The sequence below is a fragment of the Colossoma macropomum genome, unplaced genomic scaffold (assembly GCF_904425465.1).
Source record: "Colossoma macropomum unplaced genomic scaffold, Colossoma_macropomum, whole genome shotgun sequence".
NCBI lineage: Eukaryota > Metazoa > Chordata > Actinopteri > Characiformes > Serrasalmidae > Colossoma > Colossoma macropomum.
This window is the reverse complement of record NW_023494805.1, coordinates 41,690,951-41,763,039: the sequence shown is the minus strand read 5'-3', so window position 1 is coordinate 41,763,039 and position 72,089 is coordinate 41,690,951. Positions and strand designations below refer to the sequence as shown.

At 39.7% G+C, this 72,089-nt stretch overlaps 3 protein-coding genes across 3 annotated transcripts; 1 reads left to right on the top strand and 2 right to left on the bottom strand.

The window, feature by feature from the left end:
- Positions 1-7,721: 7,721 nt before the first annotated feature.
- LOC118825433 (beta-1,3-galactosyltransferase 2-like) lies at positions 7,722-8,944 on the bottom strand. The gene has a single exon (XM_036596019.1). The coding sequence runs from the start codon at positions 8,942-8,944 to the stop codon at positions 7,925-7,927; it is 1,020 nt and encodes a 339-aa protein (XP_036451912.1). The 3' UTR covers positions 7,722-7,924.
- A 22,654-nt stretch (positions 8,945-31,598) lies between these two features.
- cdc73 (cell division cycle 73, Paf1/RNA polymerase II complex component, homolog (S. cerevisiae)) lies at positions 31,599-71,526 on the top strand. The gene is made up of 17 exons (XM_036596655.1): positions 31,599-31,775; positions 38,563-38,668; positions 39,742-39,811; positions 40,386-40,448; positions 40,724-40,776; positions 41,006-41,094; positions 42,770-42,983; positions 48,248-48,346; positions 52,407-52,485; positions 53,491-53,555; positions 65,272-65,329; positions 67,317-67,352; positions 68,276-68,363; positions 68,450-68,611; positions 69,377-69,477; positions 70,274-70,415; positions 71,320-71,526. The coding sequence occupies exons 1-17, from the start codon at positions 31,645-31,647 to the stop codon at positions 71,354-71,356; spliced, it is 1,593 nt and encodes a 530-aa protein (XP_036452548.1). The 5' UTR covers positions 31,599-31,644; the 3' UTR covers positions 71,357-71,526.
- LOC118825825 (beta-1,3-galactosyltransferase 2-like) lies at positions 57,503-62,279 on the bottom strand. The gene is made up of 2 exons (XM_036596658.1): positions 61,540-62,279; positions 57,503-58,945 (listed from the first exon to the last, which is right to left on the bottom strand). The coding sequence occupies exon 2, from the start codon at positions 58,873-58,875 to the stop codon at positions 57,643-57,645; it is 1,233 nt and encodes a 410-aa protein (XP_036452551.1). The 5' UTR covers positions 58,876-58,945; positions 61,540-62,279; the 3' UTR covers positions 57,503-57,642.
- Positions 71,527-72,089: the final 563 nt, after the last annotated feature.

Below are 72,089 nucleotides of genomic sequence, written 5' to 3'. Positions count from 1 at the left end.
ATTCAGTCAGTTCCAGAGATTTGCCACTAGATGTCACCCAAGTACTAGTATATTGGTCTTACTATAGCAGAGGCATTGTAATTGACAACGTGTAAGACTTCTGTGTTTACTGTGCATGTTGTCATCCACAAATGACATTGATATTTAAAGTAATATCTGTATTTGTGTTTTAGATCACAGATTGATGACAGACTTGATCTCACAGTCTTATATAACATTTTGCCTGCTTTCTACTCCACAACTATGTAACATCAATGTCCATGCCTGCTGTTAAACTGCTGAACTCATTGAGGCCCCAAGTGGTGTTCTGGCCAACACAGTATAAAGCCAACCAGTGTCAGTTGTCCCAGTTCCTAACAGTAGTCTTCACCACACAGCCTTTATTAAGGGACATCTGCTTTTTCTCTGTTCTTAAAGTGTTGTCTCTGTTGTGATTTTTAAAATATTATATACTGAATCCATATTAAGTCCTTTTTCCATTTAATTAGAGTTCGAGGAATGTCTGAATGTTGAAATGAGCCTTGAATTATGTTGCTAATAGTTGCCTTAGCTATGTGTATTTAGCAGTCTAGTATAGTTTTAAAACTACATGTGTTTGTTTATATTATCCTTTGTTGTTTTTGTTATGTCTGTTATTAAGGAGGTAATTCTGTCCCTTAAAAATCTGTTTTTTGTTTGCTAGTAATAGTAATACTCTGTATGGAAAACTATAATCAGAACCACCCATAAACAGTATGATTTGTGTATGAGTTACCATTTCCTGCTAATGATCTCCTTGGGTAACTTCTCCCCTTTCTTAGCTAGATATGAGATCGAACCAAGTTGTGTTTGTGCTACAGGAATGAACTAGGTTTTATTTACTATTGTTAATAATTGAACTGCTCATATTTCACTACAACCGTTTACCTAGTAAGTTACAGTGAAATACCAAATATGTTTTAGATATTAACAGAGTAAGTGTGGGGTACAAACAATAAAATAATGTGAACTTATTTTGGGTGAAATGATAATTACCACAAGTCTAACTAAATTACTCTGGAATGACTAATGAGTTGTAGCTATTAAACCAATAAAGGACACTACATACCTTATTATTATTTAAATACAAACATAGATACATAGACAGTTTTCTTAAATAAACAGTAAATATGCAGTAGAACCACAGTAATAATCACTGTTTTTTACATCTGAGATTAAGTTTTGTTCATAGATAATAAACAGGTACATAATATATAACTCTTTGTACAATTTGTTCAATTATATATTACTACCTGGTTTGTACTGCACACTTGTCCAGTTAAAATCTAGAACCCCTTGACCATTTCAGTGTAATGTAGTTAGACTGCCTTGAAAGTTACTATCATGTTGATCAAAATAATTATCTAGTTCTTTGGAGTTTGTTCGTCACACTTACCTGGTTAATACCTAAACTTTAAGAGCTGTAAAATAAATCACTATTTTAATGTAAGCATACCTTTAACCTAAAGACTGCTCAGATTATTAGATATAAGTCTTGCCTTTGTCATGGTTGGCCTTTCGTGAAGATGTTGAAGTAGAATAGCTCATTTGACGGACAATCTACAGATGGATTACAGCCCAGAGTTACACAGAGTTAGCACAAACAGTCCTTGTTTTGTGCCAGAAAAGTGCAACAACATTTCAAAAATACTATCAGAAAGAACAAAGAACTCATTTGACTTTGCAAACTGGATAGCACATGGTTTAAATGCATGAGACTGTTTAGAGACTTTTGAGAGATTCCTAGGCTGTGAAACAAGCACTGAAAATAAGGTCACAATTAAATTTTCTAATTTTACTTCTTTTGATTTTGTTTCATTCAAACGAACAATCGCTCAAGAAGAATTCTCTCACAAAATGAATTTCAGTCGTATTTTCCCCTCACATTGAAATTTAATTTAATTATTTTGTGCATGTTTACTCTGGAGTAGGGGTGCCTCACCTATTCCGTTAGATTTGGTCTTACTTTTGCATGTACACAAGCATATTAGTGTTTTGCCAGCCACTTTACAAAACAAGATAAGTGTCAACATACCTGCTCATATAGGTACAAAGGCTAATTGTACTTGGGGGTGGGGACCCAGATCCCATTGCTTTCTGGTTGTCCACGGTAAAAGCTATTTAATAATACCCCTACTAGGTGGGCGCGATTTCCCCCCTACAAAAGTGCATCAAAAACAGTATATTATCAGGTGTATTTTTGGTAGGTTGCAGCTGTTGGTCACAGGTCTTTTAGTTCCAAGATGTCTGAGCTGGAAGAGTTGAAGTAGGAGTTTGCAGGGATGCAGCGGAGGCTTGCAGAGCAGTCTAGAGCCTTGCAAGAGGCTCAAACAAAACTATGAGAGGCCCTTTCTCTGACTAAAGATGTTATAGTGCAACAGGTGGCTGCTCAGAGAACCCCAGCTGCCATTTATATCTCCTGAGACTGCAAGCTTCCAGAGTTCGGTGGGTGCTCCACAAAACAAAGTGACTGAAGCATTGAAGAGTGGGTTGCAGCAATGAAATCCACCTTTAAAGTCATGAAAGTAGCAGATGAAGATTTGACTGAACTGGTCAGGCAGCAATTAAGGGACAAAGCCAAGATGACTGTGAGATTCATGCTGAAAGGAGAGGAGGAGTGTTGATGAGATATTTTCTGTCCTTTTGCAAACCTATAGAGATAAGGTGCCTAAAGGTACAAGATTAAAGAACTTGTATGATAGAAAACAGATGTCTGGTAAAACAACGCTCTTATGTGTATGATTTGCAAGAGGAACTGAACGGTTCCTGAATAGGGATTCTGACCCAATTCCTGATGCTGATGCTGAGCTATCACAGTCATCAGCTGACTGGGTGAGGCTCATAGCTGCAAATGGCCTGGACATCCCTGTATTTGGATACCTAGTGGCAGATGTTGAGTGCATAGGAAGAACACTTCACGAGAGGTGTTTGTGCTAAACAGCACCAATCCAGATGTTAAAGACGTGAAAAGACTTCCTAGTATCATTGGAATGAACGTGATCAGGAGACACATTCATGACTGGAGAGGAAGTGAGGCCGATGGATAGATACAGCCAACGCACAGTTTCTTGGACCTGATGGCAAGATTGGCTTCTTTAGAGTGGCAGAAGAAGAGCCTCATTTAGTGAAAAGGTGCTGGAAGGTTGCTGCAGAGTGCCACCCAAAGTGAAGTACCAGGTTCTGGTGGAGTCTGCACCTAAGGCATGTATTCCAAAGGGGCTCATGGTTTGAAAATGTATTAGCCAAGACAGCAGGTGGCAAAGTGCCAGTGAGGGTGCTGAATGTGAGCAAGAGGCCAATTAAGTTAAAGCCTAGGTCCATGGTGACATTATCAGTGTATAAGCTACAGTAAGTGCTACCAAAGCAAATGGTGGAGCTGGAGGAGAGTGATGGGGTCCTGCATGTGAGGGTAGTCAAACAAGATGATTTAGAAAGGAGAGCTAACGCCTTTTTTCCCTTCTCCCAGCCTTTTTTATCTCTTTCTCTCTTGTTTTTTTTCTCTTTCCCTCCATTAGACTCAAGCCAGCCACGGACAATGACGGACACATTCTTTGCGCCTCTAACTCCTGGCATTCTCCACTCTCTCGAGAGCTTATAGTCCAGCAGACAAAGGACGTCAGAACTGACTGACTCTTTGAGTTCCCTTTTGTTTTTGTTTTTTTCTTCTTTTTTTTCATTTTTAAACCTGAATATTGCTCTTCTGTCCTGTAATAAAGCTAGCTGATAGCCAGAGTGTTTTTTCTTAAACTCACCTCTCATGTCCGCTCGTCTGTGGTCCCTCTCTTAACCACGAATGCCCCACAGTGGTGGAGAATGCCAGCATCGTGCATCTAAGGGACCACAAAAAAAAAATTGTTTCCTAGCTACCATACAGGAACAGCATGAAATGGCTGATACAACATCTCCTTGAAACAAGCAGTGACCCAGGAGCTGGTCAGGGGTGTCAGAACCATTGCAGAAGATCTGCTGACCCATCGCGCAGCGTCTGCACCACCTTCTCTTCCAAGCCCCAAAGAAACAGCACACCAACTTCTCACCAAACTCATCCCCAATGATGACATTGAGGTATGCCTTCACACATTTGAAACCATAGCAGAACGAGAAGTTTGGGACGAAGAAAAGTGGGTGAAAATCCTCGCCCCTTTTCAACGTCTCTTATTCTCTGCCATCTGATCAAGCGGGGGGCTACGAGGAGCTAAAGGCAGAGATCATGGCCAGAATGGAACTCACCTCTATGGCAGCTGCTGCTGAATACCTCCGGTGGTCTTATAAAAATGGCCAACCTCCTCCCCAGCAGATGCTCCACTTTCTTCGCATCCCAAAACATTGGCTACAACCTTGGGCCCGGACTGCAGAAGAGGTGGTGGTCCAGGTTGCCATGGAGAGGTTTCTACAGACTCTGCCACCAGACATTGGAAGGGCGGTCGCCATGAGGAGCCCCAAAGACCCACAAGACATGGTAGAGACGACTGAAAGTGGAAAGCGGAGAGGCCATTGGTGATGCTGAGAACAACCCCTCCACTAATTGTCTCATCTCTCTCTTCCAGCAGGTCCAGGCGGAGAGCAGCTTCATGATAGAACAGCGGGAAGATGAGTGCTTAAAATAGGCCTGGGAGAATATGTTGGTCATCGATAGGGTCCCTCACTCACAGCAACCACTCTCCAGCACGTATTTTGCAGTAAAAAACAATGTCCGCCATCTCTCTGAAGGAGTCCAAGAAGCGTTGGTGGTCCCCAGGTCTCGGATAGATGCAGTAATGCACCTAGCCCACCATCACCTGCTGGTAAAGAACAGTTGCCAATGTTGTTGCCGGTGTCAGCTCACCTCCCCTGCCTCCTGCCCCCCTCATTCTGCTGCCCATTATCGGAGTCCCATTTGCGAGGATTGGGATGGACGTTGCTGGGCCGCTGCCAAAATCAGGCCGAAGACATGAGTATATCTTAGTCATAGTCAACTATGCCACACATTACCCAGAGACAGTCCCTCTGAGAAAAGCCACATCTAAGGCTATCAGTAGGGAACTGTTTCTGCTCAGCAGTTGGGCTGGAATACCCAAGGACATGATCATGGACCAGGGCACCCCATTCGTCTCCTGCCTCATGGTTGATCTCTGCCGGCTCCTCCAGGTAAAGCACTTACACACATCAGTCTGTCACACCAGACCGATGGCCTTCTGGAACAATTTAATCAGACTCTTAAATGCATGGTAAAAAAAATGATAAGTCAAGATAGATATGACTGGAAATTGCTGATCCCTTATGTACTCTTTGCCATTTGTGAGGTGCCCCAGGCCTCCACAGGGTTTCCCCCTTCTGAGGCCTCAGGGGCTCCTTGTCGTGGTTAGGGAGGCGTGGGAGCAACAACCTCTTGAACTTACCTCTCGTGTCCGTGTGTTCTGTGATTCCTCTATTAACCACGAGCCCCCCACAACTTGAAAAGCATAGAAATGTTTTCTCAAAAAGTTACCCTGATTAAGACTACACCACAGCAGTGACACATAATATCCCCACAGGTGATGCTCCATCAGTGAAGCTAAGACATTGGAGAGTCCCAACAAAGCTTTTTTTTTTAGAATTTAAAAACCATGTGCAACGCCTTATCAACAAGCGGATCCTTAAAAAACATTGTAGCCCATGGGTGTCGCCTGTGGTGACAGTTGTCAAAAAGATGGAACTGTAAGGTTTTGTTGCAACTTTAGGACACTAAAACAGGTCACATGCACGGATGCGTACCCTCTCCTATGAGCAGAAGAGTTGCTTGACATGTCAGAAAATGCCTAGTTTTCAAAACTGGATTTGACAGCAGGTTATTTCCAAGTGGCAGTGAGTGAGGAAGATAGAGAGAAGACCGCTGTCACCACACCGTTTAGACTCTGCAATGTGCCAGCCATCTTCCAGCAACCTATGGGGTGTTGAATCAGCTGAGACACTATGGGTTGAAGCTGAAGCCCAGCAAATGTTTCCCTCTTAGGACAGAAGTAAAATTTTTAGGGCATGTGATCTCAGCCAAAGGGGTCCAAGTTAACAAAGAGAACCCAAAGAGAGTGAAAGGAGTGAAGCAGTTGCTTGGCTTCATTTTATGGAAGTTTGCACATCTAGCAAAGCCACTGCATGTTCTGGTGAAAGCTATAACGAACCGAGGGAGAGCTTCTGGTCCAATCACTTGGAGCAAAGAATGTTTCACTGCCTTTGAGGAGCTGAAAGGGTGTTTGATGTCTCCACCTGTGCTTGCCTACCCTGACTTCACACTATCTTTTGTACTCACCACTGATGGGAATATTTAGGGGGCTGTGCTCAGCCAAAAGCAGGTGTGATCTGAATGTGGAATGGCCTACGCAAGTCAGGAGCTGTGAGGATCAGAAAAAAATCACAAGAACTACAGTGAATATAAGTCAGAGTCACTTAAATTTGGAGGGAAAAGTCGCCAGGTTTTTGCACTTCGGGTTGCCACTGTGTTAAAGTTTATCAAAGCCCCCCTCACCATGTCTGGTATTAGCTTACTTTTACATCTACACAAGCATATTAGTGTTTTGCCAGCCACTTCACACAGCAAGATGGATAGCATACATACCTGTTCATATGGATACAGTGGCTAATCCTACTGGGGGGTGGGGACACAGATCCTTTTGCTTTCCAGTCATCTAGCATAAAAACTACTTAGTAATACCCATATCCCATATAGGATTTTCTTGCTACAAGAACAGAAGCCAGAAATAACATGGCTCAGAAATACAAGGCAGGAGCAAACAAGACTTTGCAACAAATTTACCATTTTATCAGCTCCACTTACTATATAGGTGCACTTTGTAGTTCTACAATTACAGACTGTAGTTTATCTGTTTCTCTGCATACTTTGTTAGCCCCCTGTTACCTTGTTCTTCAGTCAACGCCCATGGACCCTCACAGAGCAGGTACTATTTGGGTGGTGGATCATTCTCAGCACTGCAGTAACACTGAGGTGGTGGTGGTGTGTTAGTGTGTGTTGTGCTGGTATGAGTGGATCAGACACAGCAGTGCTGCTGTGTCTTTTTTTCAACAAAATATGAAAAAATGAAATAATGTAAATATTTCATGTTGGAAATGTAGTTACCCAGAATTCTTTGCGGTTTTGTGGCAATGCTTCGCCGAACCCCATGAGGAGACACAAAGTGAACGTGTAGGTTGTGACTGAATGGTGCAAGAGATGAGTTTGCAGGTGGAAGATATGAGGACTCTGGTGAGTGATTTATTTACATACGTGAAAAAAGCACAAAAGAAAAACTGTACAAACAAAAGTAAACAGCAGTTAAAAGTATCCACCCGACTCAATAGCAGCACAGGTAAGTATGTTTTGTTCTAAGCTGCATGGCCATGCTACAGAACAGACAACAGGTGACTATTACAGGTAGGTATACATGTAAGTATTACACACACACACACACAGTTTCACAGTCTCTGGTGATGGGCAAAATATAGGTTAGCTTTGTATTTACATTTTTTTTTGTTGTTATAGGTGTGATCTTTGGGAGACCACAAGTCTGAATTCTGGAAAATAAAGTTGGTAATCATCAGCGTTTCATCAGCGTTTCATTTTCGTTGATAACGAATAAAACCATAAGTTGTCAATATTGGCTGATATTATCAACCACCTGATGTATATTAGTCAGGCTATGCTTTTACTACATACCTGCAGTTATTCAGTCCCAGATATCAGGGAAAACTTCTATAACTTTACGTTGATTCTTGTTAGTGAAGTTATTTGTTGGAGAACGGTTACTTTCCTCTCATTCCTGTACTTATGAAACTTCTATTTGGCAAAACGTCTAGACCACCTCTGTTCCCACGTTAAAGCGGGTCGCCCAGTAAAACGTTTCCAGAGTTGTTCCAGTTCTAGTTGTCTTTGGCGAGGTCTGTGAATTTTGACGCTTTACTCTGTATTGTCACAGGCATTGTGCTTGTTGCTCTGTAGGTCGTGCCAGTACTTTATTATCTCAGTGGGAAGGAACCCATGAGAGGTTATCAGATTTCTGTATTTGCAGCTGGAGTATGGTACCCGCTTGGCATTGAACAGGGATTTGCCGGGCGGTGGCACTGATTCTATTCTCAGTTTTGCTAAGCAGAGTGCTACATAAACATCCTCAAGGTGCAGCATTCGTATGCTGAGAGAAGCCCTATATATCAGCTCTGCCAGGTCGCCCGAGAAGACGTACCCAGTTCCCGAGCAAAAAGTAGGGTACAGGTTGCCGGGGTACATCTCCGGCGACATGTACCACTTACTGTCTTTGTTTCTATGTGGGCGCTCGCCACGCAGGAGATATCCAGTGAAATACTTTCGTTTTTGCGGAAGGCTGGGATTGAGAAGTTTTTGAATGAGGTATTCAGTATTGACAAACATGTCACTGTCTGTCTTCATGACATAACTGGCTCCCGAGCAGTATGTTGTTATCCAGCGCATTCCCATTAGTGTCTTGATGGAAAGGTTGTAATATGAGTCTATGTAATTTTGCTGGATAATGTCATGATACTGTTGAGACTCTGCCTCTATGGAGCGCTGCAGTTGGCTGGTAAGTCCTTCTGTCATGCCCAAAAGGAAGAGCCGTACAAACCCCAAGCCTCCAGCCATGCCCTCATTCCCCCACGTCTGCCTAATGGCATCCCTGGCTTGAATATTCTGGGGTTCAGTGGTAATCAGCAGCACTAAGAAAGGATTCCTTTCCTGACACTTGTCTTCTTCATTGATGATGTAGTTGTAGGGTTCTACCTTAGGGATACTCTCTGCTCCTACCTCCTCGCTTAAACTGGCATTAGACTTCAGAGAGTTCGTCGGCCCTTGCTGGGGAGAGACTTCCAGAACGGAGCTGAGGTTTCCCTCAGACCTTGGTGGAGAAGGGGACGTTGCTTCCTCTCTCCACATGTTCTGCTTGGTCATACTGTGGTTCAACTCCATCTGGGGCAGTTTCTGCGCTGTGTGAGTTACACCGTTCTCCTGGTGGCTCTTCTTTCCTGCCAGCAAACTGTGTTCACTGACGATGAGGAACACTCCCACACACAAGAGCAAAACTAGAAATCCAGCTACGCTTGTACAGCAGTGCCTCCACCTCCACTGCATGTTTCTGTCACTCAGGTCCTAATGTTCAGATGCAGCTGGGTTAAGGATGAATCAGCCGTTGCATTGAGATCTGTAGGCAAAGAAAAGCAGTTTGATTTAAAGAGTAACACATGCTGCATGATTTTTTATTGTTGTAACATTCGGACAGGGTAGTGAGATGCAAATGCAGAGAATCTTTAATGAACAAAATCCACAGAGCAAAAATCAGAGTACAGACAGGCAAAGAGTCAAAAAAACAGAAAATACCAAAACACAGGATAACAGCTCAATAAAGTCACTGAGAGTGGCAATACCTTGCAAGGAGGCAGAGTGAGAGTCCTGGTTACAAAGGGTGGCTGATGAGCAGATTGTAGGCAGGTGCGTGTGTGGGAAGAGTCAGCTGTCAATACTCTGGAGAAGCTGATCTCTGAATGAAGGAACGGCTATTAGATGTGACAATTGTTTTGTTTTCCATAGTAGTCGGTGGTATGGGCAAAAGCTCTACAACCAATAACAATGTGTATTTTGCAGACAAAATTTGAGGTAAACCTCATCTTTCAGGCAGGTCTGGTTTTTAGTTTCTAAACTTCTACCTGTGTGATGGAGTAGCATTACTGCTTGAATAACTAGTGCTTGGTTTCATGCGGCTCTTTTGAAAGGTCAAACACGACAGATGAGGAACTGTTCACTTCCATAGGCACAACTCACATTCATCTGTAGTTTGGCTGGTTTGTGCACATTTCATCCTCAGATTCTGAAATCACAAACTCATGCTGCCAGTTACCAACACCTTGACTATTGAATAAACAGTATTGCATTCCATAGACCTAATACTTTATGAATATTGTAAGGAGTCAGAATTTGTGCCACAACTGCAAAATGCTTTAAACTTATTAGTCAATAGAGGAGAAAAAAAACATGCACTTAACTATTAGACATATACATAACAAAACAATGTCTCTTGTGGTGGTGGTGAGTGCAATGGTGTCCGGTTCTCCATAACCAACGCCAGATGTCCTTTGTCAAGCAAGTTTTCTATTTTTGAGTTGCTTGTCTGTTTTTATTTAGACTCACTCAATGTCTCCATTGCAAATTTGTGTCCCACACTTTCATGATGACTCTTAAGAGATGCCCATTCTTTTTGCCTGCTGTCAAACCAGGTTGCTGGTTCCAAATTAAATCTGTTCCCTCATTTTAAAAGAGGCCAACAAGCAAAGCAAATCTTTGGACACACTTCATTCCAGCCATGCATATTGATCCAACCAGCTTATGTTAAAACTTCTGTGCTGATTCCCAAATGGCTGTGCATGGGAGTTTTAAAGAACTGGCTGTCTTTGGTGTCTTGGGCCAACTTTGGAATGGTTACAAATACCATCTACAGCAATGCTAGCACCCTCAGGAGCAATCGCAGGCAGGTCCCTTTCTTCATCTCCACCTTCTGGCCTTTCTTGGTCCTGGTCAGTGACTACTAGCATTGCATCTACACTTTCATGAGACCTGTTAACATCACCTGTAGCCCCAATAGGTTCAACATCACTCTCATTTCCTTTTGATCGAGTCTCCACACATGGATGTTTATAAAGTAAAAACTATCCATTATATTGCTAATTGCTACAAATTATGGGATTCACACATTAAAAATGAAAAATTCTGAATAAACCTCAGAATTTTTGAGGGTGCATATGGGGTGATATGGCTATTCTAGGGGTAACTACAGCACCCCCAAGCCCCTTCCTGCTGCCGCCAATGGCCACATGGCCACATGGCCACATGGTCTACACCCTGCAGCTTTTCTCAATTCTATAATGTCAGTGTGGCAGCGTCATCGGGCCTGACACCAGCTGATGGGCTGCATCTAATGCACTCTTTGTGATGGCATAGGCACGTACGTCATCCACTCTGTAAGTGCCACACCGGAGTTAGGAAATACGTAACATATGTCATAACTTTCCTCTTGGTTAAATGGTGTCTAATGTTTGTTTTCTAATTGAAAGTTGGTTCTGATAAATATTATTTACTTTCTTAGTTAGACTCGCTGGTTGGGAAGACGTGCGTTCATTAAACTTCTTTTTCCTTGAGCCTTGGCTCCTGTTTTTCTTTAAGAAACCAAAAATTGTCAGCAGAAGTCAACAGATTTTTGGCGATGAAGGTGGGATCCAAGATCTGCAAGGTTTTCCAGCTTTTTTAGACGTCTAAAGCTGTAAACATCTACTGCAGTTCGATGGAAAACAAGACTCCTTCACCTCTTACACTAACGGTAAGTGAAAGAAAACTCTAAACACAGCACACACAGCCAGAGTAGGAGTGTTGTCTATCTTATATGTAGTTTCCTCCATATGATGTGTATGGAGAGGTTGCAGGATTTATTCCTGTTTGTCGGCCGTAAATCCGGTAAAAAGGTGTTTCTTACCGGGGGACAGTTTTAGAGATACTGTTCTTTTTTCACTTCCTTTATCTAGGAAAGGCGCAGAAATATATAGAAATATTTTCTGGTCTTTACACAAGCAACGGCGTTTGCTTCGAATTGGGTGTGTCCTAGTTCCTTAGTTCCTGATTAGACTTTTAAGGTGGCGCCCTTACTCAGGGAAGAGTTCAGATCTGCTTTATTGTTTTGTGTTGTTTTTGTTTTGTAATTATGTAAGTTTAAAGTATTAGCACTTAAAATGCAGAAATTATGTTTTTCCAAAAGTGTGGCTGGTTCCACTTCTAATACTGCAGAATCCACATCTCCCCAATATGTAGACAGAAGTGCATTTGAGGTAGATTTAACAAAAATGCTAGACAAATTTTGTCTAAAAAGAAAGGCTAAACTCTGTAAAAAATTTGATCTTCCAGAAAGCTCAGACTGGAGTCAGGAGCAGGAGGTGTTTCACAGTTCTTGCCAAATGTGTAAAAAAGAAAGATTTTGAGGGGTGTGTACAGGTCTTCAGACAATGGCATGCTTTGCTTATGGGAGAACAACGATCCAAAATTGACCAATTAAGGGAAGAATGTGCTAATCATGAACATGCCGCTATCAGTGCACAGAAAACTTGTGAAAATACACAGCGCTCACTTGTTCTCCTTAAACCAAAAGTTGAGGTTCTAGAAAAAGAGAAAGATAACAGAGCAAAACAACAGCTGTATCCATCTTTAGATGAATTTAAAACCAAGACAGGCCAATCCATGTCTTCCAGTGACAGTGAGGACGACACTTTTGACCTCTCTGTACTGGAAGCTGCTCCTGTAGTGATAAAACATGTAAAGTTAAAAGATGGACAGGATAAAGCAACTGTGAAATACAAGCCTCTTCCCTCTGAACAAACTGGTTGCATTGCAAAAGAATTCATCCATCCTAAAGTGATGGGTTTGGGTCCTTTTCTGATGCCAGTGACACGCAAGACAAAGCTGCACACAGCTACTGTGTTAAAGACTGTGTCCCATGGTTCAGGGAGTAAGCAAAGCAGGGGAACATGTGATAATGCATGCCACTACTGTGGTAAAATGGGTCCTTGCACATGCAAGAAGAAGTCCAAGGCAAAGAGTGAAGTGAGTTTAGGGAAAACTCAATCCAACTCTGTGGGTGGGGCGATCATCCCCAAAGTGAAAGGTAAATTTGTAAAGCTAATCCAGAAAGCATCTTCGTTTTCTGCCATTCCCACAGAGAAGGATCAATTAAAATAACAATAGCTTATTTATTGCTTATTTATTGAGCGTGTTTATAGCCAATTATACATGAGCAGGACAAACTTTAGCCATGGTAAAAAAATGTTCTTCACTGTTTTAAGGCTGCTGCATTGGGTTCTGTGTAACCTGTGGGTGCCTTCAATGGTTTTATGGTTTTATGATGATTTTATTGGTTCAGCTCATGTAGATGTAATTACTGCCAAAGAAGTGGCAATTGGCTTTGCTCTCACAGTTTATAAAAGTTTCGTAAGTTTACAATTTGCCTTCAAAAGAGTTTGACGCCTTATTGTTAATGATGACAGTAATGTCTGATTCTCAAGATGGGATAGTTCAATCATGCCAGTTAGTTAAATGTTACAACTTGGTCAGGCGAATCTGCTGTTTCCCTTAGCTGTAAATACCTGTGGTAGAATCATATGAGCAGGTATCCTTAATTGTTGAGATTATGTTGAGACATAGCTAAACACTGTTACAGATATTTGGTCATGTTTGGAACATAGGCTGAAAGGATAGCATTAACAAACTGCTAACTGAGTCTACAGTGGAGGATTAGGACATGCTCATCACAGTCTGCCATGTTTATGTTAATGAGTGAGGTTCTGATAAGCTTAACATTAGCTCATAGTTTAAGTCTGACAATAGTACTAGCCTTACCTTAGCTAGTCTTGTTCAGATCTTTTAAAACAGATACAGATTAGTAAGGAGCACTGTTGGTCTCAGATCAGAACAAGGGAAAATTTAACATCTAACAAGAACAGGGAGAATTTTGATGCTGGTAAAACAGAATTTGAAATATAATTATGCATCAGGCCTGTCAAGAAGTACATATAAAATTCATTTTCATATGTAGATTTTGCAAGGGTCTCAGCACACAGTCTCAAAGACTGTAAACTGCAGGATGAGTGTTTTTTCACCACATGAAGTGACAAAGTTTCAGTGTGGCTTCTAAGATAAGGATTTGGTCCATGATTTGGCTGCATTTAGCATGATCTGATGGTTCTTTACAGCTGTTGCAGGTGATGCATTTTTTTATATAATGTTAGAGTGTGAACTCCCATTATGTTTTGAAGCTTGTTACGAAAAAGTATGCAATTTTATTACAAGGCTTCAGGGAAGTTCCACTTGAGGTTTTGGCAGAACCCCCGAAGAAGGTGAGGTGTGACTGAAACTTTAAGGGGGGTGGATGCAATTTGGTCAGGACTGTCATGATAAGAATCATCTGTTTCATCAGGCTAAAAGGTAAAAGCTGTTCTAAGTTCTCTTGGTTAAGGTTGCAGCAGTGTTATGTCAAGATTGTAAAGCATGGACACATGCTTCATATTGTAAAATTGTACCATCTCAAGTCAAGTCAAATTTATTTATATAGCGCCATTTACAACAGATGTTGGGGATGAGAGGGACATAGTTAGAAAAACAAATTAACCAAAAGCTCGACTAAACAGGTAAGTTTTTAGCCTAGACTTAAAGATGGAGGCTGTGTCTGAGTCCCGAACACAGACTGGTAGGTTATTCCAAAGCTGGGGGGCTTTGTATGAAAAGGCTCCTCCCCCTGACGTAACTTTATTTATTCTGGGTACTAATAATGAGCCTGCACCTTGTGATCTAAGTGGGCGTGTCGGTTGATAATAGGAAATAAGGTCACTGAGGTACTGAGGAGCAAGGCCATTCAAAGCTTTATACGTCAGTAGAAGAATTTTGTATTCAATGCGGAATTTAACTGGCAACCAATGTAAGGTACACAAAATTGGGCTAATGTGGTCGAATTTCCTGGTTTTGCTGAGAACTCTGGCTGCAGCGTTCTGGACTAACTGAAGCTTGTAAAGGTTTTGGCTGGAACAACCAGAAAGCAGAGCGTTACAGTAATCTAACCTGGACGTGATGAAGGCGTGAACTTACGTTTCTGCGTCCTGTAGCGACAGTGCATTTCTTAATTTAGCGATGTTACGCAGGTGGAGGAAAGCTATTCTGGTAATATTGGTAATGTGCTCATCGAAGGCCAGACTGGGATCAATCATGACACCAAGACTTTTTACAGATGTGCCTGGTGCAATTGAGAAACTATCAAGATTAAGAGTAAACGTAGGCAGATTATCCCTAGCAGCTTTTGGACCAAGAAGAAGGACTTCGGTTTTGTCCGAATTTAGTAAAAGGAAGTTGCTTGACATCCAGTCTTTAATGTCTTTTACACAGTCCTCTATCTTATTAAGTTCAGTTTTGTCCTCTGGTTTAGCTGAAATATATAATTGTGTATCATCGGCATAGCAGTGGAAACTTATGCCATGTTTTCTAATGATGGTACCTAGTGGTAGCATATATAAGGTAAATAACATGGGTCCTAAGACAGAGCCCTGTGGAACACCATACTTTACCTCCTTAATTAGGGATACATGGGTGGCCTAACTGGAAGGGCTTTGGGGCAGAACTGTTGGCTTGTAGGCTGCAGGTGTGAGCCCCACAAGTGAAGATTTCCCATACCCCTAAATGATGACTAGCGTCTCCACGCTTCCAGTTAGGACCTTAGGACCCAAAAGGTGAGGTAGGGTCAAACTGGTGGCACAGAATACAATGTTAGAGCAAACATCCACAAGTATGTTCCATGTTGTGTGTACTATGACGACAAGATACTGCTGATGGTATTTTTGTTTTACAGCTACCAGAAGCAGAAAAATCTCCAAGAACCACACAACCTGAACCAACCAAGAATACTTCCGGTTTTACTAACAGATGACCATCTGAGTGTTCTACAAAGACAATATCATCAGTCATCAAGACATCAAAGCCAGACATCTCACCAACTCACAGATGACCAAGATGATCGCAATAAATCCAAACTTTGTTTTTAGAATTTTCATTTTGTTCACTACATACACACCATTCCTGGGTAGTCCTGTCTCTAATGTAGACAGTGACAACACATTTCAATCTTTATTCAATCTAACAAGACAAACGTTGTTTCCAGGACAAAATGTTTGTATCCCACACCCGGTAAGTGTATCCGCAGGACTAGCATGGTCTGGACATGCTATTTCTAACTGCGATATATATGGCGTGTTACATACCAATGTTCAAATTTTCAATGTCAGTTCATGCCACAACGTAACCCGGCCAAAGACCTCTCAGTGTTGTACACCTGGTATGCCATCTTGTGACCAAACATATGCTCCATCATATAATATTACAGACATTATAACTCCATTTAAATAACCCTGGTGTCTTGAAAAACATTCAGTTGCATCACCATTTCTAGGGGAAATTCCTAAAGCATTATGTGGTTTTGTGATACAGCTTAATCAGTTAAGTCATGGTCATACATCCCAAAATCGACCACATTTTACGGCAAAAACAATACAAGACTGCATTTATGAGAATGGTCCATGGATGGCTGTCAGTAAATTAATTCATTAATTTATTTATTACCAGCTATGAGACTACAAAATTTCACACATACTTCCTCAGATCATAGTGCTGATAAAGGAAATCATGTCATTTTAATACATCATCCTGAAAATACATCTGAGGCTGATAGGTCTGAAATATCTCTAGACGTTCCTAGTACTTGTGGGCCAGTGAATTGCGATGACCAAATATGTACATGGTACAAAGACAATGAAGCGTTTGCCAATACTAAATATTTGGTACCAGACAATGTCTGGCTGCATAAAAATGGTACTCTAGATCTTTTGCCTCCTCATAAAGGATATCAGCTTATGCTGCAAAAATTTCAGAGACGCAACACAACATTAACTCCTGAGTTGTCATCATTAATCTCTTCTTTTTTAAACATCGATGCAACATTTACTCTTGAAGTAAATGGAGAGCAATGCCCAACAAAATATCAGGTTCATACACATGCAAAGGGTTTGACACATGCTCTTCAACCTTTCTTTCCATCAGCAACCAGTGATCCAAATCTATGCATCGAACATTTTACTTGCACTCAAACTTTCTGGTCTCGATTTTTAAGTGCACTCATTCCAAATTATGGAGTCATGATTGCTCTAGATCAAATAAGGGAATTATCTCATGCAATTGAGAGGTTAGCGAATGATACTGCTCACTCTTTAGGTATTATTTCTAACACCCTTCAGTCCCATAGAATCATGATTTTACAAAATAAATTTGCACTGGACTATGTTTTGGCTCAACAAGGAGGGGTTTGTGTAATAGTTGGTCCCGAATGCTGCTCTGATGTTATTGATCCCACTACAGATCTTAATGGGTATATTAATGATCTAAATGATCTGCGTAATCGTATTACCCACATGGACCAAAACAGAGGAGATTGGCTGAGTGTTTGGTTGGGTTCGTGGTGGCTGTACTGTCGTGAAATTTTACTGATCTTTGTCACATTTTGTGTTGTTGTACTGATAATTTATTCCATGATACGTTGTTGTATCTGTACAGCTAGGAATATACAACATGTACATATAGCACAAACAGATGTAGAACTTACTATAGTAGGAGATATTTCTGTGGTGACATGATTACATTTAAGTTAAAATGCCTATGCCTGATGTCCAGACAGGTATATGAATAATTAACCTATGTTGACCACACTTCTGTATGGTCAAAAGGGGGGGAGTGTTAAATATTATTTACTTTCTTAGTTAGACTCGCTGGTTGGAAAGACGCACGTTCATTAAACTTCTTTTTCCTCGAGCCTCCATTCCTGTTTTTCTTCAAGAAACCAAAAATTGTCAGCAGAAGTCAACAGTTCTAAAAAAACTTCTCCAGCTAATACATAGCTTCTACTGTGTAGACGTGATTATATAAGTCAGTGGCTTTCGACCTTTGTCTGAGAGCCCCCATGACCTGTTCAGGTAAGGGCTTGTTGATACAGCGATCAGAGGAATCGGATGTGTTGGAGGAGGTATAACACTAAGACTTGCGGCACGAGTGGCTCCAGGACCTAAGGTGGAGAACCACTGATGTAAAGTATGCTAAAGTTCATTGTACTTTACAGTGTGTTAGGGTAGCAATGTTGTTTGTCTGTGAGTTGTAGCATATCATAAGTCCATTGTTTGTGCTTTTGCTCATAACCCTAAGCATTTATCTGTGAAAAAGAAATGTGTAAGGCAGCCTCTGAAACAGGCTCACTTAACCTTTTTAATAATATAAATATACGGGCATGACAATGAATACATAGGATTGTTCTGTATACTATTAATATAAAATGTCTCAATCATTTGCCATTGTGTTACTTTACAGAAAGAAATTGTTGAAGGAGAAAAGTGTATGTACAATTGTAAGAAATGTCATTTTACTCTGCACAGTAGTGATTTCTAAAGTAATTCCTGGGCCCCCCAATGCTCTGAATTTTCTTGTGTTAATTAGTTTGTTAATTAGCTGGATTGTTCATTAGTTAATGAGTTGTAGAATCAGGTGTGCTAGATGAGGGAAAGAATAGAAAGATGCATAGTGTGAGGCACCCAAGGACTGGGACTCAGAGCTCTTGCTGTGCAGCAGTTCTAAAGGAGTCTTTGTTTTCTCTAACACTCTGTGACTGTAAGTTTTGAATAACCGCTGTGTATGAAAGGTGCTACATAAATGAACTTGCCTTGCTTTATATTGCCTACGTATGATCTCATTTTCTGTACCTTGTTTTAAACATCATTTGCATTATTATTTGCATTTTGTTTTCTATGCGTTCTACCTGAGGTGATATTAACAGAGACAGCTGTAGAGATCATGCAATGGATGATTCAGGTTTTTAATGTCAATCTATGATACCACACCCAGGCATATTACATACTAAGGCTTACTGATCTGTAACTACAGTTACTTCGATGCAAACTGGCTGAGCTATTCTTAAGTTACGGAAATGTGTTATAAAGCTTTGGGCCCAGGTCCTGATTTTTAAAAGGTTACAATATCTTCCTGTATTGTACCTCAATGACACTTGGAATGAACATAAAGACTAGATGTAATAGTATTAAGATATTCAGTTTATGTGAAGTGTCATGATAATCACATCATAAACATATGCATAAATACAAGGCTGTTAAACCAAAGATTCATGGCACCACAGAATAGTGTTTTTTTCTCTGCTAGATCAAAGTTGATTGTGTTAGATAATTAGGTGAGTTGAATAAGGACATGAGAACAAGTACAAAACATTAATGCATTAATAATGTTTTTAGCAGGTAATTGAGTTTAAATTTCAAACAATGCATAGCAGAAAATGTTCCAGTTCAGTGCTAGTGGACACCTATGAAATTTTTATTGATACAGTGAGTCATCTCAAATCATCCACTTGTAGTCTTGACATGTTACCAACCGACTTTTTAAAGAACTCAATATCAGCGGATATACTTCAGATAGTAAACACCTCACTTATGTCAGGTTTTTTTTTCTAACGCATCAAAAACTGCAGTTGTGAAGTCTGTCTTAAAAAGAAAAATCTAGAAGCAATTCTTTTAAATAATTACTGACCTATTTCAAATCTACCTTTTAACTTCCATTGAGAAAATCAAAATCAAGCAACTCACTCACTTTTTATCCTTAAATAGGGATAAAAGGAGGATTATCCTGAGTACTGGGATGGCTCTAATTAAGGTTATTAATGGCATTAATTTGAATACAGACTCTGGAAAAATATCTGTTCTACTACTACTTGATGTCAGCACTGCCTTTGATACCATTGACCATAGAATTCTCATGAATTGACTTGAGAACTAGGTGGGACCCTCAGAAACTGACCTAAAATGTTTCCATTCATACCTTCAAGGAGGGTACTACTTTGACAAATAGAAATAGAAAATAATGTTTCTGAGAGAGGAACCCCCCATTCTTAAACCCTTACACTGGCTACCAGTTCGGTTCCAGAATAGAATAAAATGGCTTAATGGTGCAGGAGCAGCATATTTATCTGATCTGCTGCAGCGATATGAGCCGAGCAGAACTCTCACATCATTAGGAACTGGTCAGTTAGTGCTGCCGAAGGTGAAGACTAAACGTGGAGAAGCAGCGTTTAGCTACTGTGCTGCTCTTAAAACGAAACCAGTTGACAGAGAGCATTAGAAGAGCCCCGACGCTGGATGCTTTAAATCAGCCTGAAAATGTTCCCATTTGAGCAGCTTTCAGTTTAGTTTAAAACACTGTTAGCTCTACTGCACTGCTCTCCTGTTAAGGCACTTTATTATTCTAATTCAATGTAATGTTAATTTCTTCTCTTTCAAAGCTGCTGTTTATAATCATGTTTTAATCATGTTTTCCATTTCTGTTCTCCTACGTATTTTTACATTTTTTGAAATTATCTTTATATTTTCTCATTTGTAAAACACTTCGAATGAAAGGTGCTAAATAAATAAACTTCCCTTACTTTGCCAACAAATGACATTTTTCCATATCTTTTGTTTTATTTATCTTTGTTTATGCTGAAGAAATGTTCAGCGACTTCAAGACCCAGTTGCCTCCTTCACTGGACCCTCTGCAGTTCGCATATCATCCCAACTGCTCTAAAGAAGACACCATAGCCATCACTCTTCATCTGGCCCGCACTCATCCTGAGAAAATGGACCTTTATGTTAGGATGCTGTTCATAGACTTCAGTTCAGCATTCAGTACCATCATTCCTTAGCATCTGATTGGCCAGCTGAGCCTGCCGGGCCTGAACACTTCCCTCTGCAATTGGATCCTGGACTTTCTCACTGAGAGACCTCAGTCAGTCCGGATCAGGAGCAGCATCTCTAACAGTGTACTCGGTCCACTGCTGTTCACTTTGCTGACTCACGACTGTGCGGCAATTCACAGTTCTAACCTCATCATGGAGACTCTACAGTGTTGGGTCTCATCAGCAAGAACAATGAGGGTACAGAGAGGAGGTGCGGTGACTGACAGACTGGTGCAAAGTCAACAACCTATATTTGAATGTGGACAAAACAGAGGAGATGGTTGTTGACTTCAGGAGAGCACAGAGTGACCACTGTTCTCTCATCATCAGCAACTCCTCTGAGCACCAAGTTTCTTTGTGTTCACCAAGCGGAGAACCGCACCTGAAGCCTGAACACCAGCTTCATAACCAAGAAAGCCCAGCAGCGTCTCTGTTTCTTGTGGAAGTTAAGGGAAGCTCATCTCCCACCAACCATCTTTACCACCTTCTACAGAGGCACTATAGAGAGCATCCTGAGCAGCTGCATCACTGCCTGGTTTGGGAATTGCACCACAAGACCTCCCCACTCCTTGCAATTCTACACTAGATAATGTAGATACTGTAATTAAATATATTGCATTTCACACTGAAATACATCACTTAATATAATCTATGTGTCTGGTCAACCAAATACTGTATTCTGTTACTTTTGTTATGGTTAATACATTGATGACTGCTATGTTCATTTATGCTAGGCTATCTGCTAATATGTCATAGTGTGTTACATCCTGCTTTGCACAATCAACGTATTCTTCAATACTGTGTACTGCTTGTGTTCTGTTTTGTATTTATTGTACGTTTTTCATATTTATTACACTCATTTGTCTCATTTCACTGTGTACCCGTTTATAGCTGGAATTACAGTGAAGCCTCTTGAACTGGCGTTGCATGATTATTTGCATTTTTGTTGGTGCTCTACTCATATGTCAGTATCAACACAGAGAGATGTAGAGAGCAAACAATGAAAGATTCTGTTTATTTTCATTCTGCATTCCGACATTAAGGCATGTTTAACATTCTCAGAACCATATTGCACAACCAAACAGGAACATTCTATTTCCGTAAAGAAAATTTTCTGGAAAAATCAAAACAATTAATTTCCAAAACTTTTTGGGAACCAAAAACTGCTACCTGGGATAAGACTATTAACCCCTTTTGCCTTCTACAGCTGTAGAGTCGCATATGCCATTTTAAAACTATGAAACGTACCTTTTTTCACTCAGAACGCTGGAAGATGCTCCTTTCCTCTCGCTCTCTCGCGTTCTGCTCTCTCTCCATCTGTCCCGCTTGCCAGTATGTATTCCTGCAGGCTGGACCAACTCCAAATAAGAGTGACTTAATGCCAAACGGGTCACTCCAAATCAGTTGACCAATAGAAAGTGCAGGTGAACACCCTCTTCTAAGACCCACCCCCTGTTAAAAAGTCCCAAAAGTCAGTGGCAAAATGAGCAATAAGTTTATAATGAATAACTAAAAATTAGTAGAAATCTTATTGAAAAAGTAAGTTTGATTGAATTGTAATTATTTGTATTTGCAACAGATTTTTGACATTGTGATACTCAATATTTTGCTTGTGGATTTTGTAATTTTATTTGGAACTTTTGGCACAAAATTAACTCCAAATAGGTAGGTCTTAACTCTAAAAAAGGGTTATTAAACTCCAAATGGGTCGATCTTAACTCCAAATAGGATTGACTTAATTCAAAATGGGTTGATCTTAACTCCAAATAGGAGTGACTTAGCTCCAAATGGGTCGGTCTTGACTCCAAATTAGTTGACCTTAACTCCAAATTGGTCAGTCTTAAATCCCAATAGGAGAGACTTGACTCCAAATGGGTTCATCTTAACTCCAAGTAGAAGGACTAATTCCATATAGGTAGGTCTTAACTCTAAAAAGGGGTGATTAAACTCCAAATGGGTCGATCTTAACTCCAAATAGGATTGACTTAATTCAAAATGGGTCGATCTTAACTCCAAATGGGTCTGTCTTGACTCCAAAAAGGGGTGATTTAAGTCCAAATGGGTCAGTTTTAACTCCAAATAGGAGTGAATTAATTCCAGATGGGTTGGTCTTAACTCAAAATAGGAGGGACTAAACTGCAAATGGGTTGGTCGCTAGCAGCTCAACCTTTCACACACAGTGTTCTAGTTAATCTGATTTGATTTGATTATATACATTTTAAAATATTGAGTCATTTTTAGTTCTACTGGTGAAATGGCCACTAGTGGGCATTGCAGAAAGAGGTTAAATGTGTAAAATGTCCTGTGCATATTTGTTATACTGCTATTACAGTAATGTGGTTGAAAATTACATAAAATCAGACCTACAAAAGTAGAGATATTAGTTTGAGAAAACTCAAACTCGACAGTTGTATTGCTACGCTGTAATGAGATGGTCTGCCTTGTTTTGACCAGACTGGTTCTTTAAGGGTTTGCCTATTTTCTGGAAAAAATAGAACGTTTTCTGTCAAGATGGGTCACTTTTCTTCCTCCTCAGCACCTGTTACTTGTGGGGTACCTCAGGGCTCTCTCTTGGGTCCTTACTTTTTTCTGTATACGTGTTTCCCATTGGGTCCCCTTGGATTAAGAAGTATAAATCCTCTTTCACTGTTATGCAGATGACACACAGCTGTACCAGCCGCTTGAACCAGGTAAAAATGGCTCTCTGTGCCTGATTTTTGATTGTTAGACAGATATAAAGTGCTGGATGCCTAAACCAAGACAAAACACGTTATTTTTATATACATGTATTTTTTTTTTTAGAAATCCTGATTCAGCCAGAGTTATAGCTGATCTGGGCCCATTATTGTCTAATGTACATAGCCATGTCTGCTCTTAAGTTTGAGAAGCAAATAAACTCTGTTGTGAGAGGTAGCTTCTTTAAACTCAGGTGAACAACAATAATTAAAAGCATTCTGTCTCTTAAGGACCTGGAAACAGTTGTTCATGCTTTTATTTCTTCTTGTATTGACTATTGCAATTTGCTGTATTTGAGAATCTGTCAGGAAAGTTTGTTATGCCTACAGCTAGTTCAAGATGCAGTCGCAAGGCTCCTGACTGGTACGAAGAAAAGGGAGAGCATTACCTCTGTACTTGTGTCACTGCACTGGTTACCAGTAAAAGACAGAGATGAATTTAGGTTTTACCATTTGTTTTTTAAGTTTTGCATGGCTTGTCCCTGAGCTGTATCTCTGACCTCTTCTGTTTCCATTCCACCTCATGAGCCCTACAAGCTTCCAACCAGTTGCTCTTGACCATTCCAGGCTCTCAGATGAGGTTTAAAGGTGACTGGGCCATTTTGTCACTGCACCAAGACTCTGGAACAGTGTTCCACAACAATAGAAGTTTTAAGTCAACTTTAAAACTAATTTATTTTCTCAGGCATTCAATTCCTTTTAAAAAGTAACTACACCCCACTATTTTCGTCTAACTCCACCCCTGGCTCAACTTTGAAAAATGCTCAAAAATGGGAGGGGCATGCTGGGAGGGGCACTCTATGGGTTTGGAGGTGGGGCTGCGTGGGAAACCAAGTGGGCTGGGCTGCTGTGTTTTTAGAGCTAGCGTACGTTAGCTACCAGAAAATATGGAGAGAGACAGAATCAAACAGCACTTTTGCAATTGAGAGTTTTACGAGGCTGAAGATTTTTCTCTACTCCCATCCCCATCTTTGTCGAGGGAAGGAGTTTCTGATCAGGCAGTGCTTCTTGAGCCTTAACAGTATGAGCCGCTGACTCAAACCGCCAAAGACTCAACGTAGTGCCAGAAAATGATTAGCGACGAGCAGGAGAGGCACCCGGAAGGCAGAACATTCAATAAAAAATCATGACAGCTCACTTCTAATTATCTGTTCAGCAGGTCCATATTCGATATATAACCTGAGTCCTGATTTTTCAACAGCAAGCAACCCCGGAACTACAGAAAGCGGGAAAAAAGTTTGAGAAAGGCTGTACAGACGAATGGTTGACACAGTCGCTAACAGTAGCCATTTCATGTTAACCTTTCCTGAAGCGTGTCATTTTCCGTAGTTCCAGTGTTGCTTGCCGATGATGTGCCCAAGAGTTCGAGTTGTGAATACCGGCAGCTTTATGGAGACTTGCAAGAATCCTCACTTAATTGGTCCAACTAAGCTTAGTTAAACTGGGTTATTTACAGTCGTTTTTTAGCTTTTCTCTCTTGGTTTGTGTCTGTCTTGCCATCAGTAGCTCTTCTACTTTGTTTTATTGTTTTTTTATTTGATTTGTTTTTAATTACAGGCTGTGTTCCTTGTTGAATATATTGTGCAGTTTTGTACGGTGGCAGAGAAGACCCAGCAAACTGCAAATAAAAAATGATCTGTAAACGCAGAAAACACTGGGTTTTGGGTGCTGCACTTTACAAATGCAATGCAAATTCATTGACACTCTGCAAACTCAGAAAACACTTTCATCAAAATGACAACACCGACGCTACATTTCATAAACGCGCTGCAATTACAGAAACACATGCAACTTCAGAAATGCTGATAAGCCCGTCACAACACAGCGGAGATGTTTCTGGAGGACACTCAGAGAGGGCGGAGCCATCCAGACTATTAAATTCTATACAGCACAAACATTCAGAGATAAAAGGAAGTCACCTTTTATTCGAGCAGATTATTGCCATCACTGTATCATAAGTGTTTTAATTGTACTATGAATGGGGTCTTATCAGCCACCGTAGTTCAGACTAGTCTGTAAAGGTTGTTTTTAGCTGATATTATTGTGCAGCACTTTGGCCGACACTCGTTTTCTTTTAAATGTGCTGTAGAAATAAAGGTGACTTGACTTGACCATTCAAAGAGTCCTTCCTTAAATCATCCATAACCATCTGGTTTGGTTCCTCCACCTCACAAGAACCGAGCCAAACTCTGGCGCATAATCAGGACAGCAGAGAGGATCATTGGATGTATCTGTCAACATATCAGGACATCTACAACAGCAGGTTGAAGCAGCTGACCCCTTTCATCCTGGACATCACGTCTTCCAGACACTCCACTCTGGTTGAAGATTCAGGACCATGAAAATCAGCAAAGCCAGACATGCTAACAGCTTTTTCCCCAGAGCTGTAGCTCATTAACCACAGTGAACACTTCATACTTTAAAGACTGAACCAACAAGCCTTCCTTACAGTATTACAGTAACTCCTCCTTTAGCATAGTGCTTATTTACACTACTGTACAAGTAAAGTTTTACAAATGTTCTTATCACTGTAACGTTAACGTAAGATAAGATAATCCTTTATTAGTAATTTTATACTTTTTTTTTATACCTTTATTTATAATCTACAGTGCTACAGCAGCAAAGGGAGAGCAAGGCACTCAAGAAAAGAAGTAACATAAATGCCAACATTGTCCAGCTTAAACAGACAACTACTATCATGCTTTTTGGAACTGTCCCCCGACCCAGCGGTTTTGGTCAGAGGTCATGGATATCAGAGATTGTGGGCCTTGTCATCCCTTTATGTCCCATTGTAGCACTACTTAATCACCCTTCCACACTTGCAGCACCCAATCACCTCAAATGCTTTATATTCGTATCTCTTACCATTGCCAAAAAAGTTACACTGCTGAACTGGAAGAACAGTTCCAAAATCTCAATAAAGCATTGGCTTAACCTCCTCATGGGTCACTGCAACCTGGAAAGACTCACAGCTAATTTTAAAAATAATACAAAACCATTATAGAAAACCTGGTCACAATTTTTAGGATATATTGAGAGCTGATTTCTCTCTCCAAACTCATCAGGGGAAGGTTAAAACCGCTACATAGGATTTGATACCTACCCACGTTATAATTACATAAAAAAGGTTGGGTGGTTTTGGTGCCACATCACCTTATATCTGTATGATCATTAATAAACGATGAGTTGTGACATTAATAGCGAAGTTAAAAAAAAAATAACAATAATGAGTGGCCATGATATATATATATATATATATATATATATATGTCCCCTGGAAAAGGGGGGGTGGTAGTGTGGCCAAGGAATGTTGGCCCAGGAATATTAAATAAATAAATAAAGAAGTAACAAGAAGAGAATTTACAAAATAATTAATATTGTTAATTAACAAGGTTTACAGTTTGTTATTTGTTACTATATAGACCATTTATATATATAATACTAAAGATAGAAAATCTAAGAAAAAATGTAAACTCTATCCTATACATGAACTCTATTCACAAAAATTAACAATATAAACAATTATAAACAAAAAAAAGCAAACACTGTTTACACTGTGAAGATATTTTACATGAAATATTGATTATATTGCACATAATTGTGATAAATTAAGACTAAACATTATAAATAGAAAATAAAAATCTTTACACTATAGGTATATTTTACATATATAATAATTTTTATAGTGTATTTTATTGTGCATGCCTACTTGACTTGCATATGAACAGACATTCAAATCTGCATATGTGCGCTCCCTTCTCATGGCTGTTTTTATTATTATTATTTATTCTATTTACTGTATATTATTTTACTTTTCTCTTAGTTTAATACTTGTTTACAGTGGGTCTGCTTGTCTGGTCTGTTCAGTGTGTTACGTGTCAAACATGTGACTCACCAAGACAAACGTGTATTTGCAACATACTCGGTGAAATAAAGTGATTCTAATTCTGATTCTGAACCATTTAATCATGCAAAGCATTCATTGAGTGTTCATGGTTCTACATAGAACTATTGTCTTCACTAAAGAACCCTTGAAGAACCATCTTTTTTAAGACTGTACTCTTCTGTAGTGCTGAGGTTGTTCAGCTTGTCTGTGTAAAGATGCAGTTTTACTGAAAACAACGATGTAATAACACAGTTATAAGATCTATGTTATCCACAGAATTATTTTCATCCTCACCCAGGAGGACAGTACAGAACCCCGCTGGTGACATCCCGTATAAATAAAAATTATGCGTGGCCACAACTTAGTAAAATGTGGGAACGAAATAATGAATGAGATAATGACAAATTGAATCCTTGACCACAGCTTAATAATCTTGTTTCCATGCCTTACTAAGTCATGGCCACAAATTAATCATCTCATTCTCACGCCTCACTAAAGCTACGTTCACATAACAAGCCTCGTCGCTCAAATCCGATTGTTTGCTCAAATCTGATCTCTCTGACACCATGGTTCACACTCGTTTAGGTAAGTGATTCAAATCTGTCATTAATGTGACGAACTGGCGTCCTGAAAAGACTCGCATGAGCTCATCCTACTCAGTAATGTCACATGAATGAATCACATCATCATTTACATTTACGTTTACAGCATTTAGCAGGCGCTCTTATCCAGAGCGACTTACAAAAAAGTGCTTTGTCTATCCAGAGAAAGTATCTTTGCTAGTTACCAGTAGGTTAGAGAGAAAGTCAGTCCTGAGCTCAGATACTGCTAGAAACAAAGTCATTATTGACACCTAGAGAAAAAGGAACAGAGTTAAACACAGAGCAGTGCAATACAATACAATACATAAGTGCTGTACAATACATTACAATCAATACTTAACTCAGTGCTCATTTAAGTGCTGTATAAACAGATGTGTCTTCAGAGACTCTGCTGTACGGACAGCCAGTGGGAGTTCGTCCCACCTCCTGGGTGCAGGACAGAATGTTGATGCTTGTCTTCCGCGCGCCTTGAAGGATGGCAGGTCAATCCGAGCTGTACTCACCGTTGCCATCAAGTAGGGAGGGGCTGGTCCATTTTTGAGCTTTAGGTGGTGAGCTGCCATCCATGAAGAGATGTCAGTCAGACATGCCGAGATCCGACTGGAAACCTGGGTGTCAGAGGGCGAGAAAGAAAGCATTAGTTGAGTGTCATCAGCATAACAGTGATAAGAGAAGCCATGAGATGATATTACATTGCCAAGAGAGCTAGTGTAAAGAGAAAAGAGAAGAGGACCCAGCGCCGAGCCTTCTGGGACACCAGTGGAGAGCCTGCATGGAGAGGATGTGGACCCTCTCCATGTTATCTGATATGATCATCAAACAAACTAACGAGCAGAACGAGCTTCACTGAGAAGATAATTAACTCTGATCAGCTCTCAGCTTCATTATTAGAGCGAGACGAAGGAGAAAAAGGTGAGATGAGCTGCTTTTCCACCGTTTACAGGCTTTAACTTCTGTTCGGCGCTGCTGCCATGGTAACGCTGAATGATGGCGCAGTGGGAAAAAAAGCACATGAATTATGATCTGAGTTTCACATTAAGGTCGCATGGCCACGAATCGGATACGTATCTGATCTAGGACCACATATGAAAGTGGCTCAGGTCGGATTTGAAAAGATCAGATTTGCGTCCACACAGCCCTGAAAACATCAGATCTGAGTCACATTTGGGCAAAAAATCGGATTTGTGCCACTTCAGCCTGGCAACGTGAACGTAGTCAAGTCATGGCCGCGACTTCTTTATCTCGTTCTCACGCCTTACTAAGTCGTGGCCACTCATTATTGTTATTTATACGGAATATCACCAGCAGAGTTTGGAGACTGTACAAAAGTGGAAAAGGCAAAAATTTGAACAAGACATCTTTCTCTCTGTGTCTTACCCAAAGCTGAGGAAGTGCATTTCATATTTCTTAACAGTGTTTATCCATGCAGTGAATTTTTAAGACACAGATCTAATTTTAATATGGAGTTTAATGCTCGTCCTCTCTGTGAAGACGATACAGAATCATTAGAACATCTGTTTTTCTCATGCGAGGGAAAGATCTTTATGTGTGACTAAAGACAAAATACGAAATAATTGACTTGAATATAAACTCATAAGATATGGCATTTTTATTGAAAATTCTAAGACAGAATTTTTAGTTAGTAATGTTACAATTTTGGCTAAATATTACACACTTAAATACAGAATCTTTAGAAATTGTCCCAGTTCAATTGGCTTTGGATTATAAATATTAATCTTCCTGTGTGGCAAAAATGCCCTTAAACTGTGCTTTAAAGGTGTATTTTAAAAAATGAATTATTATTATTCCTTTGTTAGATTTATGTGCTTTCTGATTCTGAAAAGAACTGAACTTATCGTTGCTGCTCGAGATCAAAACAGCTGTAAGACATATTTGTAAGCCTTTTTATGCTGCTTGAATATATATATATATTGAAGTCCACCAGATGGCGCTGTTGTTCTAATTCAAGCTGATCTAAAGCACTTTTTGAAGAAATGTTTTGGTGAAAAATCCAAACTAGACAATCAAAATTTAGCCTTTTTCTGTCACGAGGCTAACGTAGCTAACAGGACGTGTCATTATAAACATACAGATCTTTTTTGTGTGCAGAAATCCTACTCTGTACAAGACCAACCTTTTCTGAATACAAACTTCTCTCAACCTGCTCAAATCTAATTTTAGATCTCCATATATATATATATATATATATATATATATATATATATATATAGTATTTTAGTTATTTATTGTGTATTATTTATTCATTTTTCATGTTATATGTTATTGTTACTGGATGAACGCTTTGACTTTTACTGTAATCTCGTGTCCGACTTATTACATCTGCCAATAAACAAATAACGTAAAAATAGATGGATAAATAAATAACAGCGATGCTTGTTGCTTTGTATTTTCAATGTCTGTTATTATACGTTATATAATAACAACATGAATTAAAATCAAACCCTCTCTGTCTCAACAGGCATTTACTGAAGTCACTCTTAGTTTGCTTGAAACTAAAATAAAAGTCCTGTCCATTGTGAGAAGTTAAATAGGATCGTTTTTTTATATATATTTACGCTATTTAATATATATATATATATTAATGTAATGTTGCTAAAATACAATGAATCCAACTGCATTCATTTATTTGCATTAATAGCGTTTTTGGGCGTAGTAACAATTTCGAACAGGCATTTAGTGGAGTCACCACTTTCTGTATGGTAACGTTAAAGATATAATAAAAGTCCTCCCCGTGAAGAGAAGCTAAAATGTATTTTTAAAATATGCTTTAGTGTTTTAGAAAAAGAAATTCCGCTCTATGCATTTTAAATATGCATTTTAAAATCCTTATATCTCTGAAATGTAATTATTAAAAGGATAATTAATTAGATATATTACGGCTATTTCCCACAGACACTCACAGGAGTTCGTAGGAGCCCAAAAAAGTGCTCAACATAAAGTTTTAAAAATGCAATAATTTAGTAATAAATATAAAAGAAATCATATTTAGGAAATCATTTTATCATATCATATTAATTGAATAACAATATAGTTGTAGCAACCTCTACAACACACAGCGCTTGAGTAAAAATAAACACTTGTGCAAAGTATCACAGCTTTAAAAAAGTAAAGCACATTAAAATTATATATGAACAGTATGCATTGATATACATCCCAATATCTGTAAAAGAAGACAAATAGTATTTTATGATCAATCTTCTTATACTTTTTGCAGAATTTCACATTCACAAAAGTAAATTTAACAACAAATTACCTTTTTTTAATTTTCAAACAAAAAATTAAATAATATCTACCTCGTATTTCTGCTTCGACCAACACTAAATTGTTTTCTTTTGTAAGTTTTTCCTTGATTGTGATTTATTTGAACACCTAGCAGTCTTATTATTTGTTTTTCTGAGATTTTTTGTATGTGTAATAAGCATAAGCTATACATTGTTATGCATTGTTTCGAAAAATGATAAATAATATAATAAGAATAATAAATAAATAAATATTTGTTTTTTTTTTAAATAAAAAGTTGCGATCATCTAGTTTGGCTCTTTGGAGTGAAACCAGAGATGTTATAAAAGAAGAGACGGTTCACTGGTTGGAAGATAAATGGGAAAGCTCGTAACTCTCAACATGGCGTCTGTTTACGAAGAAAGTCCCGCCTTTCAAGAAAAACAGCCAATGAGCTCGCTGGTTGCGCCGCCGGCGGGAACGCCCGGCCCACGCGTTGAGGAGATCTGCGCAAGCGCAGTAGCCAGAACACGCCGAAAAATCGCGTTTTTTGTACTTTACTGAGCTAAACACTACAAACGATTATTCTGGATCTTATTAAAACGTATCATTGATTTCAAATCTGATTTTGAAACGGTAATTTGACCTTTAGTTTCGGGTATTTTGGTCCCTCCCCGTTCAAAGAGATAGGAGTGTGGTCTTGTTGCGAAGATGGCCGCGGAGTGAACAGTCTCTTCTCTGTGATTTCTTTGGTCTGGCTGCGTTTATCCACTTCGGGTCTTCGGAGTGAAGAAGCCCGTGTGGTGTAGAGAGTGAAGATGGCGGACGTGTTGAGCGTGCTGCGACAGTACAACATCCAGAAAAAGGAGATCGTCGCCAAAGGAGACGAAGTGATTTTCGGGGAGTTTTCATGGCCTAAAAACGTCAAAACCAACTATGTAATCTGGGGGTGAGAACAGCTCAGATTTGTCTGCTTTATCCTGCGGTCGCCTGCTGTTGTTGGGTTAGCCAGCTGTAGCTAACTGGCGTTGGAAAACACAGAAACATAACCTACGGAGCTGAACTAAGCTTCTTGTTCGAATTTCCCCGTTCCACCTTAAACTGCTGCACCATTTAAGGTGGAACGGGAAAATTCGAACCCGTCCCACCTTAAATGAGGCGCCAGAATGTATCTGCTGCACCATTTAAGGTGGAACGGGAAAATTCGAACAAGCTGGCGAACAGGCAGCCAAACTTCAGCCTCGTCAGAAACACGACCTTAACCTCTGTCTAACTGGTGTTATCTGTCTCTTATTTGTTTATCCAAGGTACATAAGAGCTTATAAGTCGCTTGTGATGTGTTATACGGCTCGCAGCGAACACTTTTGGGAGGTTAAACTAAGTTAAAATTATAAGATGACGTTATAACGTCAGCCAGCTAGGTTTAGGTTAGCTAAGCGAGCTAACTGGCTGTGACAACTAGATAAAATGTCTTTAATCCTGTTTTATTTTCTATTATGTAAGTTAATTTAGGTTGTTTCTGGGATACGTTAGAGCTTAAAAACATCTTCCGAATTGTTCGGTCACTTGTGGTGAATGTTCTTGCGACGTCGAAGGGGAACTCCACCCGTTTTCCAAAAGTTCCAGCTAATTAAACGGACAGAATGTAAACAGAGTCATTCAGAGTGGTTTGGTGTGAAACGCTCTGTTCTAGAGAAACTTACCGAGTCAGAACTGTTCACAGTGGTGGTGATAGGAACCAGACGTCCACCTCTAAAAGCTCCCTCACAGAAAGTTCCTACATGAAATGGTTATGAATTCACTGCCTGATGACTGAGACACTGTTTTATGATTGTTTTGAGGGAAGGAGTTGGCCTAAAACATATTGTTTAAAGCCGTTTATGGTGGAGGGATACATGCAGGGTGCTGTGAGGCAAAATAGTCCCCAAAGAAAACTTATAATTTCAGATTTTCCACTGTTTTCCATCATCAACATTCCATATAAACTCAGAAGACTCGTGTAGGTTCACTGGTGGTTCTGGATAGTAAATAAAATGTCTATATTTGTGTTGTAGTCATGGCGACCCCTGGTTCCTATCACCACCACTGTAAAGACATCAACTAACCCCTGAATTATACCGAATTTTGAAAAGTTGGTGGAGTTCCCTTTTAAGTGCTCCGCAGCAGTGTTATTTTTTTGGATTGTGTATTTTCTGCGTTAATTGTGCTTAAAATCAGCTCTGAATGAGTTTTGTGAATGTTTTGCAGGAAGTTTGGTTAAATCCTGTTGGTGGTTTATGACACTAACTTGTTTAGCGTAGCATAATTTCTGATGACCCGACAGAAGAAGAAGGAGACGCTTTTCTAAAGGAGATGAAGTGAATGTTGGGGTTGACGTTAGTTGTGAAGCTGTGTTGTGAGGAGGTGAGAAGTTTTACGGCGTGTTGAGGAGAAAGCGCTCGACTCGGCCTCCGTCCTCCTTCAGTAGCTCCAGCGATAGTGAGCTAATATTAACATTTAACCTCTTATTGACCAGGGTATATTTTGGTTTGTCCATCTGAATTTACATGCCCAAATCGTAAGACAGATTATTCAGTAACTGCATGAAATAAATGTAAATTATTTTATTTTATTTAATTTTTGTAGAAGCTCCCCTCAAATTAACAGAACATGTGTTTTATGATCACACATATTGCTATATACTTACAATTTACTGCTGAAAGCCAAAAATCTGAGACGCTCTTTGTATTATTTTATAAAAATAATGTTTACAGAGCAGATCACTGAAGAGACGCCATCTGTTTATGGTTTATAGCTCAGATTTGTGGAAAAATGGGTCGACTTTCAGTAGAAAAAAATTTAGTTCAGCTTCTTTTATTATAAGGATTTAAAATTACATCACCATCTATTTGACTGGAAAGAAGACAGTTTCAGCTCTCATACGACCCCCACCTTTAGAATGAGGCTTATGAAATATGAAAGTTATGAAGAATATGACGAGGTGTGTTTTGGAACCACCGGTGGCCTCAAGGAGTTGAAGAGGTTAACTGGCTTCAAAATGCCCAGGACGATGCCAGTGTTGACGTGTAGCTGTTGTTTGTTGTTTTCGAGATGTATAAATAGTTAAAAACCGCATTTGTTGAAGAATTTAAATAAGTCGTAAGCTTACCCCCTTAAAAAGGTATTTCAGGTTCTTTAGTAAAGATAGTGGTTCTGTTTAGAACCGTGAACACACAAAGAACTATTTGAATGCTTAAGTGGTTCTTTGCGTGGTGAAATCGTTCATCAGATTGATGGAGAATGTATCTGTAGCACCAAAAAGGGTTCTTCTATCGTTACAAGCTTGACATCGAAACAGTAGAAGAACCCGTTTGGGTACTACATAGAACCCTTTTCAAATAGGTTCTATATTCAGCACATTCTGAAGAGCTCTTTCACAAAAGGAAGGTTCTTCTTTCGCAAGGAACCTTTTAAATCATGCAGGCGATTCTTTGAGTGTTCGTGGTTCTTGATAGAACCATTTTCTTTGCTGAAGAGTGTACGTCAAGCTTGTAACAATAGAAGAACCCTTGTTGGTGCTATATAGAACCAGTACAACCAATATTTGCTTCTTAGAACCACATTTAAAATTCTGTTGGTTCTATGTAGCACCGAAAAGGATTACAAGCTTGACTTCTTCATAATAGCAGAACCCTTTTTGGTGCTGTGTAGATCCATATACAACACATGACAAACTATTTCACCATGCAAAAATCTCTTAAGCGTGCACGTGGTTCTTTGTGTGTTCTTGGTTCTAAGTAGAGCCATCGTCTTTACCAAAGAACATTTGAAGAACCATCATTTTTTTAACAGTGTTTATTTTTTTATCTTTCATTTTTTTAATTTATTGTAGTCAGATCTCAGTCTCTGTTCACTCTTTTTAAGAGTGTACCTTAAGCTTGTAACAGTAGAAGAACCCTTCTTGGTGCTATAGAGAACCGGTACAACCAATAGCTGCTTCTTAGAACCAGTACAACCAATAGGTGCTTCTTAAAACCAATATAATTTAAAAAATTGTAGCACCAAAAAGGAGTACAAGCTTGATTTTGTCATGATAGCAGAACCCTTTTTGGTGCTCTATAAATCCGTGTACTACACATTCTCCATCAATCTGAAGAACCATTTCACCACGCAACAAACCCTTCAGTCATTCAAAGGGTTCTGTGAGTGTTCATGGTTCTATATAGAACCATTTTCTTTACAAAAGAACCCTCAAATAACCACCTTTTTTAAGAGTGTACCTCAAGCTTGTAACAATAGAAGAACGCTTCTTGGTGCTATAGAGAACCGGTACAACCAATAGCTGCTTCTTAGAACCAGTACAACCAATAGGTGCTTCTTAGAACCAATGTAATTTTAAAAATTGTTCTGTGTAGCACAAGAAAAGTAGTACAAGTTTGAAATTGTCATGATAGTAGAACCCTTTTTGGTGCTCTATAAATCCATATACAACACATTCTCCATCAATCTGAAGAACATTTCACCATGCAAAAAACCCTTTAAGCAGATGGTTCTTTCAGTGTTCTTGGTTCTAGATAGACCCATTGTCATTTGAAGAACCATAATTTTTTAACAGTGTTGCAGAGGTGTATTCGTGTGTAATGTTGCAGCATTAAACAGTTATCAGGTATCGCAGATCACAGTGGTAGGCCACCCAAATGTTGTAGTGTTGAAAATTTGTCACAGCAGTAACTCATGCCTGGCCCACTACAGCATAATCCTGCTCCTCCTGACAACCACAAAATGTCTCCAGGTATTAGGGTGATCTTAAACACTGATCTTCTCAGATTATCCCGTGGTAGTTTGGGGCGTCTTTAATCCAGTGTTTACTCCTCTTACCTGCTCCCAGTCCAGTCAGGGCCGCCCTGGTTGTGCATCGTAAATGTTAAACATGTCCTGTAGTGTGGGGCGGAGTGTGGTGTAGTGCGGCGTGAAGCGTGATGTTGATGTCATGCCTGAAAGACCAGCAACCAATGAGAGCCGAGCTGAACTGAACTGAACTGAAGATGTTGGAGAGAGTCTGTGGGAATTTGTGCGCATTCATCCAGAAGAGCATTTGTGAGGTCAGACACTGATGTTGGACGAGAGGGCCTGGTTCACAATAGTTCATCCCAAAGGTGTGTGATGAGGTTGAGGTCAGGGCTCTGTGAGGGCCAGTCAGGTTCTTCCACACCAAACTCACCCAGTCAGGCCTTTATGGAGCTGCTTTGTGCACTGGGGCTCAGTCATGCTGGAACAGGAAAGGTTCTTCACCAAACTGTTCCCACAAAGTTGGAAGTGTACAACTGTCCTAAATGTCTTGGTGCTGAAGCATTAAGATTCCCTTCACTGGAACTAAGGGTTCTAGACCAGTCCCTGAAAAACAGCCCCATATCATCATCCCTCCTCCACCAAACTCTACAGCTGGCACAGTGCAGTCAGGCAGGTAACGTTCTCCTGGCATTCGCCAAACCCAGACTCGTCCATCAGACTGACAGATAGAGAAGCTGATTCGTCACTCCACAGAATACGTTTCCACTGCTCCAGAGTCCAGTGGCGGCGCTTCACCCCGCTCCATCCGACGCTTGGCATTGTGCTTGGTGATGTAAGTCTTGCATGCAGCTGCTCAGCCATGGAAACCCTGCCACGAAGTTCCCGGCGCTCAGTTTTTGTGCTGATGTTGATGCCAGAGGAGGTTTGGAACTCTCTCTGTAACTTAACATGGTCTGACACTTCGTGGCTGAGTTGCTGTGATTCCTAAATGCCTTCACTTTTTATTACTACCACTCACAGTAGATCGTGGACTATCTTGTAAAGGCAGACTGCATGGCTAGGTGCTTGATTTTATACACCTGTGGCAATGAGACTGAATGAAACACCTGAATTCAGTGATTAAGAGGTGTGTCCCAATACTTTTCTTCATAAAGCGTAAGTCTTCAGCCCTAAGTATATCAAATGTATATCAGTATTTAAATTGCCCACTCTTAACTTTTGTGCATTTTCTGCCACTTCAACTCTTCCATCCAGCCAGTTACAGCTGAGTCCTCCCAGCTAAGTTAAAGCTGTTCCCCTTCAAAGAGACCCTAACATTCACGCAAGCAACGGCTCACGCCCACCTGTCGCACCATCAAAAATGTCATTAAAATGGTGAGATATTGGAGAAGATATTTCTGAGAAGACTGGATTTAGGATAATCCACTCGCGTAAGGAAGAATGTCAAAGTAATATAAGTGAACGAAACAGGACTTCTCCCAAACAGTTATTCGCGAAGTTATGTAGAGAAAATGTGCCTCCTAACAACCACCTGGAAGACCTGGTAGACACCAAAACTGCCCCCATCAGATAAACAGCACTTAAAGCTTTCATCTCTGAGAGAGAGGAGAAAATCAAGCTGCTTCAGATCTGAAAACATCCACAGGTGTTTCTGTCCATCCTTCCACTGTGAGAAGACGACTCAGCGCTGTGGGTCTGAAAGGATGTGTAGCTGATCAAGAAGAACCTCACTGAGAAAAGGAGACGGACACATCAAACAAAGAAGCTGAACGATGGACTGACCACCCCAAAGTCCAGACCTCAACACCACTGAATGTGTTTGATTACTTCAGAAAATGATCAACCAGCTTCTAAGACTGAACTTTGGAGGTGTGTCTGCAGATTCTTTGAGGAACTGAAAGTGAGTCTCCTGAAAGGAATGGAAGCTGGAATAAAGGAAAAAGGTGGACCCACTGAACACTAAGGATATATTCGGTTGCTGAGGCGTCTCTAATTTCTTGTTTGATATTTTGAGCACTGTGTTGAGTCAGAGTTGACTGACTGTGTTCACACCTGGCAGGTTTGATTAGATTAAAACGAACTCTGTGGTTGTTCCTTATGTGTGGTTCGTTAGTTGAGACTCATTGAGGACTATAATTTCCTGGTTTGTTCTGGACCGAGAGCCAAATGGATGTGAATGCACCCTTAAAGATGGAGGATATTTTTGTCAAATTTGTCTTGCTTAAGCAATAGAACACGAGAGGGAGTGTGTTATCGCGAAATAACACAACCTGGAGTTGTATTGCTTTTATACAACAGTTAAATAAATAAAGTAATAAATTAATAAACTGGGCCGTGAACGCGGCGTTTAATATGTTTTAATGTTTGCAGTTCCTTCACCAAATTATAGTTCCTTAACAAGCAGCTTGTTGCTACATCAGAGTTAGAGCGCTTCTCAGCCAATGAGCTTGCATGGCCGGAACCAACTGTTGTATAATGGACGTTATTGTATACTGAGCTACTGACAGGACAGGCTCATTTAACACTAACTAGACATTATATATCTCTACTCTTTACTATGCTCTGCCACTTTGTTTATACATTCATTGTTTATACATTTCACTGGACGTGACTTGCATCACTGCATTGTCACCTGCATAATATTTATGTGATTTTACTGACTTATCCTTGTACTGCACATTATATTTTATGACTGTTTCAGAATATTTTATTTTTTATTATATATCTTTATTTCTTCTGTTTAAGCATCTGTATAATACAGATGGCGATACTTTTTCCACTGACTTTAATAAAGTGGTCTGTCTGTCTGTCTTATTTATCTATCCATCCATCCATCCAATTTCACTTCACAACTTAGTTGCTGAGACTTGAGGCAGATCTTGTCATCAGAATAAAGTGCAACCAATGTAATTTTCAGTTTGTTTCTGTTGGTGAAGTAACATTATTTATTTGTGTTTATATTACAGAACAGGAAAAGAAGGCCAGCCTAAGGAGTACTACACCCTCGACTCCATTCTCTTCCTCCTCAACAATGTGCATCTTCCTCACCCGTCCTACGTGCGCAGAGCTGCGGTAAGTGACCGTTTGCGGCTTGAGCTTAGATTGAGCTTAGACTGAGTCTCGCAGTTGTTTATTCACGTTTTGTTCAGTCTTTTAAAGGGCGATTGCATCAGAATTTCTGTATAATTCAATTATTGAGATAAAAGTAAGCCATTTTATTCACTCTCCAGAACCACCAGTGAACCTACACGTTGTGTAGGTCGTGTATTGTCGATTATGTATTGTCGTGTATTGTCGATGAAAATACTTTTTGCGGACTATTTTGGTTTACAGGTCCGCTGTGAATTGATTTGAAAAATATTATTTTAGGCCAAAAATGAAAACAGACATTGAGCAGCGTATTTGCAACCACTTTATGTAATAACTTTTTTTTAGAGGCATTAAATGCTTCAGAATGACTTTGTTTACATTGTAGTGATTAAATTAAGAATTTTTTTAAAAATATGTGGAATTCCCATCAGTCCTTTGCGATGTATTAAATACACTTGTTGATTTAACAACGTGACAAAGATTAGCCTGCATTAATTTGACCCAGATAATGTCCTTTTGTTGACTTGCGTGAACGTAGATTCATCAAAACAGCTGCAGAAACTCCTCTGACGATTGGTCGGCAGTATAAAGCTCTGTGATTGGTTGGATAGCCCACTGCGATAACGATTAACATACATTTTTCAGCCCTGGTTCTAGAATTGTTCCTTTTAATAACATTAGACTGAAAGAACGTGATTGATCCTGAAGGGAAATTGCATTACATTAATTACAGTAATTAGGCAGAAATAAATTAGGCAGAAATAAAAAATAGACCCAAGTTAAAGTATGAGAGAGTAGAAATTTAAAGTATATCTTTTTGCATATATTTGTACAGCATATAAGACAACAAGATTTGTTGTATTTACATGAGAGCAGGTGTTGTACAAGTGGTACCGAGGTAGTTACAACACAGTGAGTATAAACACAACTAGAAGTAACAGCTGTATTTACAGTTTAATGTACACAGTGAACGTCATTACAGAATAACCTTAAAGCGGAGTAACTAAATTAACATTTTTATTTATTTATTAAGCCTTAAATTTCTCACTTCGCAGACAGAGAACATACCTGTGGTCAGAAGACCTGACAGAAAGGACTTGCTGTCATATCTCAATGGAGAAAACTGTAAGTATTATTATTTTAAATAAACACTGCATTAATTTGAAGCCCTGTTTGACCAGACGAGGGTCCGGTAATGGATTATAGCAAAGTCCGGGTTAGACTTGCCGATTCGTTTGGGATAAGGTAGTTAACTTTTCAAATGTTGCCCAACAGGACTTCAGTCACTCTGCCATGCCAGAAGTACATCCGTCTATATAATTCTCATTCTCCTTCTGTTTAGTCCATCTCCAAAAATGTTGTAGAGGATAAAGGAGCCGTGCTGAGAGTTTCATTTTAGCTCTTAGTCTCGTCTCCCACTTGCCAAAAAACAGAGGTGCTGATGTTTATTGTAATGATATATTATTACATTACTGTGAGGTTGATTTCAACAGGACTGCTGTTACTGAAGCAGCTCTAAATTTGGCGAACTATAGATGGAAATTCACTCCTGAATTATTAGTTAGCAGACATTACAGATTTGTACTGGATTAAAATCACAGAATTCATCGATAATCACTCACATTACAGCACCTCCCCCGCTCCAGTAGGGCTTATGTCTGTGAGTTAATTGTATGTAATGTTTTGTTTTTTCTTACAGCGTCATCAACAAGCATTGACAGAAGTGCGCCCATTGAGATTGGTCTTCAGAGGCCGACACAAGGTATGTGTTGATTATAAGTCATTAAGAATGTTTTTACACAGGCATGCTGGTGAACCTCTGCTACCTCTGAAATGATAGTTGCACTGTTCATTTTAAATTATAGCATTTTTTTTGCACACAGTCCTCATTTTAGGACACAAAACATGAACAGTTATTATATTATATGCAGTGAAATAATCATTAAAAAGTAAGATAACTGTGTAACTGTCGTAAAGGACAAAGTAAGAATATGAAACTGACATTATTGAGATTTCCTTTATTTTGTCTTTGAACAGTCAAAAGGGCTGCTGATGAAGTCTCTTCAGAAGCGAAAAAGCCACGGGTTGAGGTAAATGGAAAGGGCCTCTAGACGGCTTTTCCTCTTCTTGTCCAGTGTGCATGATTGTTGCCGTATGGATTTAAAAATACTTCTATCAATTAAATTCTCTGTACTGCACTCTATTTCCAACACAGTCACTTGTGTGTGTATGACTGATGCATTTGACAGAATTCAGCCCTTTTTCATTCTGTATTTTAAAATGTGAACCCAAATTAAGAATTTAAATTGTGTGTGTTAGGATGAAGAACGAGTGCGTCTGGATAAGGAGCGTCTGGCTGCCCGTCTGGAAGGCCATAAGGAAGGCATCGTGCAGACGGACCAGATCCGGTATGATTAGACTGATTGATGATAGTATGCTGACCAAATAAAGATGCTATTACTGACTGTTGTTAAATGAAAGAATAAAAACAAGCTGATACAGTATGATGTGGCAGTATTTTGTTTTTTGAAACATTATTGTTACACCAGAGTATTGATATTAATAATGAAGCGATTAAATGTGTTTAACTAGAGATGTAGTGAAATTTTGGGCACAAAGTTTTCAGCCGCAAATGGTTAAAAATAGAAAATGGCTTAAAATATTAAAATCTAGTGCCAAAATGTAATATTAAAGGAAATAAAAATGAGAAATAGTGTTTAAAAATGCTCTTTGTTCCCTTCACTCCCCTGAGCATGTAAACAGTCTGAGCATCAGCAGATAAACAATGAAACTATCAGCTGTGTGGGACTGTTTCGTAGTTTCTATGAGGAATTTTATAATAAAAAAAGGTAAAATACAACACAAATGTTGAATATGGACAATCTAAGTATCAAGAGCAGATAAAACACCACTTCACTGCAGGTTTGACTGCACCTGAAAACAGAATACAGCAAAACAGGAGCTGAAAGGAGAGTCTCTGTGAACACATCAACACAACCAAAGTGCAAAATATAACTAAAAAATGATAGAATTCTTTGCCTTGGATGACCAACTTCTCAAAGACTGAGAAAAGCTGGTAATAAATGAAAATAGTTTACATCAAATCATCTTATTAAAATTATTACAGTTTTTAGATACTTTAATCTACAGACTGTAATAATTCTAGCAAGTTTATTTGATCTCAGCTGTTTTCATTTACTCAGCTTTTTCAGTTTTTCAGTTTTAAGCCAACTTGTGTCCAGAATTTCGGTTTTAGCGAATGATTTTTGCTTTAAATGCATCTCTGTTTTTAATGTGTTTGACTGATTGATTACCAAGATACATTTCTGTCTTAATCCACAAGATGATGCCATTTTTTTTTGTAGTGCAGTAAAATGCTTGCGTTGCACACAGAGGAACAGGGTGCGGTCAACTCAGACAGTCAGGAACCAGAGAATTCACTGTAATATACCAGTATTATTATACACTGGGCAAGACCCTTAATGTTACCTTATATCTCTGAATAAAATAGGTTTTTACAAATATGCAATGAAAAATCCTCTCTCAAATGTTGATTTTACAGTGACAGCGTAAACTTCATTGGATAACAGTTAAGTTTTCTTCAGTCAAAGGTAATAAATTGTTGCTGTCCAAAGGGAAAAAAAAAGTATCTCCAAAATGGTAACTTTACAGTAGAGAGCAAAAACAGTCTTTATTTTTAATGTAAGTCAATGAGAAGATATTTTATTCCAAGTAACTTTAGGATGTTGCTATTGGTCCATTCATCATGAAATTTTCTCACGATGTAAAAGACGGCCACTGTGTTCAAATAATGCTGAAAACTAATAATCGACAAAAATGGAGATGTTTTTCTTTGGAAAACGACGATATATTGCAGTCATTTTTCAAAGATTGTGTTTCTTCCAAACCTGTGTCCTGTTTTGTATATTTAGTACATATACAGTCCGTTTGTTGGGGCCAGCCTAACTGTCTCTAGTCTTTACTGAGGCTGTCATTAATGACCGGTTTGACATATTTGCTATTATCCGTTATTGATGTTTCAGTTGCTTTCTAATTTCTCACAATCTCTCTTATCGTCCCCAGGTCGCTCTCAGAGGCCATGTCTGTGGAGAAGATCGCTGCCATCAAAGCCAAAATTATGGCCAAAAAGCGTTCCACCATCAAGACAGACCTGGATGATGACATCACCCTGAAGCAGAGGAGCTTTGTGGACGCCGAAGTGGACGTGACGAGAGATATCGTCAGCAGAGAGCGGGTGTGGAGGACGAGGACCACTATTCTACAGAGCAGCGGGAAGGTGAGAGAAACACGACACGATTCGGACAGTTTTACACATGGAGGTGAGGTAATGTGAGAGGGTTCTTGGGTTCTTGTCTCATAAGGTCTTTTAAAAGGCTTTAAAGGTGATAAAACTGAAAATGTTATATTTTTTTAAAAAGATGATGAAGGGCTAAGAGGCAGCAGAACGATAGGATTGATGATAGTTTTCATTCCTATTATGGCTGATCCTGTATCAGTGAGTAGAGAGCTGCTGCTCAGTGTACGTGCTGAAAAGAGTAAACACGAAATGCAGGAAATTCGTTAAATGCGTGGCACAAGTTACTCTGCAATTCCAGTATCTGTCCTCTGGGTGGCAGCACTGTATTGAATCAGTACAAACCAAGTTCTCTCATTTTAGGTCCTTCCTTCAAATGTTCACCATTTTCTACCCCCAAGTATTGCTAGAAATGTGGCGGTCTGCACTTCGCAACAAGTAAAAACAAGAAGAAAGGAGTTTCCAAATTCTTTTAAAGGCCACTTTGTTCTGCTTTTGTTCACTGACTCATTTCTGCTTCACTTACATTCATTTTCACTGACATAAGAAAAGCAGATCATTGACTAGGACTCTCACAGCTTACCATGGTTTTTAGATGGGAAAAAAATTCTAAATTACAGTAAACCAGGCTGTAATGGTATAAACAGTGCTAGAGTAACTTACCCACTCTTTTATAGTTCTGTAAGTTCTATGTATAAACCAGGAAAAGGATCTTCAGAGTCCTAGATAATTATTTAACATGATGGTAAATTCCAAGACAGTTTAACTCATGATATAATAAAAATGCCAAATAAGTTCTAGATATTAAGTAAGTGTGGGGTACAACCCACAAAGTGCTGTGTAATTATTTTGGGCACATTACCAAGTGTAACTAAATTATTATTAATAAGTCTTCCAGTCGAACTAAATTATACGGGTATGACTAACAGGTTGTAGCTATTAAACTGACAAAGGATAGTAAAATACCTCATAATTATTTAGAATAACTAGGTAGGAAATAAAAATATACAGTAAATGTCGCTGTAACGTCACGCGTTTAAGCTGGAAAGTCAATCAGAAGCTCCTCCAAATACCTCCTCCAGTAAGTTATATGGCGTGTAATGACACCCAAATGACAATGAGTGTGTTTACATGCACTTAATAGTCAGATAACTGCAGAAAATCAGATTTTGTCAGTAATCCAATCAACACGTTTACATGCACTTGAGTACTCAGATAATGGGGAAACTCCAGGTCTACATGAGTCAGACAGTAATCGGATTTCTGCTTCACAACCAGCCAATAAACTCACAGAAGAAGACGAGACTTAAGCGTAAAGTAAAACTCAAACTTCATGCTGCGGCTTTTTTTTTTAAATGAACTGAAAATGTGAACAAACATCATCTAGAAGATGAAGAATATTCAAATCCTTTATTTCACGTTTGGTTTCATTACCGCTCCAACAGTGTTTTGCTGCGTCTCGTGACATCCACCGTCTGATCTCGCGCCGACGGAGAAATACGATAGAAATCAGAGTAAGAGTTTACATGCACTGAGAAATCTGATTTCTGAGCTGAAATCCAGCCTCCTTATTGGATTGCTATATCAGAGTATGGTGTTTACATGACCATTTGAATAATCGGATAACTGCAGAAATCCGATTATGATCGGATTATTGAGTGCATGTGAACGCCCTCATTGATTCAGCCACATTTTTGCCTGAAACTGCATGCCCAGAGTCAAAGGAGTGCTGTTCCCACATACTTGGGGGCTACAAGTGATCTCAGTCTCATCAATTTTTTTTTCCCAGCTGTCAGATATGAATTACTGACACAGAGTGACTCATAGATCTCTGATCTGATCTCTGACTGGTGCCATGTTATCAGACCACATGTTTTGGGTTGTGGTGTCTCCGTGAGAAGCAGCGAGGCTTTGAAGGTGAGGACAGATTTGCTAGCGTTGGCTCATTCAGTGCTTACGTTACAAATGAGACGATCATCACTGCTGTGGATAACGGGTCATGAACTGGATTCCAGGAATCGAATCCTGAGATTTCAAGCTTTCTAACGATGTGTTGTATCGCCGCATTGCTGGACATTTTGATGCGTAAAAGCAGTGTTTAAAAAACAGTGTGAACAAGTGAACACTGCAGCGGAAGTGTGGCTGTACTGGTTCACTGATCTAGAAAAAGTTAAGTAAATACTAAATATGCAATAGAACTGCATCAACAGTCACTGCTTTCCTTTATAGGCCAGATTCAGTTTATTCATAGATAATAAACACTTACATAAGACTTTTTGTACTTTATTCGTCATATTGCTACCTGGTTTGTACTACATACCTGTCCAGTTAATATCTAGAACCTGTTGACCATTTCAGTGTAATGTAGTCAGTCCACCTTGAAACTTACTGTTCTGTTAACAAATACGTTTTACGTTAAACGTAAAAATAATCATCTTGTGCTTTAGTTCGTTTCTCACGCTGACCTGGTTAATACTTAAAATTTAAGGGACTGTTAAAACAAAATATTATCACTATTTCAATGTAAGAATACTTTTAACCCAAAGGCTGCTCAGATTGCATAACTTTTAATGGTATTAGATTCAAGTCCTGCATTTGTCATAGCTGGCCTTTCTCGAAGATTTTGAAGCAGAGGAGCTCATTGAACTGACAGTCTATGGATGGATTACAGCCCAGAGTTACATACTTCTTCACAAAAGAACTGGTTTTGTCCCAGAGGAGTTCTTAGAAATTCTTGAAATTGGGTGATAATGCAAGAATGTAATATCATGATACTTTTTTTTAACAGTATGGAACAAAGAAAGTGGTGGAACATTTAAAAAATGCCATCAAAAACTACGAATCCGAGTATTTGAAATTTTATGTACTGTTCTAAGTCCCATTAAACGGGACTAATAATGCTATCTTTGTAATTAAACAAGCAGTTAATCTGTTTTTTTAAATACTGACGATTAGGACTGGGCGATAAAACGATAATGATAATTATTGTGATATAACTTTCCTTGATAGAACTATAAGAACTGTTCCGTAAATTTTCAATATAATACACCACTCTCACACTTCTGGGTTCTAGTGACAGCCCTGGTGGCATTTTCTACTGCAAGGAAAGCGACACTACTCTGCTGTCGCCAGGAGAGGGCGCACTTCAGAGTTTTTTTTACACGATATGAGAGGGAGGGGGCCATGAGTAACCAAATAAACTTTGAGTCGCCAAATATACTTTAGCAGCGTCTGAAACGTGGAGTTACGTATTCCCTGTTTGAGTGGAGCAACCAGCAATCTGTTCTGCTGTGACCAAGTCTGAGTGATGAGATCAGTGGCGTAACTGTACTGTCCTACAGTGAACTCACCTCTTTCTGTACATCCTAACAAGCTTTAGCAGAGTTAAATCACGTCTGCTCCTCACGACTTACAGCACTGTTACAGCGCTCAGTCATATTTTAGTATTAGTGGATTCCCAGGCAATAAAAGTGAAAGAAAGAAGTGGGTTCATGTGAGTTACAGCCCTGATTTAAACAAAGGAAACCGAGGACACTGTGAGGCATTGGTATGTCCATGTCTGTGTTGGCTGACCAGTCCAACCTATCATCTAGTTGCAGTCCGAGATACCTGTAGGTCATAACCCTCTCCACTTCAACCCCCTCAATAGAGATTGTGTGAGATTGGCTGTGAGAGTGGCCTAGCCCTGCACAAGTCCACCACCATCTCCTTGGTCTTGGAAGTGTTCAGTAGCAGGTTGTTCTTACGGCACCATGTCCCAAAGTCCTTCACCAGGGTCTTGTACTCCTCCTCCTGCCCTCCCGTTACACAAGCCGCAATGGCAGTGTCATCCGAAAACTTCTGCATGTGGCACGTCTCAGAGTTGTACTGAAGGTCTGAGGTGTACAGTGTGAAGAGAAAGGGGGAAGTACAGTCTCTTGTGGTGCTCCTGTGCTGCTGACTACAGTCTCAGGCTTCAAACTTGAAAGAAATAATGATTTGACATTTATCGTGATATGTATCAATATTGAACAATGTGAATTTTGTTTATCGTGAGAACATTTTTGGCCATATTGCCCAGCTCTACTGACGATATCCACAATATGCTCAGAAAAGAATATTGTGACACATTGGGACGTATTTATCCTGACAGCAAAAAATATTGTCTCATTGCCCAAGCTTACTTAAAATAATGAAAAATATAAGGTCATAAAATGTCTGAAAATGTCTTATTTTTGTGATATTAAAAGTAGTAAATCTAGAAACGTCCAAACACATTGTAATGAGTCGGGTAAAATGAGCCAGTCCTGTTTCATTTTTGCAAATGGGCATTATCTACAACCTGCTGCATTTCCAGGATGTTTTCAGAAGATAACAAAGTAGTTTATATGTCTACAGTTTAAAGCTGCTTTAAGATGGAAAAAATAAAAATGGTAATATCTGCAGTGCCCGTGTTTCTGCTGTGCTTAAACTAGCTGCCTTTTGTCTGAACACCAGCACGTAAAATGTGAGCTTGTGGCTTTTCTAACTAGTCTGTTTTCTGCTGCTTGTCGCGAGCGGCATGCCACCAAAACCATGTAGGAAATACACTCCCACTCCCTGTGAGTGACAACTGATTGAAAACGAAACTATCATGAAAATGTTCTGTGTTACCAGCTGCATCGCTTCTGGTTTTAAATCATCATTTGCAGCAACCATGCGTTCAAAACCCGCCACACCTTCAAACTGAATCCCTGCACTCTCAAACAGAGGTACTAAGCTGTCACTGGGGCAGTTCCAATCTGGTCACTGGGGTGGGACCCTCAAGGGCTCATCTCGGTACCTTTAGTCAGGGAACATAACTGAACCATAATCCACTGAAATGATATGTTCTAAGCTGTACTGACTCCACACACCCCGTCTCGTCTCCAGGCTTTTATTTTACTGTTCTGTTTAAAACATTCGGTTATGAAAAGGTACAAATACGAACTTTTCACCTGGAAAAACTTATTTAAGGTTCACAATCAGACCTTAAAACCACTGTTGTAGCCTCGAGGAAACATTTACACTGTTTGTACCTTGATGAACGAAAAATTTACCTTTTATTACTAACAGTGTAAGTAAACGTTATGTATTAAATAATTATTAATACATGGCGTTTGGGAATGTGTGTTCTGTTGTATGGTGGAAATTGTATTATTTTTGCAAAATTAAGGTCCTAAAAAGCATTTAGACTTATGTTGAAAGTTGTGCAGCAGTCCTTAAAGTATTATGTTTTGATCTTGCAGAACTTCTCCAAAAGCATCTTTGCCATCCTGCAGTCAGTAAAGGCCAGAGAAGAGGGCCGTGCTCCAGAACAGAGACCAGCACAGAATCCAACTCAGACGGTGAGAGTGTACACACTGCACAGCAACCACACCACCCTCAGTACTCATGGATTTATCTCACTCTGCTCACTTAAAATAATAAAGGTTCCTAGATGGTTATTGGCTTATAGTTCCTCCCCCCTAAAAATAAAGGTGGCCCTAGATTTCGATGCGCAGTTCCTAAATTATTTAATGAAGCTTTTACATTTTACATGGAGATTCTTGAAACTTTAAAAGGGTTTATTGCACTCTTACAGCTCATTGAAAAAATGTTTGAAGAGCCATCAATTAAGGATCTTTCTAGAGTACCGAAAGTGGTTCTATCTATGGCAGTGGTCACCAGCCGTCCTCCTGGAGATCTGCTTATCTTCTGCTGAGTTTGGTTCCAGCAATGGCTAAAGGATTAAAGGGTTTTGTATCAAAATTGCAATTTTTAAATGGCAAGAGCCGGAATTTTTTAAGACCATAGCGTACATTATCACTAACGTGGTCTTTGTGTTTTAAGAGAGAAAATTTAACTTTATAACTCAGCTTATTAGCTGCCTGTTGATGAGTTAGACCAATCAGAGGCAACCAGACCTTCATGTGATTTGATATCACAACTACAGCTTACTGGAAGTCTAGCGCACTACATTCAGCGGTCAAGGCTCAAGCCAGAAAAGGTGGACATTCTGGTCTTCTTGGCCAAAAAAACAGGCCTGAACCTTAATTTATAGAAAATAATCACAATTCAATCATAGTCATGATGTTATTCAGACAAATCCCCAAATCGTTCAGCCCTAGTTCCAACCTGAATCCAATCTAACATGCTGCCCTCCTAGTTACCTAACACTAAAACATCTGATTCAGCCAATGACTTCTGAAGAAGTTAATCAGCTGGTGGAGGTGTAGATTGCGATTTGTGCCGTTCCCCAAATAATTCTTATTGTCACCTGCATTTATAAGACTATAGGTAAAATTTTTAATTGGTTTAGAGTCTTTCATAAAGCAAGGTTTGCAAATGTTCTTCGCACTCACACATCACATTTACAGGAATAGTTCTGTAAGGAACCTTCCATCGAAAATAGGGCTGAGCAATTTGAGGAAAATATTGTGCTTATTCCGTCGGTTAATCTCAAAGCCATTTTTTTATTTTTCAAGAACACCAGCACATCCATTTGTGCTTGAGGCTTGATTGCTGATTGTAAAGTAGCAGACTGGCAGCTCACGAACTCTGTTATTAGGTTCAAAGTTCAGCATTCAGGAGTGTAGGATACAATTAAAATTGCCATTTGATAATTGGACTCTTTCAAATTGAGATTTAGATTCAAAAACAGTCATTCAGCTCTAAGGAAAGGTTCTTTAGAGATCCAAAAATAGTAGTTTCTTCAGCATCGCTATGAAGTTCCCTTTTTGACACTTTTTTTGACATAAAACTTTCCAAAGCTTACGCTGTAAAAGAAGTTAAAAGGAAGAAGGCATACCCCTCCGGCCTGTTGTGATTTTGGATGGACTAATATGGAACGCTATCAATTTCTCAGAATATTAGCGCCATTTGTCAAGTAAATGAAGCTTGAAATGAGCTCCACCATTGTGAGAGAAAGTTGGACAGCCTGAGGTTTTAGCTGTTGAGCGTGCTGCTGAGTTCTTATGTTCAATTGATTTGAGTAAAATAGAGAATGGTGTGGTTTAAAGCGTAATGCACAAAGGCCAGAAAGCATTTACCTGGACACAGCAAAGGTGGACCAGCCAAGGGCTGCACGATAAATCATATTTTTATCACAATATGATTTTTATGAGGGCTGTCATGGCCAAATAGATCAAATTGCCAAACCTGCATGGCGTCAGAGTGACAGAATTGGGTGGGTGAGAACAACATTGTACAAAAGCTAATGTATCCTGAACTTCTAGTCTGTTTATATAATTTAAATGTGGCAATCAGTGTTTGGTGTAAAATCTATAAAGCAGTAACGGCTACAGTCACAACAAACCTGCATCACCATATCAAGCTTTATAAGGATTTAAACAAATTTATTCAGTTCATAAGAAAGCTGTTCAGGGAATGCGAACTGTTTTTCTTGTAGTGCACAAAAATGTGCATAGTTTTGATGTAAGTCAGTATTAGTATTCCTTCGTATTCATTGTGCACATTAGCAAGTAGGGCTGTGCGATATTCAAATAAAATACGCTGTTCCATAAAGCTGTCTATCACAGTGACTGTATAAGAAGCGACAAATTGTAATTAAAACAGTCCACCTCTGATTGGATGTGATGCACCTAGTCATTTTTTTTGATGTGTAAACTTTAAAATCTAACACTTCTCCTTTAAGCAAATAGCAAAATATTGAATTACAAAAACATCGTTCAACATTATTTTGGTGAAAGGTAGAAAGAAAAGAAATACTACTACTTATGTTAGAGTTGCAAGAACATTTTTTTTTTTGAGGCTGAGAACAGTCAGCATTACCTCAACAGCTTTTTAATAAAGGCCACAAAAACTATGCTTATTTTTTCATATGCACACAAAAATGAACAAATAATGTAATTATTATTCAGTTATTATTAGTTTGTTGTGACAGTAGCTATTACTGGCTCGCACATCAAAAGCATGAAACTGATTGAGAGATCAATCCTAATGTTTGATGTGTTTTACTGCCTTGTAATTCAGGATGAAGGAGAGTTTGAACTGCATGTGTGCGTTTTGTAATTGGCTGTTTAGCCAAATGGTTAAGTTACTCGTCCTCTATATGGGAAACCAGCACAGCAAAGCGCATGACAGTTTGTGCCGGCAATGATATGGCGTCTCTCTGGGGCTGCGTGAATAAGCTCATCTGTTTTGTCATTGCAGCTTTTAATGCTGTGTTTATCATAGAAACTCGTATCGTGATCAAAATGCGATTTATTGTGCGGCCCTAATAACAAGTAGCATAATTGTGTCTTTTTGCCATTTGCTTAAAGGAGTAGTTGGTTAGATATTTGTTTACAAGACAAAATGAGTCCTTTAAACCAGAGTTACACTGCACGACTTTTCCCCCCGATCTTAGCCCTCATTCTCAGTCTGAGCTGGTCGGCTCGAGTCTGCAGATTCTTGGGTCAGTCAGAGTTGACAGTTGGACAGGGAGTCGAGTCGTGTGAGGAGCACAGACTCAGATTTTTGGCCTCTCGATCGCGTTTCAGAGCAGTTCGAGTTTATCAAACGTTGGATTTTTTTGGACCCAACTAACCTGCGAAATCTAGTGTAAACTGGTCTACGACTCGATTTGAATGGATTCCTGCAACAGCCAATGAAAACTGAGAGTGCAAAAGAAGACAAAACAGCAAGTACACAAAGAAAAATGGTGCAGTCTCTCATGTGGACCGAAGCTTTTTAATGAGCTGAGTTTAAGACACAATCGAGTTTATGTCCATTTAAAACTCTAAAAAATCCCAAACTGATCATTTTTAAATCCATGATCCTCATTTAAACATGTTTACCTGCTGCTTCTTAACTGCATGAGCGCAAACAGCAGAGAAAACAGCAGCAGCCGCTACACGTTTGTTTATCTGCGTGTCCTAGTAACGGGAGAACGCGAGTGTTCAGTGAGCTCCGTTCAGTTCAGCAACAGCTGAAAAGTTGAGTAGTGTGTGATCCCTAATTGTTTAGTGTGGCTCTCCAATATTTCAGTCACCCAAAAAAATCACTTAGTGTGAGATGCCCACTCTTTTATGATCCGTTAAGACTTTTAAAGTCGTGTAGTGAACCCAAAGCTTTAGATGCTGACAGACTGTCCAAGGTTCTTGGACGCTGTATGAGGCTGTAGTTGTCTTCACTCATTCAGCCCATAACCACCAACATTAAGGTTAATCCACTGAAGCATTGCTGCGCCGAAGGTCGAGAACACATGTTCAGAATGTTATGCCACATGTTCTGACCTTCAAGATGAATCTGATGTTAAATGACTCAGCGTGGTCTGCACTGATATACTGCCTGGCTCGAGTTGAATGGACGATCAGCGTAGTTTTGTGTGTGTTTTCATCCCCATGTGCACTTTTGCTCACCTACTATAAATGTCTCAGGCTGCTTATGAACCACACTAACTCAAACTGCTTTGTTTCTCCCAAGGACCCATCAATTAGGAATAAACAGCCGGTCCCAGCTGCCTACAACAGATACGATCAGGAGCGATTCAAAGGGAAAGAGGGTAAGTTTTAATCCTTATTACTGCTTACGCTGCATGGAGAACACCAGCTGGTTGTATTAGTTGTCGGGCTATAACAATAAAAACAGACATTAAATTATAGATTTTTATCACTTTTAACTGAGGTTGCAGCACTTTTTTTTTAAATGCAACCTGTTCTGTCCGCCAGTGACGTGTCACATGTCCTCTAAAATATTGGTCACGAGCTTATGCCTTTTGCTTCTGTTTTTTTTTTTTATTTATTTGTTTTTTTTTTACATTATGCAGTTAAACCTAGTAATGCAGCATTTCCTTTAATTTGGAGAACTTCAAGAATAGAGAGAAAAGCATTCATTATTTTTGGTAGCATGTTTGTGGTATATAGCAATATGTACTGTGCAGATTTATTCTAATTTGAATATTAGTATCTTGCCAACTGGAAAGTCCAGCTGCTAGGATGTAAACAAAGACGTTCAGAATGCTGTGAAATGGTCCATTGTAGAAACTCAGGTTTCTTTATAGTGGTGGTGGTGATAGGAGCCAGGCGTCACCAATGTATCAGACATCAGGCAGCACATTCATAACAATTTCATGTAATAATGTCTACGGAGGGAGCTTTTAGGGGACGTCTGGTTCCTGTCACCACCACTGTGAACAATTCTGACTCTGTAAGTTTCTCTAGAACAGAGCGTTTCACATCAAACGTCCCCGAACGACTTTATTCAAATTTTACCTGTTTAAATAAATGTATATAAACAAAAGGGATGTGTAATAGATTAAAACAAAATGCAGCAAATGTTTTAGTTAATTCAGAATGTAATGGGCAAGGTAGTAATTATGTAAGTACTTGTGTGCAGGTGCTGTTGTCTTCATTACGATCTGTTGCACCTTCGCTTGCATTATGACCGAAAGATATAAAGCATCACTCAAGCTGAATGAATATTAATTCATGTTGTTCACTGCTTTCTGTAGCTGTTTTCTCATTTTAAAAGAATTGCTGCTGATTTAGTTCCACTTCTGAATCCACAGAGACGGAGGGATTCAAAATCGACACAATGGGAACCTACCACGGCATGACTCTGAAGTCTGTGACGGTAAGGTTCAGGGGCTCGTTTGCTTGCATGTTGCATCACACTATTGTAAGCATTCTAGGACAGTGGGCTGGGCTTTAGAATATGGTGTGGAACCAAAAATGTGTTAAGTTGATACAGGAAATCAGTTTTAAATTATTTCTAGGATAGCTACGCTCAGAACCAACCATTTCTCTCAAATAAACAGGTAAATCATATCATATCGCTGTATATAAAAAAAAAAAACAAGCATCTCCTTTTTGTACTTTTTCATTTTTTGACATAACTTGAGAAAATCTCAGTGAAAATTTCATGGTGAATGGACCAATAGAAATGCTGCAAAATTGGAATACAATCAAAACTGAACACTAACTTGCATTAAAAGCAAAGTTGCCATTTTTGAGATACTTGTTTTATTGGACAGCGGTGACATTTTAATCAGAATTTTTCAGATTCAGAGTATAGACAGCTGTACACTTGTAGCAAATCAAGGCATCATGCTCGTTTCTTGTGTAGTTCACAGTTCAGTTTTATTTATATGACACATTTTACACTCGACTGTTACAGCAGCTTTGTGAAGGTTTGGGCCAGTGAGAAAGCCAAAGGCAACTGCGACAAGAAAAGCTTGTTAGAACACAGCATAAGAAGGAAACTTTGAGAAAAGTCACAGTTCAGCTTGGTAAATAAAGTATTGGTATAGTGCTGTATAAAAAGCTTCAGGTGATCTGGGACCATGCGGGCAGATTAAGGTTGCCTTAAGCCAGGCGTACACTACACGGTTTTACCTTCCTCAGACAAGATTTCGAAATCTGAAGCAAATTTCCAGCTCAGGTGAAGGTAAACAGTCTTTGTTCCCCTCATCACTACAGCTCAGGTGTGACATGATGCCTCCCATTTTTTTTAAACATGTTTGATTTTTACTGTTGAAAACATGTAAGTCCTGTGGAGCAGTGGTCACCACCCCCCACTCCTGGACATCAGATGTCCTGCAGAGTTTAGTTCCAACCTGCATCTGCAAGAACCTCTTAAGTTCATTAGCTGGAGCAGGTGTGGCTGGCTGTGATTGGAACTGAACTGTGTAGGAAGGTAGATCTCAAGGACCAGGGTGGTGACCACTGCTGCTGGATGAGCGATGTACTGTAAGTAATAAAAGGTATAGCCGGTGAAAGAGCTGGCACTTCAAGGCACTCACGATTTTAAGTCAGTTTAAAAGGAAATGCTTAAGTCTCGGAATCGGCAGACTTTCGCTCCAAACGTGAAATTTACTTACTTAAAATGACTGTTTATTTGCTGAATTTATCTTATTATTAACACATAATTCTAACATAAAATGTGGTCTGTGCCAAAGTTATGGCACATTTTATATTTTTGTACAATTTTTTGCTCAATTTTTAGGTTCGTTGTAGAGGATGAGGCAGTTGGACTGGGGGTGTTCAAACTGTACATGTTTTGTTGATTTTCTAAGTAAAAATAAGCTAAAACATTTGCAGAGAACTTGAATATGACATTTCTCTGCGCATTTTAGTGCACAATTGGGGGGAAAAATGTAATACAAAATGTGCCATAACTTTCGCACAGGCCACATTATTGTTTAATTTTTCACCTAATATATTAAATTCAGCAAATAAACAGTAACTGTGCAATAAAATTTACAGACGTTTTCTGTAGACTTTTCACTTATTTTTCAACACTTTATATGAATACTTTTTTGACTCATTTTAATAAGCAGCTTAGTTTTTCATTGGAGGATTTTAAAATGGTAGTTTTGCTCATAAAAGAGCAAATAATGTTACTTATATTGCGACTTTGGCTAACAGCAAGTGCTGGAAATATGCCAGTGTATTTTGTGTTCATTTAGGCCGCACAGTGTGAGTTTCAGGATAAAAGTAAAAGCTAATAAAAATCAGCAGTTGGACAGTTTGGCTGTAAAGAAATCTGAATCAGCTGTACAAAACGGGCGTTCTCCCTACTGCACACTCATCTAGGGTTACGCTTTTAACTTTAGTGATTGTAGTGTGTAGAGTTATAGTGAAACATGAAATTCTACAAAAAAACTGACATTAAAGATGAACTCCAGTGTTGAATTTCATCTATTAGGTAATCAGTCTGTTTAGATGAAGTTTTTTTTTTCCTGACCTTACGTCCCGCTGCACACCTGTTTAGCCCACAGTTTAGTGGGTGCAGCCCAAAATATTCCTCCAGTGCCACAGCGTGAAGCAGCGTGTTATTGCTGGAAGCTCTGTCTACAAAGTGCCCCTGAATAAAGAACCGTCAGTTGAACGTTTCTGTCGCAGGCTCTCATTAACAGGTTTACACGTTCTATTCTCCGTACCTTAACTATCCCACCCTCACTAGACAAGGTCAGTGGGTGACTAACAGGCTAACAGCCTGCTTCAATAATATTGAGAAACGTCAGACTTCAAATTCTAAATTTTCCACAGTGAAACTGCATACAGAATGAAGAATTTGCTGCTTGTGTGCCTGTTAAAGCTAGAATTGGCAGAAAATGTGATTACCTAGATTTCTTAATTCCCATAGGGTTATTCGCTTAAATGAGCATTTCTCTAGCAGCCAACCGAGCATTGAGAATGACTTGTACGCTTGTAAAACATATTACAAGTTTTTGCATTAAATGTTGCTGTATGATGAACTACAATCGGCCAATCTTTGCGATTTTACCACTGTATGTTTTTCACATCATAAACAAAACTAAGGAGTTGATGAAAGGAATATCCCACACATTAGTTGCATTTTGTCTCCTGAAGGCTCGAACTTATACAGTACAGGTTCCTGCATGCTGATATAAGTTCTCTCCTCATGTTCTAAAGCAGGAGAACCAAGTGGTAAAAAATATCCTGCTCTCTTTCTTTACTCATCTTTACATGACAAGGCCGTTTCTGCAGGTTTAAGGACACTATCCACTGGGTTTTGAATGCTGAATGTTTCTCGTCACATCACGCTGCACTGTACACCCCCCATGTGTGCTGACAAATTGAATGTCATGCATTGAAGTATTTGCAGCTGGAGTGCATCTTTAAGTGTGAATTGCTTTGAAAATGAAAGTATGATCAGTTTTTTAAAATCATATGGGAGATTGCATGAATCTTGTAGTGTACACCCGGCTCTAATTGCTTACGTATGATAAAATCACGTGATCGATTGAATTGTGATGAAATGCAAGCAACTCTCAAAGAGAATAGTTGTAAATAGTTCCATTTCCATGTGTGGGACTTATTCAGAACACTTTCAGTTTTTGGATAAAGTGCAAAGATGGAGATTGGTCAGCAAGAAAATATATGCATAATATGCATATAATGTATTTGAGGGACACTGATATCAATACTAAATGTGTACAATCGATAATATAGGCTGATATCATTTTACCTTTTTTTTTATTTATTTATGTTATTTTAATGCTATAGATTAACTTTGTATTTTACTTGTTTTTATTATTCAGACAAGTCTGAATTCTGGACCAAAAAAAAAAGTTGGTAATTTTCAGCAATACTTTCATTGATACCAGTAAAACTCCAATGGGTTGTCAATATCAGCCCTTATTATCAGCCACCTGATATACAGGGTGATTCAAAAAGATTTTGACGATTTTGGGCAGTGAAGCTCCAACAGCTCAGAGCGTTCGTCGTTGGTTCCACAACACTGGATGATCTCCGAAATCGCACTGAAAGAGCCGTGAGTGCAGCGACACCCAACATGCTCAATCGAGTATGGGATGAATTTGACTATGGCGTTGATGTTGTCTGTACAGCTGGAGGAGGTTCATACTGAGACCTTGTACAATTACATAATAAACTTTATGCTCAGTTAAACCATTTACAATTTCTTGTTCTGTGATGATTTACAAGTGAAATAAATCATTTTGAAATCAGATGGATCTTTTTGAATCACCCTGTATATCGGTCAGGCTATGCTTATGCTGCAAACCTGCAGTAATTCAGACCTGGATATCAGGGTAATCTTTACCTTTATGTTTATTTTTGCCAGTCAAAAAGAAAACTGTTGGACAATGATTACTTCCCTCTAATTCCGAAGAACGTTCCTGTGCTTTGCAGACTTGTTTGGCGAAACCTCTTTCAATCCTACTTTCAACCGGTTACCCGATGAAACGCTTCCAGAGCAGTTTTCTTTGGCGAAGCCTGCGAACTTTGTCCTTTTCCTTCGGCGCGTTGATGCAGGCACTGTGCTTGTTGCTCTGTAGGTGATGCCAGTACTTTATTAACTCGGTGGGATGGAACCCGTGAGAGGTTATCAGATGACTGTATTTGCAGCTCGAGTACGATACCCTCCAGTGATTGAACAGGAATTCGTTGGGTGGTGGAACTGGTTCTATCCTCAGTTTTGCCAAGCAGAGTCCTATGTAAACATCCTCAAGATGCAGCCTTCGTATGCTCAGAGAAGCCCTGTATATCAGATGTGCCAGGTCGCCTGAGAAAATGTACCCAGTTCCCGAGCAAAAAGTAGGGTACCGCTTGCTGGGGTACAGCTCTGGTGGCATGTACCACTTACTGTGTTTGTTTCTGTTTGGAGAGTAGCCCCGCATAAGGTACCCAGTGAAATACTTTCGTTTTTGCGGAAGGCTGGGATTGAGAAGTTTTTGGATGAGGTATTCCATATTGACGAACATGTCGCTGTCAGTCTTCATGACGTAACTGGCCCCAGGGCAGTATTTTGCTATCCAGTGCATTCCCATCAGTGTCTTGATGGTAAGGTTATAATAAGAGTCTATGTACTTTTGCTGGATAATGTCATGATACTGTAGAGACTCTGCCTCTATGGAGCGCTGCAGTTGGTTGGGAAGTCCTTCTCTTATTCCCAAAAGGAAGAGCCGTACAAACCCCAAGCCCTCAGCCACGCTCTCGTTCCCCCACGTCTGCCTAATGGCATCCCTGGCTTGAACATGCTGGGGCTCAACGGCAATCAATAACACTAAGAAAGGATCCTTTTCCTGACACTTGTCTTCTTCATTGATGATGTAGTTGTAGGGTTCTACCTTAAGGATACTCCCTGCTCTTACCTCCTCGCTTAAACTGGCATTAGAGGCCAGAGAGTTCTTCAGCCCCTGCTGGGAGGTGTCTTCCAGGAAGGAGGTGAGGTTTCCCTCAGACCTTGGTGGAAAAGGGGACATTGCCTTCTCTCTCCACATGTTCTGCTTGGTCATGCTGTGGTTCAACTCCATCCGGGGCAGTTTCTGCGCTGTGTGAGTTACACCGTTCTCCTGGTGGCTCTTCTTTCCTGTGTGACTGACAATGAGGAACACTCCCACACACAAGAGCAAAAATAGAAATCCAGCTATGTTCGTACAGCAGTGCCTCCGCCTCCACTGCATGATCCTGTTGCTCGGGTCCTGATGCTCAGATGCGTCTGGGTGAAGGATGAATCAGCCGTTGCGTCGAGATCTGTTGGCAAGGAAAAGCGGTTTAATTTACAGAGTAACACATTCATTTTTTTTATTTATTTATTTTCTAGTTTCTTATCCATAATAAGATTTCTGCTGAACCCACTAGCTGGTCAGTGTTTCTTAATGCTACCCATGTATTATGGCATGGCAAGTCTTGTTTATGCAATGTGTTTGGTGGCTGTAAAGCACCAATGTCAGTAATAAAAAACTGACCTTCATATTTTGTAGCCTCTAAATGAGTTGCATAAACAAGACTTGTCAGCTCTACCTGTTTCCCAGAATCACTTTATTTTGCCAAATGTGTTGCATATACAAGGAATTTATCATGGTGAGTCACACGTTTGGCATGTAACACACGGAACAGACAAGACAAGCAAACAGACTGTTAACAAGTATTAAACTATGGGAAATGTAAAATAAAATAGAATAAAAAATAAGAATGGTAACACTTTATTTGGGTGGTCCACTGTGGATGCACAGGCAGTCTTTAACTAACATTCAACTAAATATCTATATTGACCCTAAACCTAATCCTGACCTCAAGGCAAAACCTACACCTACTCCTAACCTAACCCTAACCTTAATATTGTTCATAATCAATTGAGCATCACCAGAAAGTTTAATAATATAAATACATCGCTGTTGTCAGAACTCAACCTCGTATCTCCATTTCTGACATTAAGTTGTTGACAGAATTTGAAAATGCCTGTTGCCCTTTACATTGCGTGTAAATTTAATGATGAATAGACTGAAAGAAACGACCCTAAACGACTTGGAAAAAAGTCTGGTTCCATTGACTTACATTAAAAGTAAAGTAGGTTTTTTCCTTCTCCTGTAAAGTTTTCATTTTGGAGATACAAGGTTTTCCTCCGGCAGCAGCGATATGTAGATCTATAGGGGACCGTCCAAATAAAGTGTGACCATAATAATAAAAAACAGCCTCTGTGAAAAGAGCTAAGGAGATGTACATATAAGATGTGTGGATGTCTGATCATATGCAGATATTAATGTCTGTACATATGCAAGTCAAGTAGACTATAAAGTATACTGTAAAGCCTATTATAAACAAAATATTACAAAGATGAACATTTGTAAAAATTTTCTTCTACAGTAGTGCAAAAAACCATTAAGCTATGAGAGGAGTTACACTGTAATACTGTAAGGAAGGTTTATTGGTTCAGTTTAAGTGCAGTGTCCACACTGGTGGATGACCAGTACAGCTCTGGGGAAAAAGCTGTTGGCATGTCTGGTTGTCATCTTCCTGTTCTTACGCAGTTACTTTGACGAGAAACTGTAATACAGCATCTTTGGTTTTAACCACACACACCCTGGCCATTTAAGGGGTTAAGTACACCGCCCTGGCTGGTTCGAATTTATTTATCAGGTGTCATACAAGGTGTCATTTAAGGTGTCATCAATGGGCAGTCATGGGCTGGACCCCTGTGATCCCTTTATCAGATACTTTTATATAGTACTTTCCAGACAAAAACTGAGGCAAACTTTTCAGTCAGGCCTGGATTTGAGTTGACTTCTGCCTACGTGATGGAGTAGCATTACAGTTTGAATAACTAGGGCTCTTTCGGAAAGGTCACATGTGACGGATTCTCAGTCAGAAGAATTTCTCATTTCTCTGAAGAGTTTGGCAGTTCAGCTAAACAAGACTAGTTTCCGAGAAATGAAGGGTGGCACTTTGTTTCTAGTCTTGGAACAGAAACAAAAATCCCTCTTTAAAAAAAAAAAAATAAAAACCCCAGTGATTCTCGGTTATGTTTGTAGGGGCCCTGATCACTGCACACTTCAGCAAGGTTCGCGTTCAGGCGGATGCGTACAGTATTCCACAACAGTCAAACTGAATGTAACACACACAAACATTCTGCCCACTGGGATCCATTCCTGATGCTTTGGAACGTGATAAACTACAAATTTGTGGGTTGCAAGGTGGTTAAAGTCCCTAGAAGCTACAAGCTTTTCCTATCAAGTGATTAAAAACCGCCTGCGGTGGGGCATCATGCCATGGCTTCTGCAGTAGTTTCCCTTAACTGTGTTCTCAGTGTGTTTTGCCTTGCTGGGGTAGGATGACTCACGTCTGGAGTCCTCCTAAGAGGATTACTCCCTCAAACTGAACGTCAAAAGAGGCCGAAACGTCTCAAAGCCAGTACCTTGCTGTCGTTCTCTCTGTTTAACGACGAAAGCTTTCTCTTCCTCTTCCTCTTGGGCGAAGCTGTGCTCCACGCTACAGACACATCTCTACTTAACATCGTTAAACGTGGCTGATTGATTGCTTACAGCACTAAAAATATCCCTCTGCTGACTTCAGTCATGGCCTGCTGCTGCCGCCATGCTCTGGTTTTGCTCTTCCGTTTCCCTTCGTGAAAGCTACCTTCGTTTTCTCCGAGTGGCGGAGGGCTCTCGTCCTGTGTAACTGAATAACGTAACAACCTACTCCAGCACCTGCTGAACAAAAGAGCTGTTTGTGACGAAAGTGCTGAATATACAAAGAGCTTTTGATTTTTCTTAGGGTGTTGCAGAGATAATAGCCCTGTGATTTTTGCCTTCTGCTCCGGTGGACCATCTTTAAGCTATGAAACCTACCTTTTTTCACCCAGAACACTGGAGGTTGGCGCAAATGCCATGTTCGGCGCTGGGGTCCCTGACCGTTACTGCCACATGTGGGCAGCTTTGGGCGTGCTGAGGGTCCATCATTTCCACAACAAATTTACAGTCAGAGATTCTACGTTGCACCGTTCATCACTTTTTTACCGCTTGTCTGTCCCCACAATAGTCCAGGACGCATTTTTCTCTTCCTCCCTCGTTCTCCTGCCCTCTTTCTGTCTGTTTCGGTGCTGGTGGAGGCAGCAGCATGGAGATTAATGCAGCTTCTTCTTCATCAACCTCATCCGCGAGGCTTCAAGCGGCGTCTGTGCTCGTTGCGGCGTGTTGCTAGGCAGGATGCTCCTTTCCTTCCCTCTCGCTTTTCTTCTGTCTCGCTCGCACTGTTCAGTCACGCTCGTCTCCCTCCCCCTTTTCTCTTTATTTCTCCCTCTATCGTTTTCTGGATTCTCTTTATGCTGCGCTGCTCTGTCGTCTCGGTCCTAATGGTCATAAACTGGGGGGAGGGAGCTGGTAGTACGTCGTCCATGTGACCCATTTGTATTCGTGCCCACCCCTCTATCAGGAAGGGTCTTGCTCAGCCAGCCGTGTTTTGTGGGGGTGGTTGGGGATGGGCAGGAAACCAGGTTGCAGTTTCTCGTTGACCGCAGGTTTTTGTGTGTGGTTGCTACCATATCCTTTATTACACAAACTCTGTGGAATATTTTTACCAGAGGCAGTTTGGTGTAGTGTTTGCTTATTGCGAAACAAGAAATGGTGTAGTATCGCAGTTATTGACACCTAAATGACACTGACAAAAAACAAAAACCCTGATAAACATGTGTATTGGGTTGAAACCAAAGTTCTCACAGCTTACACCAAAGTATGGATGGGAAATATGACACAGTATGTCATTATTGTGAAAAATTGCAACACGCTTTTCTGAGTGTATCGTGAATGTAGTCAGTACTTAAAGAACACTGACCAGCTGCGTGTTCCATTGCAAAGAAAGCACAGTAGGTGGGGCTGGACAACATGATGATACCATTATTGTGATAAATTGTCTCTATAAGCTTATGTGGGCATGTCATGGATATTATCAGCATTTTAAGGAATAGTGAGTGTTCTCACATGTACTTAATCTGATAACTGCAGAAAATCAGATTTTGTCAGTAATCCGATCAACGCGTTTACATGCGCTTGAGTAATTAGATAATGTGAAACTCCAGGTCTACGTGAGTCAGGCAGTAATCAGATTTCTGCTTTACAATCAGCCAATAAACTCACAGAATAAGACGTGACTTTAACGTAATGTAAGGTAATTTTTTTTTTTTTTTTAAACATTGCACCACTTTACCTGAAAATATGAACATACGTCATCTAGAAGATTTCGTCAAGCATGTATTTGGATTCAGCATCGCTCCAAAAGTGTTTTGCTGCGTCTCGCAGCAACGCTGCTCGCTTATTTCCAGTACGGCAGTCTGTTTTCGCACATGCTCAGACTGAGAAATCCGAAAGAAATCAGAGTAAGAGTTCACATGCACTGAGAAATCAGATTACTGAGCTCAAATACAGCCTCTTTATCAGATTTCTGGATCGAATTAATCTAAGAAATCTGAGGGTGCTGTTTACGCAACCATTTGAATAATCAGATAACTGCAGAAATCCAAATGTGATCTGATTATTGAGTGAATGTAAACATGTCTCATTATGAAGAGAGCATAATTGGTGCTGTTTAATTGTTTTTAGTGCTGTACAGTATGTGAAACGTTAAAGTCCTTGTATTCATAGTTTTTGAAGATATTTTTCAAGGCACCACTGTCTTTTTTTTTTTTTTTTTTTTTTTTCATTCTTGTATTGTTTGTTTTTTTGTTTTTTTTTCAACCGTTTCAACTTGTCCGACCTCAGGAAAAAATAAATATTGTGGCATAATTGGATTTGTTTGAATTTGACTGTTTAATTGGATTTAGTTTAGATCAGAAAGTGAACTGTTAATAAAAATCACTTGTTCTCACAGTTTTTGAGAGCAGATGTTAAATGTAGCACCTTCGGTCCCTTTTTATCTGTTCCAACTTCAGATGTCAGGAAAATGGTAAACAATATGACATGTATAGGGTCACTTTCCTGAAGTGTCATGTTGTATTTTCACCATGTTGCCCTCCCCAGTTTCTAAGTCATACAGCCTAAAAGGATTCCAAATTTATGTAGTTCTGCTTATGTATTTATGTTCTTCTGCTTATCACGTGTCATAATGTGTCAATGTGTCAACGTGTCATTCATTTCTACATTGCCATTTTCCAGCCTCTCTTTATCTCCTATAGTTACAGGCTGTTTTTGTTACTATACATTTAATACTGATATATGTAAACAAGCCCTGTTTGTTTGACTAGCCTTGTTTTTTGCCTCATTAAGAAAACAGTCAGGATTGAAACATTCCTTATAACTTCTAGATAAATGGGCGGGGCTAAACCGCTGTAGGTGGATTTCTGTAAATGCTGTGTTGTTTTTTTTGACACCAGGAATCTGAAATCAAAACCAGTTTTTGCAGCTTAGCCACTTTTTGCAGCTTAGAGTATTTAATTGTTTACAGTGTTGTAGTACTGAGAAACTCAAGACCTAAATCTAATCCAAACCTTAATACTGCCCATAATCAACCCAGTTTCACCACATAAAGTACTGTGCAAAAGTCAGAGACCACCCTTCAGTTATTTTATTTACAGTCAAGATAGCTATAGTGACAGTAGAGTAGCAATACTCAGGAAGCATGAGTTCATTAAGGTTAGGGTTTGAGTGAGTGTTGGATTAAGTTAATCACCTCTTCGCTCTCTGACATTCGTTTAGTTAAGTGACTCAAATCTGTCATTAATGTGAACGAACCGGCGTCCTGAAATGACCCTCATAAACACATCCTACTCAGTAACGTCACGTGAATGAATCACGTTCATCATCAGCACAAACTAACGAGCAGAACGAGCTTCGCTGAGAAGATCATTAACTCTGATCAGCTCTCAGCTTCATTATTAGAGCGAGACGAAGGAGAAAAAGGTGAGATGAGCTGCTTTTCCACCGTTTACAGGCTTTAACTTCTGTTCGGCGCTGCTGCCATGGTAACACTGAACGATGGCGCAGCGCAGTGGAATAAAAGCACATGAATTCCGATCTGAGCATCACGTTAAGGTCGCATGGCCACAAATCGGATATGTATCCGATCTAGGACCACATATGAAAGTGGCTCAGGTTGGATTTGAACAGATTTGTGTCCACACAGCTCTGAAAACATCAGATCTGAGTCACATTAGGGCAAAAAATCAGATTTGTGCCACTTCAGCCTGCTAATGTGAACAGAGTCTTAGTGCCAGTTTATTGATCGTCCTTATTGATGCTGATTTATGGGAAACTGCTTTGGGGCAGTATATTATTATATTAAAAAAAAATAAATAAAAGCTATTTTTTGGGGGCTTAGGCAGAAGCTGATATTAATAGGTATTTGTCAGTTAAAGCCATGGTGAACATCTTCCCTGAGCATCTACAGTGCATCATCAAAATAAAGTGTTGATAGTTTGAGCCCTGTTGAGTCATTTTTCATGTTCTTATGTTTCTGTGGTGGCCTGACATCCTGGAGCACAGATGGATGAACTTGGACCTGCTCATTGATTCCAGGCTGAGAGCAAATATTCATCTTTGTCACCTCTCTCTCTCTCTCTCTCTCTCTCTCTCTCTCTCTCTCTCTCTCAGGAAGGAGCATCAGCGCGGAAGGCTCAGACTCCTGCTATGCAGCCTGTTCCCAGACCAGGTGGGACTGAGGCCGTTTTACACCTATCTCAGTGCACATCCGTGACTTTTCTCCTAATGCTTCACCGCTGCCCAGTAGGGGTGGACGATTCAGTTATTTTGGTACACTAAAGATGGGTTACTTAACTGTTTTTCCCCTTCAAACATCTACAGTTTTCAAACAAATGGTTTTTATGATTCTCTCTGACTGACTGACTGACTGATACCGATCGTTGAAACATGCTTGCACAAATGTTGCCATAGTCAAGCAGCCGTAACAAATAATGGAAGAAAGCACAAATGCTTTCACTGAATTGATCTTACGTTAATGAAAAACTCTTAACGGGGGGAAATAACACTGCAGTGAGTAGTTTTCTTAGAGCTCAGAGCTGACCTCCGTTTGAAGTTTTTCTTTATCTTGCTGTATAAGGAGCCTTAGGTGGCTCTTTTTAACTGTCCCAGGTGAGGGTACAGTAAAGTGCTAGTACAACAGAATGTAACCTGGAAAAAGTTGGTTAGCTGGCTCGGAAGCTATAGTGCTAGCTCAATTAGCATACATACCTGAGATTAGAGGGCAAGTTGTTTTTGCTCTTATGTTTACACTCTCAAGAGAAAATGTTACGTTGGAAAAATTTCGGAAAGTCCGAATTATCAATCGAAAAAAAATATCCATTGTATCTATCGAGAACACAGATTTATCCACTGCTCCTTCTTTTCCAGCACTGGATCAGATCATTTTTAGTGGTCCTTTGACTAACTGACTGGAAGACTATTGCATAGTATAGCATAGTGCCTCAAACTCCGCTGCTGCCATAATAAAAGTGCTGTGTAAGTTTGTGTGGTTTTCAAAGAAGTTAAATGGATTTTCTTAAACTCTCTTACTAAGCTGCTTCTTCTTCTTCTTTATTATTAATAAGCAATTGGCATCAAAATATGCCCTATCCAGTATCCTGATGGCTTGCCTAGTCTTTTAAACCTGTGCTGCTGACCATTTGATTAGGTTATGATTCCCTGGGAAATTGTGTTCCAATATCAAATCTCATCTTTGACCGTAACGATTTACACAGTAGTGGAATGTAGACAATAAAACACTGCACCTTTTTTATCTCTATACATATTCTTATATATATAAATATTCTTTTAATATTTAAAAAAAAATTGTTTTGGCCAAAAATGCATGCACACATCTTTGGTGCATTAATATATTTTTGCACCCAGTTTATGTCCATGTACAGTAAAGTCTGTCGCTTGTCTAGACTCAACCAGTCAGGGTTTCCTCTCTGGATTATCTTGTATGGTGTCAGTTCCTAAAAATAAGACCAGGAGGGGAAAAACCCAGAACAAACCTTTTAAAAAAAAAAAAAACTCAGAAAACTTGAGGACAGAGTCCAGGCGGCAGCAGCAGAGCCGCCTCGGTTGTGTAGAGGCTGGCTGTGTGGTGTGCTGTGCTGTGCTGCGGCGCGACTGTGAGTGATGGGCTGAACTGAGGCGAGTGACAGCTCCCCTCAGCCGCGCTGATGTAGATTAATGTGAGGGTGTGTGTGCATGAACTCGCATGTTCAAGATCACCCAGACAAGCAAGCAGTGAAATAAAATCGGAGGAGAAACTTTTGAAGTTTTTGAAGTTTATGTGGCACATTTCCATAGTTTTTGAGTTATTTATATTTATGATATTTATGAATTGTAATCACACCTGTGCCTTCTATACTTTTGTTAGCATTATGTAATGGAAACTCTTCACATTAATGTAATGGAAGTATATATTGCAGCTGTCTGAACAAAACCTTGCATCACCATAAAGGCATCTTTACTGGAAAAGGAAAAACTTTCAATGGAAGTAAACGGAGAAATGTTTTTTTTCCAAATAATTTTGGACCATTTGTTTGTTTGTATGTGAAGCTTTTAATTGTGAAACATCCGTCTACATCCATTTATGACAGTTTTGGAAATAATGTATAATGGTAAACACATCTATGTTTTGTAACTGTCCTTTTGTTTTGTCTTCGTAGTCTCTCAAGCAAGACCTCCACCAAACCAAAAGAAAGGTATGGTTTTATGATTTATTGATTACTCATTTATTCTGTATATTATAGCTTTATGTGGGGGAAAATGTTCCAAATTTGGCCCAAAGTTACACAGCAGGCTTAATCAGAGTTACAGTCTGATCAGTACTGTAAAGTAGTGTCTAGACTCTCAATTGCGACTGTGAACGTTTAAGATATTGAAGCAGATTTTGTTGAGATGGTGTTGCCCATTTGGTTTGGGGCAGTTAAGGAAGTTTTGATCCATGATCAGGGAGGACTTATCCAGGCATCAGCTAAAATAAGCCAGTTCTTCTTATTCTCAATAAACAGAAAAACCCACACAATGTGCTGCACTACAGTCCCCAGCATGCACTGCAACGTAATGCGACGCTCTGACTCTCCTACCCCAATAACAGTCTATGGGACAGCAGTTACACCTCTATTCCAGTACAGGCAGGCCACAGCTCTTCTAAAATAAGCATCTAAAATAAGCATTTTTTTTTCTACCTTACTACAAAGCAAGTTGTTGAAATAAGAGTTGAGGCTGTCGTCCCACCCCTGTCATTCAGTGACACCAACTAGGGCTGCACAAAATAGATATCACAATGACTAATGATGAGTGGTAAGTTGTTTTGTTTTCCTTGTAGACAGAAGTGAAACTAACCTCTCCTAAGAAAATAATGAATACGAAACTGCAAAAGTGGTGCAAAAATAGCTGCTTGCATCAGAGCTGCAAGCAAACTTTTTGCTCTGAAATGCTGAAGAACAGTCAACAATTTAAATAAAGAATAAAAAGATGAATAAATGTATAGTTTAAAGCTTTGAGATAAATATAGTTTCTTATAAAGCTCTGGGCATGTGTTTTCTAACTGGCCCTTTAGTCAAACGATTCAGTCCTTAAATCACTTTGCCTCAGTTACTTAGCAGCTTGTTTCACTTTCTAGGTTCAAGAACCCCCATCATTATCATACCAGCTGCCACCACTTCCCTCATCACCATGCTCAACGCCAAGGACCTCTTGCAGGACCTGAAGTAAGTCTGATAGGCTTTCTCACTGTCGCCCAGACTAAAGGAGATGGAGAGAACCTCTGATTTCGGTTCTGTGTTTCATTCTGTAGGTTTGTGACGTCCGAGGAGAAGAAGAAACAAGGCATTCAGAGGGACAACGAGGTGCTGCTGCAGAGGCGTAAAGACGTGGTGCAGCCCGGAGGATCCGCCATCAGCGTCACCGTTCCCTACAGGGTGATCGACCAGCCTCTGAAACTGGCACCCCAAGACTGGTACGTCCCGCTCTGGCACCAGTCCTCGTCAGCGTCCTGCAAACATCCTTAGTACATCAAGAACTAGTCATTGTTGGTAAAATCTGGTGATGATGCGTCATGTTACGTAAAACCTTGTGAGCATTTTGTCCAGCCAAAACATTTTCTAACACTTATTAATAATACATTAATTATTATTTAAACCTTAATTATATTGATAAAATAGATAAACTAATAAATACGACAAATAAAGTCATTTAGAGTGCTTTGATGTAAAGTGTTCCACTTTCGTTCACAGTGGTGGTGATAGGAACCAGACGTCCACCTCTAAAAGCTCCCTCACAGAAAGTTACTACATGAAATGGTTATGAATTCACTGCCTGATGACTGAGACACTGTTTTATGATAGTTTTGAGAAGATTTCATAATTTCTTCAAATACATTAATGGCAGAGAGGTACATGCTGAGTGTTACAAAGCAAAATAGTCCCAAAGATTTTCACCCATTTTCCCATCATCAACATTCCATATACACTCAGAAGACTCGTGTAGGTTCACTGGTGGTTTTGATAGTAAATAAAATGTCTATATTTGTGTTGTAGTCATGGCAACCTCTGGTTCCAATCATCACCACTGTAAATAAAGTCTGTAAATAGTCTGGAAGTCTTGAATGGAGTGTTGTGCATCAAAACACTCTTGAGTGCCCTGAATGACTCAGTGACCCCTTTAAGTTACCGACTTTTGTCACCCAAGTAACCTTTTTTTTTTTTTCATCCTTTCGATCCAGGGACCGTGTCGTAGCCGTCTTTGTCCAGGGTCCTGCCTGGCAGTTCAAGGGATGGCCGTGGTTACTGCCTGACGGATCTCCTGTGGACATTTTTGCAAAGAGTAAGTTATTATTTTTGTAATGGCACATGCTTTACTGACTCAGAAGGAAACCTTTTGACTGACAAGCAAAATAGCCAATCACAAACTGTTGTTTCGTATGGCTTGCAGGGGCAGCCAGTTCTGAAAATAGTGCTACAACAAAATACACCCGCATGAAACAGTGTGGAGAACAATGATTCTTGGCCAATGGGAAATACCATGAGCACCTGAAACAAAACTCTTGATTGATATTTCAGGACAGGCTGCCACGAACTTCAGACTGTTTTTTTGTTTTCTCAGTTCAGCAGCTATATCTTAGTTTGAAAAGCTCGTCGTTGTCAGGTTCAATTTAATCTTTTAAACAAAAGCCTAATTCGCCATATGACAAAGAAACCATGTTTAGCTGTAGGATTATAGAGAAATCACAAATTTCACACATGAGACTGTTCACTATTCATTTCTGACTAAGCAGCCTCGTGTTGTTTTTTTTGTTTTTTTTGCTTTTTTTTAATATGAAATGAATATGAAAATCTACTCAAAATGAACTTCCATTTTCTAAAGCCAAAGTCTCTGTAGCACTGATGATGCATTGGGAAAGATAAGATGACTTAAAAATAAAAGGTCACAAAGTAAAACTTGAAAGTGTTAGAGCTTAATAAAAGTATCAGACAGTACAAATTTTTATTAAAACATGTTTAAGCAATATATTAGGCTCTGTGTACGGCCAGTATTGTGGGCAGCTTTTCACCAAGTTTAATTTTGTCGAAGGTCACTACTGGCAGGTCATGCTTCACACTGCTCAAACGCTTTTTTTCAGTCCGAGCCTTCCATCTGAAGTACGACGAGGTGCGCATGGACCCCAACGTGCAGAAGTGGGACGTCACTGTGCTGGAATTAAGCCACCACAAGCGGCACCTGGACCGACCCGTCTTCCTGCGCTTCTGGGAGACACTGGACAGGTTAGAGCCAAAACTAACATCAACCAAAAGCTCAGATCACATTGATTTATCAGTCTACTCAGGCTTTAGCAGAGCTCGGTAACACTGAGATTAATAACTGATCATCACATTGATTTATCAGTCTACTCAGGCTTTAGCAGAGCTCAGTAACACTGAGATTAATAACCGATCACATTGATTTATCAGTCTACTCAGGCTTTAGCAGAGCTCAGTAACACTGAGATTAATAACCGATCACATTGATTTATCAGTCTACTCAGGCTTTAGCAGAGCTCAGTAACACTGAGATTAATAACTGATCACATTGATTTATCAGTCTACTCAGGCTTTAGCAGAGCTCAGTAACACTGAGATTAATAACTGATCATCACATTGATTTATCAGTCTACTCAGGCTTTAGCAGAGCTCAGTAACGCTGAGATTAATAACCGATCACATTGATTTATCAGTCTACTCAGGCTTTAGCAGAGCTCAGTAACACAGAGATTAATAACTGATCACATTGATTTATCAGTCTACTCAGGCTTTAGCAGAGCTCAGTAACACTGAGATTAATAACTGATCACATTGATTTATCAGTCTACTCAGGCTTTAGCAGAGCTCAGTAACACAGAGATTAATAACTGATCACATTGATTTATCAGTCTACTCAGGCTTTAGCAGAGCTCAGTAACGCTGAGATTAATAACTGATCATCACATTGATTTATCAGTCTACTCAGGCTTTAGCAGAGCTCAACCCACATTACAAAATGTTCTTCTGCATGTCGTGTGCAAATACACATTTCCACCAGAGAGGTCTCCAAATTCCCAGATCTTACATAGTGTTGTTTTGAAGTAGAAAATGCTTTTGTTTTCCATCCAGTCAGAACTCTCATTTGGTCTCTTTGCTTTTTTTTCCGCAGATACATGGTGAAGCACAAGTCCCACCTTCGTTTCTGAGCCTTGTTGCTATCGTCGCTGTTTGACTCTACCATGGACAGCTCTCTCTCAGCCTGTGAATTCGCCTCAACTCGGCCAGCGGTGGACTGTTCACTGTTCACTTCGCCCCCCGCTTCACGACTGCCGTTTGTAACAGCTCTCAACATAGCTTCAGCTTCTTCCCTGTTTTGAATTTTGAGGGAAATAGTTTTCTTTTTTATATAGTATAAAAAATGTTTTACTGTTACCTAATAAGAGAAGACAGTGGCGGTGTCATTGTAAACTGTGTAAAGTTCTGTCGTGTGGGATGGGCGAAATATGGCTTTCCCGATGTTGTAAAATGAGTAGAGAATGTCGAGAGGCTTTCGGCTTTTGTGAATCCTGAATGATGCTGTTTTCGGCTGTTCGCGATCTTTGACTGGATGGAGACTGTAAAGCAATAACCCTCTCCAGCTGCGTGTTGGCATCGGCTCTGATCATCAGCTCTCTGCCTCGAGGGTTGATTTTTGTATAAATAAATAGACTTATGAAAACTGTCACTTGTTTTTTAACATGCATGGTGTGACGTGGGTTATAGTAAACAATGACCGATCACCTCTCAGGGCTCCTCTTTCAGCAGGTCTTGACGGTCAGTTTGGAAGAAGCTGTAAGACCCTGTTTACACCTGGTTGTTTCATGTATCAAAATTATATCCAGATAGTGATTATCCATGTAAAAAATGCAGGTATGAACTCACCCAAGACTCAGTAAAACA

What these genes read in the sequence shown, in the direction of transcription:
- LOC118825433 (XM_036596019.1), bottom strand. Translation starts at nt 8,944, where the DNA reads ATGGAGTTGAACCACAGTATGACCAAGCAGAACATGTGGAGAGAGGAA.
- LOC118825825 (XM_036596658.1), bottom strand. Translation starts at nt 58,875, where the DNA reads ATGCAGTGGAGGCGGAGGCACTGCTGTACGAACATAGCTGGATTTCTA.
- cdc73 (XM_036596655.1), top strand. Translation starts at nt 31,645, where the DNA reads ATGGCGGACGTGTTGAGCGTGCTGCGACAGTACAACATCCAGAAAAAG. An exon ending in ACCAACTATGTAATCTGGGG is followed by an intron (nt 31,776 to 38,562) that starts GTGAGAACAGCT and finishes TTTATATTACAG; the next exon opens with AACAGGAAAAGAAGGCCAGC. An exon ending in TGTGGACATTTTTGCAAAGA is followed by an intron (nt 69,478 to 70,273) that starts GTAAGTTATTAT and finishes GCTTTTTTTCAG; the next exon opens with TCCGAGCCTTCCATCTGAAG.